General features: G+C 43.9%; 1 protein-coding gene and 1 non-coding gene across 2 annotated transcripts; one reads left to right on the forward strand and one right to left on the reverse strand.

Annotated features, from left to right (window-relative positions):
• Positions 1-2,030: 2,030 nt before the first annotated feature.
• Positions 2,031-31,667, reverse strand: DRAM1 (DNA damage regulated autophagy modulator 1). Its single transcript, XM_090043238.1, has 7 exons — positions 30,785-31,667; positions 19,992-20,059; positions 17,259-17,401; positions 10,025-10,202; positions 6,542-6,600; positions 4,531-4,623; positions 2,031-3,401 (listed from the first exon to the last, which is right to left on the reverse strand). Exons 1-7 carry the CDS (start codon positions 30,991-30,993, stop codon positions 3,357-3,359), a joined length of 795 nt encoding a protein of 264 aa, XP_089899364.1. The 5' UTR covers positions 30,994-31,667; the 3' UTR covers positions 2,031-3,356.
• A 20,662-nt stretch (positions 31,668-52,329) lies between these two features.
• TRNAG-GCC (transfer RNA glycine (anticodon GCC)) lies at positions 52,330-52,400 on the forward strand. Its single transcript has one exon. It is a non-coding gene; the product is annotated as a tRNA-Gly (tRNA).
• Positions 52,401-63,687: the final 11,287 nt, after the last annotated feature.

Raw genomic sequence — 63,687 nt, forward strand, 5'->3', positions numbered from 1 at the left:
CTCGTAGACCAGCCAAAAAGTGAGCTCATAGACCAAGAGTGGACAAAATGGCAGATCCGGCCAGCAGCCAAATTCCATTTCTCAGCAGCCCCTGACCACATGGCTGGGGCTGGGCTCCATGGTGACCCCAGTCACACCTGTGCTGTGATATTGTAAGGCTGGGATTGCCATGGAAACCGCCCCAGCCACGTTGGCAGGGTGTGTGGCAGGGCAGGGCAGGGGCCTGCTCCTGAGCCGCTGGGATCTTGCAGCAGGGCAGCTTGGTCCGGGGCCAGGGCAGAGCCGCAATCTGCAGCCTGCATGCTCTGGGCTGGGGCGTGCAGGCAGCAGATTGCAGCTCTGGCCCGGCTCATCCTGAGAGCAATCTGAAAGCAAGGAGTCATCAAAAGAGTGAAATTAAAAAAAAAAAAAAAAGCATAAAAGGCAGCAGCAAGAAAGTTAAGTGTGTTGTCATTGTCACCATCATAAATCCAGCCTTCAATACCTGTCTGGATTGTCCCAGCCAATGATGCACTCTTTGCTTCAGGAACTGCATGGCAGGCATCTATTAGCTCTGTGGCAGGAGTAGAGCAGCCTGAGCTGCTCCTACTCTCATCACCTTGGAAAGATGCTCGGGGGGTTTGAGGGCTTCAAGCCCCCAGAGTATTGGCTTGCTTTCCCTGCTTACAGAGACGGCCCCCAGCAAATCTGGGGTGCTCCTCTATGGGTAGGAAAGTCAAGATTCCCCACTCAGCCAGACCCCCCCCCCCCCCCGTGTTTATGGTGGATGGGTCTAGGTGAGCGAGGAAAGTGGGAAGATCACATTGCCCCTGGCCCTGCACCACCAATGCCAAGACAAGGAGCAACATGTTTCCTCCAGTGAAGCGGATCAGCTGTGCCACAACATTGTGGCACAGTTGATCCACTTCATTTAGCAATATCTATTTCTAGCCTACTGAATCACTGTTTGAGCCTAATAGTAGTTACTTTTTTCCTAAGAGCAAAGGGGGAAATTGGGTGGGAATTGCCCATTCTGTCTCAGCCATCTCCTTGATTTGATTTTAAGTCTGACACAGTGAGCGTTTTTCTTTCAGTTGGAGCAGATTATAAAAATAGTCTAGGTAGTAAATAGCAGGTGGTAATTTTCTGCATATTTCTTCTCAACTTTTAATTAGGAATGCTTTCCAACACTGAAGCTTGGAATTGAATTGTTTTGTTGACCATGAAGAGCCACTGGAAATGGATATATTGCTAGCCCTCAACCTGATAGAATTGAAGTCTTGCTGGTCAGCTTAGAATGGAGAGACCAAACTTTTTCACTTATGATCTACCTTAACGAAGGTAGATCTATGTGACTTGGTTGTTTCAGGATAAAACTGTCACTAAAAGCAGGGGTGTCAAACATGGCCCACAGGCTGGATCTGGCATACAGAGCTGTCATCAAGCCCATGGGGCAAGAGAAGGCCCATGAGGAACTCTGAAGTCTGCATCTGGCCTGAGGAGGGTTAAACCAGTTTGAAACCCCCAACTTTAAAGAATTTCAGTTCCTATTGCATGTCTATATTCATTTTTTGGCCAGGTAAAAATTAAGTACTATGAACTGATCACCATATCCAGTTCATTGAGTTAATGAATGTCAAGACATTTCTGGTACAAATTTGATTTACTGAGATTTTTTTGTTTTGCCTTAGAAGTATTACACCAAACTATGAGCTAAGACAGAAGAAGATGGAGAAGAAGTTTTCTGGCAAAAAACATACCTTATCCTAGGACTGCTGGCATTTGTAGTGTTTGGGCTGTGCTTTCAGGGACTGAGTTTCCCAGAGGAAAAAGAAGAGCACAGTTATCCCAGTGGTTCTCAATCACTTATTTAGGCAGAGTGCTAAGTCTCTTTCCACTTAAAATAATACAGAGCAAAGCACCTCAGAAATGCACGAGACCAGGAGTAAAAAGGAACAAAAAAATTCTTCAAATGGAAGAATGGACCAGTTAAAAACCATCCATACTGGCTCTCAACACAGTATTTAGTCAAAGAAACGGAGACACTCAACTGATAGGGTATTAGGTTTAATATACTAATTAAAGGACACATAGCAGCTAACAAGTCTTAAACATCACTCTTAACTGATAACTGACCAGACATCTGATAGAAAATGAATCCATACTCGTCAATTATCAACATTTCTACAAATGCTTGTTGTCATGACAATTCTGATTTTTGACTAATAGCAGTGTGATTAGTGCACGATAAGAGGCTAGTGAACAAGTATAAATGCTCCCTTTTTTCTATAGTCCATAGAGAATATTGCTGGTTTCAGCTACCAGAAAGCACAAGAATCTGGTTGGTTGTAATACGATATGATCTTTGATTGGTATAATGATTGCAGATTTTTCAATTCACAAAGAATTCTTTGAAAAAAATTAAAAACATTAATGGCAAAAATGTTAGCAGCAAACATGGCATATTTCAACCTCAAAAGCCCCTCAGTAATGACTGTCAATTCCTTTATATAAATTAAACCTGCTAATGCATCAGTGCTTTCCTTTTCCCACTCCCTCACTTCTTTATGACTGTAGAATAAGCTCTCTTCCTTCCACTGTCACTAGTGCATATATTAATACATATATATTGGAATAATTTTGCCCTGCTACAAAGTTGGCTGTAACATGCTAAACCTTCCAGTTTTCCTAACAGATCTTTCAGAAAACTAATATTGTACTATACTTTCCTTCCTGCTTCCTTATTCAGTATTATGTTTCTCATAGCCACCACTGAAAGGAGGTGTTAACCTTCTCATAGAAAATAACTTAAGCTGAGCAGAAATATTTTTCAAGCAATATAAACAGTTCAAACTTTCAATATAAGATACTTATCCCATTATCCTGAATGCGGATTATAAATCATGGAATACTGTAACAAATCTACAGGCCTTTGAAAAATACATCTGTCTGCTCATAACATGCAAATCACGTTTTTCCTTTCAGTTCAAGATTAGCATTATGGATCAGATGATAACAAATGGAAAACAAGAATGTGTCCAAAAAAGAAGAGTTGAAGAGCCTCCACATGTATGAAAGACTTTGAAATTGCAGGTCACCTTTTGGTACAGTATTCTTTTTAATTATCAAACGGTATAAAAATACAAAATATTGCAAGGACACAGACTAAAGAGAACCCTCATAGGGGAAAAGGAAACTTAAAAATATTCTTCATTTTTTAAAAAAAAAAGGTTTTGTAGATATGATAACATAGATTGCAAAGTTGATTGCAGTGGTTTTCATGTCAGCACTGAAAAGCCGTTTCTCTGCATCATTTTCTTCAATAAGAAAAAAACTGTATAATGTTCATTGAAAAAAAACCTATAATGTCTCTCCTATCAGAAGTCTTCATGTATTTCTGTTGATATCCGTAAAGTAACTCGCTATAAGAAAAATAAAACAAGATCAGTTAAACATCATAACATTTCACAGTATTTCAATGTACTGGACACATGAGTAAATACGTTGGTATATGCATGGCAAAAAAGTGTGATGCGAGGGTTTGAAACAAGGAAAAGAGGAATGCTTTTTCGTTATAGTCTGCTATTTAATTTGGAATGAAGCACTTTGGTTTTCTGTCTGTTGGTAGTGTGAGAGCGGTTGTGATCTGAAAATGCACTGTGTTTAAATTACGCACAGTACTGAGACATAACTCTTCTGAGTTGCAGTCTACATATTGTTGCAGTCTGTGTATAAGGATAAGAGACTTGCTTTTTAATATACCCACCTTCTTCCATTTATTTAGAATATAAATAGCATAAGTATTTGGTCATGTCTTCAGCGCTGGAGCTCTTTAAAGGTTTGTGCCAATCTCTGTGTTCTGCAGACCACTGCACTGTGGGCAAAAGTGACTTTATGGCCAAAGCCTGCAAGTCTTACAGGTGACAGAGAGAACCGATGCTCTGTGTCTAAAAATCCCTCACGTGCAGATACCATTTTCAGAAAATAGATAAACAGTTGGTGGAATGGCAATAAGTTTCCAAAAGGACCAACAGTAAAAATTCTGGCCTTCCTGAACTAGAAGAAACATTACTGCAACCTGTATTCTTCTGTGGCAGCTGGTTCACTGTGACTTTATGAACCACTGCTTTTTCTGAACACTGCCTTTTGTTCTCCAGAACAGAAACCAAGTCTTCATTTTTAATAATTGAAATCCCTGGCTTCTATGAAATCCAAGACACATGCTCAGCTTGTATGTAAACTCAGTAAAACATGAGTTAGACCATTTATCTTATCAGATGTACCTTTACAGGGCCTACGCAATTAAGCAAGTAAGTAACTTCACTCATTTACCAAAATGTGATCTGGATCTGATGCCGAGTACGTGATATTATAACATTTAACTTTGAAAGCACAAACATTCATGATGAAAGGACAGAAATAAATCATGTGGTGCTATAAAATCTTCATCTGGATTTCTGACCTTTTTACCTGAACTAGAATTTCCATAGTACCTATTAATATGTAGTCTGTAGCTCTTTTTAGGTACTATCAAGACTTATAAATACCAACCTGAAAATCTCTAATGAAGGTTAAGAAGTAGAAGACAAAGCCGAAAGCCACTGTCCATTCACAGATTGCACTCACAAAATGATAAATATACCCCTGATGAAAATGAGAAACAAAACAGACTTCCATATAAAACATTAAAACAAAATTCAAGTGGAATGCTAGACAGCCTGGTAAATCAAACAGAAGTAGAAATCCTCTTCCGTGTACATATACAGAATATAAAATACTTTCAAGGCTGGGATTTGCTTCAGTTTTTTAGATTAACCAATTAACCTATCCTCGATGTTTGACTAGTCAAAAGGCATTTACAGTAATGAGCATCTTCTAAATGCCTGTAATGAATTAATAAAAGCTGTTGGGCTATAATGCTTCTTCTACCCTTATCCTTTAATTTTTTACCATGTAGCTAGTTGTCATGGAGGGGAAGGAGAGGGGTTGGATGATATAACCTGTTTATTTCAAATCCTGTGTACAATGTTCAAATGTTTTAATTCCAGATTATTCATTGGGGTTCTAAGGTGCTGAAAGTCCTTAACAGTCAACTTTTTCAGGAGTTGAAAGCTCCCAACATCAGAAAAATAGATCCTTCAAAGTATTGTACTAGTGGAGGAAGGAAATCTTTTACTTAAGAATGTAAACTCCTTTGGGAAGGACTCTCCTTGGATTCCTGGTCCATAGTAAGAACTCTACATTATCCATACATTGTAGTATTGTAAAGTAATAAAAGTATAAGAAAATTAGGGCCTGTATAAGTAGTACACAGGATTCTTGAAGAATTGTTGCATTTAGTTTATACAGTATCTAATGAATTATAAATTTCCAGAGTTCATCAACTTACATTTTGAAGCAAAGAGAACTTTTAAAATAAAAGATCCCTCCATTTCCAGTTAGATTAATGTTTCTTTATAAAAATGTTCAACTGCAACAAAGATTTTGAAGCTCTATATTGACTCAAAAAGGTCTGCTCAGCCATCACTTTCTGAAAGCTAATATAGCCTTAGGCTTTTACAGAGTACTTAATAGGTTATAGGCTTTGCATACAGTTCCATCAAGTACAAATAGGAAGAAATAAAAACACAACGAATAGGAGATAAATAAGTCTACTTTGGCTATCACGTATCCTGCTAAATGTTTAGTTATATGTTAGGGGTATCATGAAAGGTCTACAGCAGCCTGAATTCAAGATACTCATTCAAAGCCACAGAAGTAAATGGAGTGAGGCCCCCAACAAATGCATTACATTATAAAGATGGATGGCCATCCTTATTCAGGGCCTGATTGAGGATGTTTCGTAAGATTTCTGATAGAAAGTCTCTTCAAATGGGACACAAGTAGAATAAAAGTGGATTCTTTTCAGCCAAAGTATACCATCTGCTTCAATAAGAAGACACCCCTTCCAGAAACACAACAAACTCAGGGGATTGATATTACTAAATATATCTTTCTTGTAAGACTTATCTTCACAGCTGTCTTCCCAATTTTGTTTTAAGCATGTTGCCGAGTTTACCCTTATTTAAAACCTCATAGCAAGAAGCAGACACTGCATTCTTTTACTTGATTTGTGCAGAAAGTACTCCCCACCATGGCATAGTTTGTCCACAAATACACTTTTAGATCCTTTGCAGTCCTCACCACAAACTCTCCAAAAGTCACTGAAGTCATGAGGCTTCATAAGGAAGTAATGTGTTGACATCACCTCTTTCTAGAAATGAGTTGTTATTACAGTTGTATATTTTGATTGTGGGAACTTTTAGGAGCTTGCTTAAAATGAAAGTCTGATGTTTTTGAGATGTGCTCATTAGCGATCTTCACAAGCCGATCTGTTAAATATTGTTGCCTAAATAGGGAGTCATTAAACAAATAACATAGTGTACAGGTTTGACAGCTTCTGTTTACTGTAATATAAAAATCCTTGTGATATTTGCCCTTATGTTTTATCTAGAAGTATATAGCATTGCAGAACCAAGCTATTAGACTGCATAAATAAGTTGGTTACCTAGTGAGGTTTTACCTTTTCACCTGGAATCCAATCAATTTTTGTTATAGAAATTCGTGAAGCAAATACAATCACTGGGGAAAATAGCATAAAGGAAACAATAACGAACTTAAAAGTTTATTTTTTATAAAGTGCCCAATTTCCTCTTCTGCAAGACTGAACAACCAGTTACACTATAGTAAAAAACCTTAATATTACAAAGCCAAGCAAACAAAATATATTTCTCAAAGGGGATGATCATAATCAACACAGCACGTGTCTCTGAATAAATAAAGTCACTATGGGTCTTCTCAGAGTCAGATGGATGTGAGATGAAGCATTTCTGTTAGAATTTTGGCCTCACTCCTGTACTGTGAGCTATCTGAGCAGAGTCTTGCATGGTAAGATGCAGAACCCCACAGCTTCATCCAGCCTCCAAACGGGTACTTAGATCTATTTGCATAGCTCCAAGAACTAGATGAGGGCCCTTATTCAAAAATCCTTCACAGCAGCAGAAACCAAGAACACACTTAGCTGTGTGACTGAAATGGGTAGTCATTTTCTGTTCAAAGTAATAAATAGAACATTGTGGGCTTCAACATGAAAGGGCATAGTAGGACACTAGGGCCATGCTTTAGTCAACCTTTGGTTTGGGCTTGGAATGGCAAGAGACAGCCTATTGTCAGGGGATGAGAGTGACGGTAATGCCTTAATAAGAAAATAAATTGTATGACATCCCTAAACCACAAGCCTCTTTGGAACCACCCTTCAGGTAGTTGAAGGCTGCTATTAAATCCTCTCTGTCTTCTCTTCTTCAGATAAAAATAAATTCATATACACTTTCCTTCCAAAGCAGGGGTGCCAAACTTATATGGCCTCCATGGGATAGGTCTGTGGGCTTCATCTGCTGTGTAAGTTTGATCAGCCAAGAATTCAGTGTTGCCACTTCTTAGCCCCCAGAATCACAGCTGCTGCAAATGTCAGTATGGCCAGGAGCCCAAGGGTGAACGTTACTGATTTTAATTACTAGCAGCAACTAAAAACATTAGATTTTTGCAGTGTTCTTCACTCTGTGGATGCTGGCTATGCTGATGCTGTGACTCTGGGAGCCATTGCATTAATGCTGTGTGTTTGATACCCCTGCTCTAAAGCAGCTATTACTTGACATGTTGAAAACCATTGGTCTGATTCTGTATGGCACTGCTTATGTTCTGAAAACATTTTCTAGCCTGAATCACGACTAATAGTTTCTCTGTGGTTTATTTGTCATCAGATCTATAACATGTTAATGCCTAGTTATTAACACTGAGGACAGTTCTCAACTGTCAATTGAGTTAACTGCTAAGTCAACTCAAAGGGCAGTATCTTACAGTTCGGTTATCTGTACCAGAAAAGTAAAACACAAGCTGGAACAGGTGATCTCTTTTCTGGAGAGTTGTTTTTTTTTGGGGGGGGGGAAGGGGGGGTTGTTTTCTTTTTCAGATAAATCTAGTAGTTGTTAGTACTAATGAGTTTATATTGTAACATGCCTATTAGTCTGAATACATGAATAGAACAGTTAGCTCACTAACAAATACTTTTCTTTATATAACAGCTGATTTTTATTGTGATAAAACACTAAATTTAATATAAAAGAAATGTTTTCAGTTCTTTTGACAGGAATTTCTCAACAAAGTTCCTTTTTCTCATGAAGACTGCTGCTGCTTTAGGAGAAGCAAAATCATGACAGTCATCAATAGATGGATTTTGCAACATGGGAGTATTTTTTTTTTTCTACTTTGGCCTTTTTTAGTTTCTCTATTGCATTACTGTCATAATAAACCAAACATTAATATATACCCAGACAACTAGTTTTCTGACCTCTTCTTGTGGGCAAAACTATTACAAATCATTATAATCTAAACCATTCTATGAAATACATTGACATGAGAAGGTAAGTGTCTAGACATATTTTATAGCATTATTACAGTGTTGTAGGTTATACAGCATTCTGTAAATATTTACTGCCATTAAATAGAAAAGTTGTGAATCAAAAAGCAAGACTGGCAATAACTAGTGTTTTGGTATGGGTTAAATCATGGGTGGGCTAAGAGTTTTCTGCAATATGAGCTAGACAAGTTGTAAATTTCAGTGCTGGGGGGACATATCCTAGCTACTGAAATGTATGTGTTCAGTTCTTGAATGCTATTGTTGAATGCTATTGCATACACTATGGTGACAAGGGTTTTAAAAATACCTAGCTGACTAGCCTTTAGGAAGATGGCTGACCATGAGCACCAAGGAAAAAAAATGACCTTTTGCCTTTCATAGCTTAGATACTACGATGACAAAGGAACAAACTTAAGGTTTTAACCTTTTCTTATTATTTTGCTCCCCTTGTTAACCATCTAGAATTGCTTATGGCTGTGGTGCTCAAACTTTCAGGCTGTGGGCTGGATGACTGATGCAGAGCTAGTCCATGGGCCGAACCCTGCATAGGTTCGGGCCCCACATGCCCAGAACCCACCTTGTGCTGCCTGGGTCAAGCCCCACACATGCAGATCTTGCCTGGCTGTGGTCCTGTGTCCCAGCCCCATGCACCAAGATTGGGCCCTGTGCCGCCCCAGCCCAGCAAGCCTGATTTAGCATGCAGGGCCGTGCTATCTGCCTGCAAGGGCTCACCCAAGGGTCCAGAAATTTGGCAGTTAGGGTACGGCAATGAATGCTGCCAACCACTCTCCTGCTGCCAATTTTTTGGACCCCTGGGTGAGCCTTAAGGACCAAATCTTCCCGACAGGCTGAGGATTGAGCACCCCTGACTTTGGCATTTATCCAAGAGACAGTTTAGGTGGGTGGCTGCTTGCCTTCTCAGTTAGAGAACAAAATGGGGCTCAGGTCCCTTCTGCAGTCAAAATAACTCTCTAATGGATGCTGCTTCACAGGCCAAAGAGAAGTGATGTGCATGGACCTTTGGTATAAATGGCCTGCAGTGTGATACTTGGTACAGGATAACCTTTTGTACCTGCTTGCTGAATTATTTTGTATTTTTATGGACCAGCTTTCCTTTAAAATAGAAATTCCTCTTCTCTCCTTCCTTCCCTCACTACCAAATGCACAGAAAATGAGCATGAAACCTAGGCCATGAGCAGACTATTACACAGCCTAGTGTAATTTATATAATTTTGTGTACCGATGTAATTTTATACCAGGATCAAGAAGGAACAGAAAGCATAGTTAGCCTGAGGGAGCATGCAATGTAAGTGGCTATTGCTGCATCTTGCATCTAGGTAGCAGGGGAGAAAGTAATAGCAACTTTGCCTTTAGCAAAGAGACAGCAGCTGGTAAGGTCTGGCAGTAGCCATTCATGTTATGGATGCTACCCACTTGCTAACCATGCTACTTGTATACAGTATAAATCAAAAGGGAGTCCCAGGCAAAATACGCTAGCTTAGGTTTTATCCTTTTTAGTAGTGCTTTAACACCAGAGGAAGAACATTTAATACGTAAAGATAAAACATTGTGAAACGCAAAAAAGGATACTGGGAATGACAGCTATGCATGACACTACAGAGATGCTTATCCGTATATAACATATACAGCGGCTGCTCCATTGTGGATATGATTTGTAAGAGATGATAGACTGAAGTGTAATGTATACCACACCAGCACCAAAAGCCATAAGAGCTCCTCCATCATGGACGCTGGGAACAGCTAGCTCCTAGAAACATAATCAGCACAATAGTTACACATTGTATCGCAGTAAAGCATGAAAACCCACTGTAAGACCGAAGCCCCATTGTGCCAGGCACTGTACAAACACAAGAGTCAGACACAGTCCCTGCTCCTAAGAGCTTACAGTCTAAACACGCCAGACTGATCTAGGGTGATAGAGCAATAGGAGAGCAGAGAGGGGAAGTGACTTTCCCAAAGGTTCATTACAGAGCTGGGAATAGAGTCCTGGTCAGAGCCCTGTCCACTAGATTACACTGTCTCTCCTACTGAGAAGGGATACAACATTTGCAGCAAATATTTCATAATACAGATGAGAAAAGAACAGGCAGTTTTGTCAGTAATAGCGTGTGGATAAAGATATATTTATAGCACTTTGAAAAAAAGGAGGGAGAGCCAGTGCTCCAGATCCAGCAACAGCTCCTATGCTGCGACTTGTGTGCATTAGCCTGTAGTGATACAAGTGAACTAAATTGCTCTTTGACCCTCGATTTAACCAAAGTTAAAGTTCGAGCAGTTTTGCTATACTTATATGGCTGCAGGATTATGCACATGTAGCAGTTACAGTTAATAGCTGCCTCCTGGTCTGGAGCAGCAGCTCCTTGTCCCCTTCTCAAGCTGTAAAAATGTACCTTTGTCCATCCCATAGTTGTAAACCTATTTCACAGAAGTGTCAATTTAAAGATGCTGGCAAGTTAAGTACTATGTCTACAACACAGGTCCAACTTCTTTCCCTTCATAATATGGAGTCATTTTCTCCGTTTTCTGCCTTATAATGGTTTCTTTTCCTTGAGTTGTTTTAGCTATCTTTTGTTTTACTTCTTTCTCTCCATTTCTCCCCCTCTCCACTTTGTCCTCTGTTCTCATATTTTTAAATCATGCTCCCCATTATGGTGCTTGTGTGTTTCCTCTTTGATTCTTATCTTTTTTCCCTTTCGCGTCTTTTCCCCACCATCCTACTCTACACCCCTCCATCTGTATATGAAAGCAACACAGTGTGGAAACTTAAGCAAATGTAATAGTAAGCATTGCTACCCATGCTCTACTTTTCTGATCTCATTTCTTTCTCCTATTGCTCCCACTCAGCCTCCCCAGAACCCATCAATACCTACAAAAGGCTCTAACATTTTGCCAGTTTTCTAAAAAGAAAGCATGCTATCCAAAAATAAATATTCCTTTTATCTAGAGGCAATGTCTAAGATGCTCAAACCCACAACTAAGATTTTTGCTTTGCTTAATTCTTCATCACATTGAGGAGTTTCTTCACCATGTTGAGGAGTATTCAATGGTCAGTTTTCTCTGAATTTCACACTAGTAATTGTTTTTCACTTTTTAACCCCAGTGTGATGTAAATAGACAACAGCCACCTGACTTATTGCTACTGTTCACTTCCATAGAAAATCTTTTGCTTTTAGGGGACATTGCTAGCTCTCTTATCCTTTCTGCCTGGTTTAATGAGCATTCAAGAGAAATGCCATTAAAATCATGCTTTCTACTCAATGTTGTTCTATATCAGAACAGAATTTAAAAAGTTAACTTTTTACAAGTAATTTTGCTAATCAAAAATTCAAAACAAATGTCATGAGCTCTGTATAGATGAAAGCAAATCATAAAACATTTAGCATGTGTGACACTTTACAGTTAAGGTTTTCTATAAAACATGTAAAAATTTGCACTGAGAGAAAATAAAGTGATGTCTAGGAGTCTCTCAGCTCTACTGTACCATTTACGTGCAGGTTCAGTTCAGTAACCAGGGAAAAAATAAATGTTCAGGAAAGGTAAAACAAAGAAACAAGAAATACGCAACATAAAATACTGTATATGAATTTTCTAAATGAATTAATGTTGCACCATAGTTAGGGGCCTGCACAAGTTGTGGCAAGACAGAGGGTTTTTCATGGCTTGGTTGTGATGTGCAGCGCTGATTCTGAGGGCATTTTGCAGTGGCCCTGCCCCTCGCCACTGATTGCCAGAGGGTGCCTTCACTCAGTCCGCATTACTACCATGTTTTTTTGCCTCACCCCTCACTGCTGATCAGCGGAGGGCACTTCCATTCAGTCTGTGTCACTACTGGGGTTTTTTTGTTGATTTTGTAGAAAATCACGGCCAATGTCAAATTTTCCAATGATCATAGACAATGCTGTTTTTCATAGTTTATGCAAAACCATGATTTAGATAGGTCCCTAACCATAATCCATTGGTTAGCGCACTAGACTGAGCACTCATGAGACCTAGTTTCTCATTTTAGCTATGCCGTTGATCTTTTGACTCTAAGCAAACCACACAGTTTCTTTGTGCCTCAATTTTCCCATGAGTAATATGGGGATAAATATACAGAGCACTTTCTACCCGGGTGTCCCAAAAAGATACAAAAGCCAAGTGCTGATGCTGTTCAACTCACATGCATCTCAGAATGTTAAGCACCAGTCCTGCAAAGTGCTGTGAATCCATGATTTCTATCCAATCCTTGGCAAACAAGAGTGTTTAGAAATTTCTGCACTGCAGAAATGGAGTCCTTACTATGTCTTGTATGAATTTATGAAAAGTCAAAATTTGGGGGAGAAAATATGGAAGAAAGAGAAATTAAAAGATGAAAGCATAAACTAACAAGAAATAATATGGGAGAGGGAGTCAGGCAAGAATCACAATACCTCGTAATGGGGTTCCCTCTTTGTGCTGTATGTCAAAGTTTTATTTTCCTGACCACACACTATTTTTATTTGTTTCCTATTTTTCTCCTTGGTTTTGTTTTCTGATGCAGACGATTTTTATTATGTGGCACCAGTGAAAGGTGATCTTAATCACTACAGTAGTAATTTTTTTTCTTTTGCCATCTATGAACCAAATCCAAGAGTAGCACAGGGTTTTTTTAAGTGATAAACAATGCCAAACCTAGTGTGTAAGTGTTTTGTTGCAAAGCATCAACCATTCCTGCTCCCACAAGGTAAAATTAACAAAGAAGACACCATTGTAAGGAAGTGGAGGAAAGGTAGGAAAGGATGTGTCTTTTAGCCTGAAAATAACCCATCATCTATTTTATGCCAAATTTAATTCCTTGGTTTTTTTTTAAATCCTCCATACATTTTCTCCCAAGCCTTAGTTTTTCTGTTTTTCTCAGCTCTTTCTCTTTGCCCACCCTCATTACCCTCTTTTCTTCTTTCCCTACATACAGTTATGGCTGTTAAGCTATTTGGTAAGCACAGTGCTGGCAAAACAGAAAGACGACATTGTTCTCCATCCATTCTAACAAAAATAGTTTTCTACCTTTGTGCCTCCTTAAAATTATTTCCTTTACTCCACATGAGAAATTATCTGTAGTCAATATGTAAAAAGTACAGAATATATGTTCATATGAGTTTATGCAAGGAAACTTGCAAACAACAGATTATTGACTCAGTATGTATGCAAATAAATTAAATAAATAAAAGCTTATGACAGCTAATTCAGACACGGGTGAAAATGGCTGCAAAATGTTAAAAAAACTTTACTGTACTATGATGGTTATGCTAATAAATGAAAAGTTCAGCTGTCCTGATTTTGGAGGTGAAATCAAAGCTAGTGCAGATTATTTAAACACACTATTTGGCTCAGGCTTTTGGCAAGTTATTGTTAACATGCAGCAAGTTACGTGACATTCTAGGGAAAATTAAAAAACACTGTCTAACATCCCATGGTTCTTCCCCCTTGGGACTGAATCTACTGGATTTTATACTATGTTTGCAGAAGGACTAACACAGAAATATAGCAATGACTGTAGAACACTTGGTTTGGATGGCCTTTTGCAACTCTCAGTGGTGTTTGTACTGTAGCTTAGAATGTGTTTCTCAAGCTAAAGAGATTTGGGAGAAATGATGAAATTTAGATGCTTTATATATTAGTTATTTTTCTCAGTGTTCACACAGTTCTGAGTAATACTTCCTCTATCCAGCACAGAGAAAAGAAAAGTAAAGCAATAATGAGACCCCAGTAGCAGCCTTGCCACCATCAAATGAGAAAAAAATCTTAGAGAAAAGACAGACTTATGATTAAGGTACTGGACTAGGCCTCAAGAGATCTGGGTTGAGTTCTGAACTCTCTATTAGGTTTTTTTGTGTAGCCTTGGATAAAGTCACTTAATCTCTCTGTGCCTCAGTCCCCCATCTGTGAAACAGGGATGAAAACATTCCTTCTTTGTTTAGACTGTTAAACTCTGAGGCAGGGGCTAATCTTACTATGTGTCTATACAGCATAAAGAATAACAGAGCCCCAGTCTTTGGTGTTTCCAGATACTATTTTATTAAAAATGGTAAAATAAGTGAGAACACTATTTAAACTTTCCTATAAGATCTCAAAACCATATAAAGAATTTTCTTTTTTTGGAAAGCTTCCAAGAATTGGAGAAAGAGTTTTAAAATAAAACATGGATAATAATGGGCAGGGATCTACATTTTTTCCTTCTTTTCCTTTGGTCAAGGACAGGTGCTAGAAAAAGTGTACACCTAGAAAGCACTTGTACTTTTTTGCTGAAGTATTTCTATCCTCCCTTTTTCCAAGATATCAACCTCTCTGCCAGGTCATGCTGCTTACCATCTTACATTTTCAATCCCTTCCCTGCAGTGATGAGAGCTCTTGATATTGCACTGTTATTGCCAAGTCTGCTCTTGAAGTATTTCTTGCAGTTGGTTCTTCTTTCTCCACTTGCCTCCAACATACTGAGAGAAAGAGGAGCAGAGGACCACAAGGAGTATACCCAGCATCTTACCAGCATGAAGAGCACTAGTAGGACTGTGGGCAATATAAATGGAAGGGGCTATTTCTGGTTCAAGACTCTTCAAAATATTTGCAGCTAAGATGTTTGCGAAATCAAGGCTTTGAGGAAGACTAAGAGGGAAGATGGAGAAATCATGGGGATCAAACTGCAAAGGGCTATCCAGACTTCACAATGTCCATTGGTTCCAGAAATCCTCTTGGTACCACAGCCAGGTTTCCTTGCCAACAATTCTATTCTAGCCAACAGTCCTAGAATATGTAAAAACTTTGCCCTCACCTCCAACAACCTGAACAGCATAATAAATCCTGAGTTTGCAGCTCAGGTCAAAGTCTGCTGCATCCTGAACAGTATTAGTTAAATGATAAGAAATTGATCAGCAGCACATTACACTTGCAATATACTTTTAGACACCTTAATGCATTTTCAAGGTGATTTTAATTTTGTAATTGGACTGGCTGTGTTCTCTTTCTGAATGAAAAGACTTTAGCTACTCAATATGGCTAAGTACCTTTAAGCTCAGGAAACAGCCTATTTTCTCTTTTAAAAGGAAGAGAAATGGGCAGAAAAATGGCATTATTTTAGTTGCTTATTTACAGTTCAAATTGTTTTGCTTTTGATCAGTGATTGGTTTACAAAACAAAAAAAAATCTACACAGGTATTCTGAAAATAAGACTTCCTTTCATAAGCCAAAGATACTAGCTCACACAAGCTGCAGTTCAACCTAGCTCAGCCATAGTAGTTGCAAAAGTTCTGTGCCGAATGCATCTTCCTTCAGATATCTCCCTAAGCTATATGTTCTTGTTTGTTCCTATAGGCCCCAGTTCAGGAAAACATGGAATAAATCATGCGCTCAAGTCCGTTTCTACTCAGAAAGCAAGGTACTTAAGCATGTATCTAAACCCTTGTCTGTATTACAAAATACTATCAAACGAGCTTCCCTGGGTATGTTGTATAGCTCGAGCAACAAACCCCACAGTGCAAATGCAGCTAGCTATTCCAGTAGAAGGCAGATTGTGCCAGCAGAGCTTCTGTTATTCAGGGGTGCTTGTGTAGCTCCGGTGACAGAAAAACTCCTACTTGCACCAGAAGGCCCTGATGCTGGATTGCTGCATCCACATTTAAAGTAGCAGCAGATCCTCTAGCATAGACTGAGCCAGTATTCCAGCACACAAGACCTATTATGTAACCACATGCTTTGCCGAATCTAGGCCATGGTGAGCATGCCTTAAACATAAAGGTATACTTAAAAATATTCTGTAGACTGACTGATGCACTTTTCCTATTGCCATTGCAATTTTAAAGAAGAAACTTAACTAATAGTCTCTAAAAAGGCTGCAGCCATAGGACCCTTGTATTTACTAGATCTCCCAACTTTGCTAACAACTATGGTGTTGTCAGCAAAGTACCAATATAGGCAAGGCCTGAAAGATAAGAGCTTAAGTAACTGCTTCTTAAATTCAATTCCACAAATCTGAAGGTAAAAATTTCTCATAAAATGCCCTTTGCCACTTGGCTCTGTAACTCAAGTTGTCCCTGAATTGAGGGGCTCTGTGCAATTATTCTCACTCTTTCCAATGGGTTTAGTCAGTCTCAGCTACAGTCCGTCTTCCCAGATACTTTTTCTGAAACAGTTAGTAGTAGGATTATTTCTATTTAAATGTTTTCTTTCTTCCTTACATTTCATTTTAAACACTGTCTTAATCTTCCTCTCCCATCCCCCACCCCATTTACATTAGTTCTCTTTTTACACTTCTGCCAATATAAAAGGGCAATATAAAAACAACAATTTTTCATGTTTTTATCAGACAATTTGTTTGTTTCCCTCTCTTCTTCCGACATTAAATGATAGGCTGACAATTTTCAGATTGGTGGTGATAACACCCACTTTGTATTTGCCCTGGACTACATTAGAAAAGGTTTCCCAGTATAGCTATCCTGGTAGTGTGTGTATACGTTGCTTATACTGGCAAGAAAGTGTTGTTTTCTAACATAACTTATTTTGATTCCCAGATAAGCACTTTTATCAGTTATAACTGCTTTTATACTATAACTTTTGCTGGTTTAGAAAACTTTGCCAAAAATGGTACCTCTTAATCAATTTAGTGCACTGTAAAAAATATCTAGTTTAAACCTGACATTGGATGAAGCTAATGTGAAGGTGAGAGTAAAAAAGAACACTTTCTCCTGATGCCCACTGCCCACAGTTGTGTATTAGACAAATACTTTTATAATCTTGGGGGTTTTTTTACTGTGAAAATGTTTAAGCTTGATTAATGATGAAAACTGTACCATACCTGAAAAGTTGCAACAATGCCCATTCCAATACAGCCCAGCAGTCCAATGCATAATGTAATTAAGTTAAATAAAGAACCAACAAAATCTGATGACTCTTTTTGCTTCTCTACTATTAAATATCTGATGTACATTGTAACTGCACCTAAAACAGAAAAATACACCTTTTATTCAATAATCATGTAATTCTGTTATATTTAACATTTTCTGTGGAAAAATAGCATATGAAACAAAATTAACTTAAAAACATTATATACTGAGATGCATCTTCTGTAATTCAACTGGGATGAGGATGGGGAATATTTAAATTCTTTATTTCAGATACTACCCTACTGCTTCTTTAGATAGCTTTGAAGCAGTTTAGGACAGGGGGCCATTCCCATCCCATTATCATCAGGATTTTAGAAGCAGGTAATGTTGACATGTAAGCATTCCACATCAGGAAAGGTTATGACAGAGCTATGAGCAGTAAATCAGGGGATGTAGCATTTGTTCTGAGCTGAGAGATACCTCTGGGATCTATGCTGCTTTAAAACTGACATCTTGACTAGCACATACTTTACTGGATTTGAACAGAAAAAAAAAAAATGCCCAATTACATTGTTAGAAATTGTTATTAACTCTGCATGCCCAGTTCACCATTGCTATAGCTCTAGGAGGCCCCCAGGAACCCAGGTAAGGCTGCTGAGGCCAGCCCAGGTGCTGGCCCCAGTCTCCCCTACCCCACCCAGAGCAATTTGCCATGCGCTAGAGTGCACATATAGGTGTGTTCCCTGGGAACAATGAGCAGTGGCACAAATATGGGCCACAGCTAGTTGTCCCCAGGGAAACGCACGTGTGTGCTTGTGGGGACGTGCCCTGAGAGACTGGTCTCTACAGGAAAATTGACTGCATCAGAGGATTGCTTATAACAGAAGTCTCACAACATGCTACAAATGTGACCCTTTGAAGAGCAGCACTATAACAGTTTGTTCACATGAAGAACAAACCATATAATATTTGTGGCGCTGCTGTTACAAACAATCTCCATACACAGTCAACTTGCTTCTGCTCACAGGCCTTTAGAGGAAGTATGATATGAAGGTTGTGTCAGGTCACAGTCATTTGGGGACCAGGTATAATCAAGGTTCACTTCATGATTCCTTGACACCATTGAACCCACACCCAACCTTCTTCTTCTCCTTATGCCAGTGATATCCAAGAAGTGCAGCTATTCAGCCAGAGCAGGGGTCAGCAACCCTCGGCATGTGTGCTGAGCACGGCACATGAGACCATTTTGCTCAGCACGCCATCGCCAGCCTGGGCTCTAGGCATCTGCTGCAAACCCATGAAGCCCACGCTGCTTGCAGCAGGGCTTGCAGCTGCGCCCACCTAACTCCCACCCGCTCTGAGCCCAGCCATGGCCCAGTCCCCCCACAAGGATGAGGCTGGTGCTGCCTCTTGCCAGAAGCACCGCACTTTTTGTGGGCTTAGCTGTGTGGGGTGGGTGGGTGGTTGGGCTGATGGGCACGCTCCAGGCTGAGGCCTTGGCCAGCTGCACTGCAGCCTGGGGACTAGCTCCCTGGGGAAGCACAGGGGCTCTTCTGGCAGGACCAGGGCATTGTTGGGTCAAACTTGGTCCAGTGGCCCAGGAGCCTGGCTCCATGTGCCCACACATCTGGCTCTGTGTGTTTGTCTGCCTCTGCCTTTGTCTGCACACACATGTGTCTGGTCCTGGATGTGTGTGTGTGCATGTCTCTGTTCTTGGGTGTGTTCTGGTTCTCCGTGTTTGTGCACGTGGTTCTCTGTGTGCGTGTGTATGTGCATGTGTCTGGTTCTCTCTCTGCTCTCCTTTTACTTTCTCTCTCTCTTTCTCTCTCTCCTCTTTCTCTTATTTGTCTCTTTTTTCTCCCTCTCTCACAGCAATGTTCTCAACAAAAAAGAAATACACAACAACAAAGGCAACATTTATGGTTATTAAATATACTAATACGCAGTGCGTCATGCCATGTTCCCCTCCTCCCCCCCCCCATTTTAGCTTTCTGGCATGCCGGCACTCTGGCAGCTTCCAAGGTAGACACTGGTTTTTTTGGCACTCCAGCCAGAAAACGTTGCCCACCCCTCAGCCAGAGTTTTGGTAGCTGACAGTTTTCTTCTGTTCACCTTTGCAATTGTATCAAAAGTGTTTTGCATGGATTAAGTGACTTTAGGAGACAGGAGAACTGGCCAACTGTCTACCCTCACTGATCCACTGATCATATCCTGTAGTTCCCACTCTGGCTGTTGTTACCACTTCTGAAGTAGCCTTTCAGCAGTATTTTGGTGGGCCTGATAGAAGAGCAACCACCATCTTTCAGGCATCCCATTTTAGCTGCAGAAGCATTTTTACACACGCTTTCATGGGGTGGGGGGCGGTCTTTAATTAGAGCGGCTCCAAAAGGCACTCTAATTAAAGCATTGCAGCATCTCATGTAGCAGTGTCCCTGCGCTTCAAAATGGCAGCAGGGGTGCTTTAACTAAAGGTTCTCAGATGAACTTTAGTTAAAGCACCCCTGCCACTATTCTGAAGCACAGGGAAACTGATACGTAAGATGCAGAGGCTGGCTGGAACACACTAATTAGCACACTCTGGCCCACTCAGTTAATTACATCTTCTCCAGTGTGCTACAATGGGCAGTGTGTAGGAGCAGCCTCCCAGCACGTGTACAGGTACCCCAGGTTCTCTAACCTGTTCAGACCAAATACACTAGTCATACCTAAAAGTGCTGAAATGTTAATCATAAATCCAAAGATGCCACTCTCTGGAGGTTTTGTTCCTGTGTCACTGAAACGAGGGAAAAAAAAGGTTAACTGACAGTTGCAAGATTTAATCTGAAATTATATACAAACCCTAGCACTTTATACAAATTACATGTCCACGATAGTCATTTAAACATCAACATGTAATGTTTCCTGTTGCCTGCTTATGCGCTATTTGTAGAATTAAATCTTTATTTTTTAGTGGAAAACTATTGCTTTAGTCATAAAATAGTTTTTGACCTGTATCCCTCCCATAATTCACTAGTACTTGTGTTGGGTAATACCACTGCACAACATATAGACATTGATCCTTTACTGTTGAGCTAGTTAACTCTGCAGTAAAGCACATGTATAAATGCCACCAAGGAGAATCAAGATCAAGGTGTATTGTTAATATTCAAGCCTAACAACTTGAAACTAATATTCCATCTGTAATTTTTCTTTTTTTTTGAAGTACAGATATCGTTTCATTTTTCTACCACAAACACAAGGTGTTTGATTTTCTAACGCATCTGCACAAGTGCTGTGAAAGCTGGCATCATGGGCTACTAAGAGATAAAAGTCAACATCTCAAAAAGGTGTAAGGGGTGACCACTCTTAGACTTCAAAATACAAGGCAAACAGGATACATTTGATGTGATGGCGAAGGAGCTGATTTATAGATTCCACTGAATGAAAGGTGTAGCTGCATGGATGAACTGGAAAACCTGTATCTTAGAAATGTTATGTAAAAGAATCTGTAAGACCTAGAGTTAGATCTGTACAAAGAGGGAGCCTGAGCTATACAGAATGGTGATATTGTCCACAGTACTGAGAAAGCAGGTAACAGACGGGGCTGGAGGTGGAAAATTATTGGCTCTGTTAATCATATTTATCTTGAGTAAAAGCTAGACATCCCTGGCAATGTTTCAATTCAGACAGAAGGAGGCACGTCTAAGAGACTTATGCAGGGTTGGCAGTTCAATTTGTTTGTAGATGAAATTGTACACAGATACAATGTAAAGGCAAGAAAAATGGATTGAGAAGCATGAATTGTGACTATCTGAAATATAAGTAAGATTAGCAAGTTAGCTGTACATGAACCCAATGTGAACAGAAGACTTACAAAAATTGGTACTACTCTAAACTATGCAAAACTTTAAATGTATAGCAATGTCATTTTGTGATGGATTTTATAATTATCCTGTATTTGGATCTATTTGAAGGGAAATACAAGTATAGCAAAACTCAAACTCACAATTTGAGTACAGTTAATAGAAGTTTTCCAGTTATGGAAATCAATGCAGTATCAGATTCAGAATGAAGTAATAAAATATACAGAAAACAGGAGAAGCATCTTAAAAATAGGAACTGGGTTTTCTGTCTTTATCTTTATGTAGAAGTTTTCCTTTCTATACCAGTGTCTCAGGCAGGTACAGAGAAACCCATAAAATTACTCTATGACAATCAGTAGAACATTACCTTTTACTTAATAAGAAAACCAGAAAGATTTCAGTTATTCTGATTATAAAGATACTCTGTATATTCAAAGTAGCTGCATTTATTATGCAATGTGAAATTCACAACCTTTCAGGAAGAACTGTCTTGTCATAGAGCCGGTTAAGCTTTAAAAAGTAATTTTTTTAAAAGTAAATTAGAAAAAATATTTTCATTAAAATAATGATTTTATCCAGTAGGGTGACAGCTACAGCTGAAATCAACAGGTGCTTTTTAACTGTAAACTTATCATAGAATAGTCACAGTAATCAGATAATAATTCATGAAGTGTCATGGAGCCACACGCAGAGATACTCAGAGGATTCGCTGATTCCCCTGAAGGTAGGTATGTGTGTTTGGGAAGGAGTGAGAGAGTAAGGAGAGCTCCCTGTGAGGACAGGTGGACTGAAAGTCCCTGGTACAGGAAGCTAACTGGGACTGAGAGGAGGCTGGCCATAGAAATTTGACGAGGGCTAGGGATAGTCTGAGGGTAGGGTAAGGATTTTGTCAGTTTTGTTTTACCACATTCTGGTGTCAAAGCATTTGATCGCTTTTTCTTTCCATGTAATAAACCCTTTATTTGACTGGAGTGCTTGTAAATTGTAATTTCTGGGCAAATTAATAACCTGGGCATACCCATTTGGTGGAATGGGGGACCAGTAAGCTTAGATAAACTCATGGTGTGTGTATCTGGGAGCTCCTCAGCACCCCAAGGTTTTGTCACAAATGGCACTGAAGCTTATTAAGAAATAAAATGAGATGACATCGCCCACCACAATGCACTTAGTTGGTTCTTAGTCCAAGATAAAACAACATCAAAGATGATAAATGTGTTTAGTAAAAGGATTTTATTGCAAGAACACAACGGCATGCTATATCCACAGACCTCTTATTTTGAGGAATACTATGGTAGTCATAATGGCCAAAACCCTAACTTACTTTCTAAATTTCAGGAATAAAATGTAACATACTATACACAGTAATTAAATTTGTGGTTGCTTCAAGCTGGACAAAGAGTTCTTCTCAGTGATATGCATCCATCACTCTCTTTTCACCTTCCCCAGGTTATCCTTTTAAAAGAAGTCACCAGCTCATTCACAGAGAACTTTTGGAAGAGTTTATTGGTGTAATAAATACTTTCCTGTACCTCAACGCAGAAAGACAAGGGGTCAGTCCAAAACCCAGAAAAATTAAATAAAAGTTTGAATCCCTCTTAAATTGCCCTACACTGCCACTTCTAGTTATTGACAATTATATTTCCAAAAGCACTCATTTAACATTGGCTGTTTCCAGCGTTTGGATACCTCAATTGGATGATTTTTTTCAGAAGTATGGAACACTTCTAGTTTCCATTGATTTCAACTGAAAAAAAGAAAAAGACATGTGGCACTACTGCAGAAATTCAGGCAACCACAAAACAAGGTGCTCCAAGTCAGTAGCCAATTTTTTAAAGAAAGTTTGGTGAAACCAGGAATGAATCAGAAAAGCACATTTTTCTTTGTCTGCAAAGAGTTAACATGCTATGGTAGAAGTGTTTGACTAGTCACTTCTTTACAAATTGGCAAAAAGCTAGAAAGATTTATCTCAGAGGGTTATTTAAGTCCTCATCTATTTCATAGAATTGTAGAAGGGACAAAGTCAGAAGGGACCTTGTAGATCTTCAAGTCCGACCCCCTGCCTGGGCGGGAGAAAAGACTGGACTCAAATGAGTCCAGCCAGGTAGTCATCAAGCCTCTTCTTAAAGATCCCCAGGGTAGGAGCCAGCACCACTTCCCTAGGAAGCTGGTTCCAGATCCTAGCCGCCCTAACTGTGAAGTAGTTCTTGCGGATGTCTAACCTAAATCTACTCTCTAACAATGTGTCCATTGTTCCTTGTCATGCCAGGGGACACTAGGGGAAACAGTGTCTCCCCTAAACCCTTCTGGTCCGCCCTAGTGAGTTTATAGACAGTCACCAGGTCTTCCCTCAGCCTATTTAAAGAAAGTTGTTACAACCAACAGTGAAAATTCATTGCTTCCTGACATACATGTTTGCAAACTCATAGCAATCAGCAACAGCTTGAGACTGCAGCATTTGAACAAGTTTCTACAGATTCTCAGAACAATGCTCTATTCTAATCTTACTCTCTCCTTGGTATGCCTGGTGAAGGCCTGCTATAGCATTTTTTTTATATTATTCATATATTCCCATTTTTAACTTATCCTTATATGCCAGGAACGGTTTAATAAAATTGACAGAGAACATATTTCCAAAGTAAACCACTTGTAAAGATTTTGAAGGACTTCTGCAAATTGGAAACTGCTCTGTGTTAAGTGCTGAACTGGGATCACTTCAAAGGCTTTGAAGTGCTTCAGGTGAGCAAAGAATGTATCTGCACACGTGAAGAAAGAAGCAATTTGAAGTTCTGGGAACACTTTACATTTAAGAGCAATCCAAATAATTTTAAATTGCACTGAACTCCATTCATTTTTGAATGAAAGCTTTTTTTAAAGCAAACTTTTATAGCTGAGTTCCACTGTTTCAAAGAAACTCAGAAGATTATAATCACAGATGTGTTTAAAAATACTATAGGAAGTACAATACTAGATGCCTGGCTATAAAATAAATGAACTTCATACTTATCACACTGTATAAAAATTAATGTGAAATGAAAACTAAAACATAATTGATGTCTTCAGGGTCAACAGTATCTGTACACAAATAGTTAACATTTTGGAATTTTTGCTCTCGAGTTTTACTTTAGAAGTGCATTTTATAGTAGATATTTTTAATTTTTATTAAAATAACATGAAGCACGTAAAATAAAACTTCCTATTCATTTCATTTGCAATAATTCACAGATAAAGACAACCTCTGTCAATGAGTTGAGGGAACCAGAGAAAAACTATGATATTCTTGTTAGTCTGGCAGTCAGAACTCTGTTCAGTAAAATATTATTTATAAAGAGAAGGCAATGATGTAAGGAAGCAAGAGAAGGAATATTTAAGATCTGAAACACTCACTGTCTTAAAATGGCTTAATGTCTACAGTACAATTAAACTGAAATCCTAAAGCGTATCTTAAGTTGGCATGTTGTGTATCTCAAACAATGTCATTCGTTGTTCTAAAAGTACAACTAACTGCAATCTTATTGCAAAAAATATCCCGAGGACTGTATCATTACAATTCAAGCCACCAAGTAAAAAAAAAAAAAAGCCATTCAAAGCTTCAATCCAGTGCAACCTACTGCGTGATTTCAAAGTCTGTAAAGATCATCTTGGATGCTGAAAAAGGTAAGGAAAAGAACTCACCCTCGCATACACAATCTCTGTTTTAGGTCCCATATACATAAAACACTGATAGTGGGGGATTTTCCCACAAAGTACTTTTTGTAAAGAGTTTATTTAATTTTTTTAATAATTTTTGTAATCAGTGTAGGCAAAGACTCTGGCTTAATGTGATAATGGTTACATCATAAACCAGTAGCTCTCATCATTTGTGGGATGCATGCCCCTTTTGAAGGAACAGTTCTATATATGTCTATACTTCTGTTATGGATAATTAAAACATAACACATCATTACAATTACACTGTAATCTCTCAAATGACCTAAGAAATACTGCAGAGTTGTTCTTAGTAATTTTTCCTCTTTTTCCTTCACTTATATTTCTGCTTTCCCTTCTGCTTTCTCATGCCTTTGTCTCTTGTATACTTGAAAAGTACTTTCAGAGGCATGCATATCCCACTTTAAAAAAAACAGCCATAAAAAAAGAGAACTGGAAAAGATGTGATTGGGCATGTGTGGAGAATCAAAATGAACATAACTGCAAACTTGAATTAAAATTTCCAATGCCTTAATCTAACTGGAACTCTCCTTGCTAGAAATTGATTTCATTTCTTAATATCCTGCAACTGAACCATGTTTGACATACTGCACAACGGAAATCTTGCAACGTTCTTCCTCTTTCTTTTTAATCATGCAACAGGCAAGGATTTCTTAGGGTAATATCTTTTATTGCTTGTCTGACACTATCCCAATTATGCAATTGGTCCAATAAAGGATATCACTCTAAGGAATCTTTGCCTCTTACATAGTTTCCAGTCCATCATAGATACAACATCACTCTCACACTACCATTCTTAATAATTTCTGCTAATTAATGTCTTTAATCCCATGATTTAGCTACTTAGAGGGCACGTCTATACGAGATGCTACATCGCTGTAGTGATGAGCTATGGTGGCATAGCTCATTGCTACAGCAATGTAGCATCAGCGGGCATCAAATGTGACACCACCACTGTCATTGTAGTGATGAGCTATTTGGCCATAGCTCATTGCTATGGCAGCATAGCGACTAAAAATAACCGTGCACCACTGGAACTGCTCAGTACCTGCCAGGACTGTGCAGTCAGGGGCACATGTAGACATGCCCAGACAACAGGAATGAACTATATTATTAAAGAATATAAGAATGTATTATAATTGCATAGCAAGAATCATATCATGAGTATTACAGGCTCTATCAGTTTTCTAATTCACCATATTTCCCCTCAATAATTAGATTCTACACATGAAAACTATACATTTGTTATAATTCTCCATGGCTAGAATCTAATTATTGAAGGGTCATTTTAAATTTGTCCCACCCCCCAGGAAAACAGTGGCAGGAGAGAGCCAAGTGGTTTGACCCCTGCCCCACCACTTGCTCCCCATGTCTGCCCACCCCTGCAGCCTCTGCCCTTCCCCCTTTTCTTTTCGTTATCACTCATTTATGGATTAATTTAGATATAATGCTAATTTTATTTAGTAGTATTTTGTGACAAAAATCTTACAGGCAACTTGCAAAGTATTTAAAACACATTAAGCTTGCGTCTCTGAGCTTCTAAAGAGGGCTCAGAATTTTTTTAATGATGATTATTTATATTTTTCCAATTTTTCCTGCTTCGTTTTACCTAGCTTGAGAATTCAACAATTTTTCCCTCTCAGGTTTTATTGGGAGTAGGTTTTAACACCTTAATTGAGAGAGAATAAGAATACTTGATTTTTAATGTGGGCACTTTCTTAATAGTATAACTGTATCATTTAGGAATGCAAGTTGAACCAAAGGTTTGCACCTGCTCAACTTTTATACTTGCTCTACACCAGGAGTTGTTCACCTTTTTAGATTTAAAGACACCCCTCCATAACTTTTTCAGAATTTAGTGGCACCCTATTGGAAAACCAATCAGTAGATCTCAACCGGGGTGCTTCCCCCACCCCCCTTCATCCCCCCACAGCCAGGTGAAAGTGCCCTGCATGTCTTGTATGAAGTCTGACCAGGAAGCAGCTGCAGCACTCCTATCTGACAAACCTCCTGCCACAGCCCTTTCTTGTTCACCTCTGCAAGCTCCCCCTGGAAACAGAAGCGCACGGGACTGTTCTATCCAGAGGTATTGGAGCAACCAGGCACAAAAAACAAGTGGAACTGTTCTGCATATCTTTGTTTTGAGAAGGAGGATGCAGGACCGGATTGGAAAGGGCTGTGGCAGGAAGTTTACTGAATAAACCTAATGCAGGCAGGAGTGTCTGCTCTTGCACTAGCTGTTTCCTGGTCAGGCTCCATGAGGCCCACAGATCAGTTTTAATGGGTTGGGGTGCCAGCAGTGCTGGCATCACAGCACCCTTGAAAGGGTGTCACAGCTCTGTGGCACGCCGCTTGAGAACCACTGTTCTATACCAGTGATGCTCAGTCTTTTGGCCCCACAGGTCAAATGAATAGGATGGGGTCTGTTGGTGGGCCAGATCGGGTCAGGCACACCAGGACTGGGGCCCATGCTGCCTCTGCCCAGCCAGCCTTACACTGCTCCCACCTGCCAGGATCAGGCTCCACACTTTCCCCACCTGCTGGGATTGGACCCTGAACTGTCCTGTGCACCCAGTGCAATATACAGGGCCACTCTATCCAGCCTGCGGGCTCCCCACAGGTCTGGAAATTTGGCAGCACGGGAGTTGGTGCCACCAGTACCTCACTGCCAAATTGGGAAGATTTGCAGGCCAGGTGACATGGCACTGGAGACTGGATTTGGCCCACAAACCAGTGGTTGAACATCCCTGGTCTACACTCTTGCCAGCATAGGTTCTTGGTTAGGAGTGTGAAAAAACCCAGACTTCTAACGGGCCCAACTATATTCTCAATACCATACTGCGGATGTAAACATATTGGCAAAGAAGTTCTCTGCTGGTAGTCTATCTGATGAACCAGTTTAAGTTCTGACCAGCAAAAGGACTCTTCACAGAATAAGCTGTCTCCCCACCAGGGATATGCAGTGCAGACAAACCTCTAGTGTAGAAGCAGTTTTATCATATAGGTTAATCTCTTAATCCATTCAGGTTTATAAACACTACATGAGTTGTACTGTGCACATGCTGGTGGAATCACTTTAAATACAACTGGTATAGTTAAAACAGTGCAATGTTTGCATCTAAAAATGATCTGAGGTTTTCCTAATTCAAAGCGTTAGTCATTGACTAAATAGGTGTAAATGCATTAAAAATGTGCTTTAAATGGTGAATATATGTCCTCTCTCACCTTAAATTTTTATGCATTACTTGACTTGGAGTAGTTCCTAGAAGCCCCAGTAAAAGGACAGGGCTCCACTGCATTCTGAATTTCACATACTATTGGTAATTTAAAAACAGAACAACAAAACAGCCCCTGTCCAGCTCACTTTTTTGATGTTATCACTCTGGGGGGATGCAACGGGGTGAAGTGACATGGTCACATATCTGCCCTCCCACACCCTCCCACTGCTTCAACAGTCTAGTTCACCCTCTTGCCTAGCAGGGGATACCCAAGAACAACAAGCAGAAAGCAGATAAGGAAAGGGGGCCCCGCCTGCTACAGCTGTTGTCCTTGGCTGATCCTGGGGTCGGGGAAGCCACAGGTCACTTGTACTCTGCTTCAGTAGGGAGCAGCTACATGGAGTGCTGGGTTTGGTGGCAGCAGCAACAGCGGCTAGGTTCCTGCTTCTTGTTCTGTGTGCCAAGGTCAGCAGTTCCCAAACTGTGGGTCATGGCCCCAAATGGGTTTGCAACATCAGCAGATGGAGTCACGGGACAGCTCCTGCACCACGTCCTGTCCGCTTGGCTGCAGAGGCTCAGGGAAAGGACAGCAGGGTGGGGAGCTGCAAGCCCCCTGTGGACAGCCTGCATCCCCGCCCCCCTCCCCCCAACCATGGGCTCCACTCTGGCCCTGCTGCCCATGGTGGGGGCAGGATATGGGCTCCATGCTCCAGCCCCAGTAGCTGCTGCTTCCTGTGTGCAGCAGCCAGATCTCAGGAGCTGCTGGGGTTGGGGGGCAGAGGGCTGCAGGCCCTGGCACTGGGGCACTTGGGGAGTGTGGGGGTCTGTGGATTGGGAGTAAGGGACACCTGGAGGGGGTGGGCTGTGAGTTGGGAGTGAGGGGCCATGGTGAGGAAATGGGGTCATAAATGGGTTCATGCCAAGGAAAAATTTGGGGAACACTGCCCTAGGTGCTCTAGGTGCAAGAAGCTACACAGGGTGCCAGGCTGAGCTGGGGAAGGTGGCATCAATGGACGGTCCCCACTTCCAGCGCCTACTCCTAGCCAATATGGAAACACGAGGGGACCAGGCAGGGTGCACATGCTGGGAAGGGGGACCTGCAAGCGGCTGTCCCTGGTTGAGCCTGGCACCATGTGCAACCACACACCACAGCCCCCAGCTGGAGCAGCTCTGGGGCTTTTCCCACCCCATGTCACCCAGGGATGGCGGCAGTGGTGGATGGGTCCCCCCTTCCTATGCCCAGAGGCAACCCCTACTGGAAAGGGGGAAATGGGAGGCATAGGGCACTGAGCACAGGATGTAAGGGGGTGCCCAGAGTAGGGTAGGACAGAAGAGGACAGGAGAGTCACACCTGCTTTGGATTGTGGACAGTTGTGGTGCTCATAAGTCTGAAGCCAGAGCATAGCCTTTGCCAGGAATGATAGCATCTCTTTTTGCAAATACAAGTGTAGCAGAAAAGTGGCTTTCTGATTAATTGGAATCACAGTCTGAGAAAAATACAGTTGTAGGAATCTTCTTCATTAATTCTTTATGAAATAAATATTAGATATGAAGAATTCACTTGAAAAACTGTTTCTCTTCCTAGTCTAACTTTCTGTCTGCCACTAAAACACACACGAGATTCTTCACAACTTGAAAATGCAAGATGAAATTTATTTACAGGAGTTAGGTGCCTCTAGAGTTTGGACTGCCAGGTCAGCTATACCTCTGTGCTGCCTGATTGGCTGGGAAAGGCAGTAGGTCCTCAACTCTTACACTCTAGATTCAATCACGTTATCAACTTGTAGTAGTGTTCTGGGCATGACCATGGCTTCCACTTATGCATATGAGAAAAGGTGTGGGGAGTCATTATGAACATGAGGATTTTCACACGTTTGCAGGATTGGGACCAGGATCTTCCAATCTGAGCACAACTTTAAAAAAGGCAAAAATAAACCTTTACGTATGCACTACCTGCTACAACTTTTAGGTCCTTTTTACACATCATAAAGAAAAAAACCCAAAAAGGCATAGAGCCATTTTTCTCTTTTGTGGGTCATTTAATCCACCAGAGGCCAAAGCATAATCCTCTGCTGTTCCAGTAGAGAGTCAATGCTAAATATGGACCGTCAAAACTAACAGTAGTGTTTATACTATTGCACATGAATAGTAATGTTACAGAAAACAAAGGACAATAATAGTTAGGGGCAGATCAGCCCTGCTTCCCCAGAGAAGCTCCTGCACATCCTTTGCTGATGTGATTGACACATTCCCCACCTTGAAAATCCCAATTAGCAGAGAAAGAGATAAGCAAAAACCCTGATTAAAACCTGCTTATCACTTGTAGGATTAGCTAAATCCGGGATCTAACACGGTGAGGGCCAACCTATTTGGCAAGACAAGCTGCCAATTAAACCTGTGCCCTCCCCGAGATCCCCTTCCGCTGCCCTATCTATCCGCTGCTCTGCTTTCTGCCCCTGTCCAGTCCGCCGCTCTTTCTGCCCACCAGATCTGCCACTCTTTGTGCCCCCTAGCTGTTCTCTGCCCTGCTTTCTGCTGTTGTCCGATCTGCTGCTCTGCTCTCTGCCCCAGGCCGCTCTGCCGGGCGCCGCACGCGGAGCTGGCGGCCCCGGGAGCAGGGGAGCGGCGAGGCGCTGCCACTGACGAGTCCGGGCGCGGAGCGGCGCAGGCCCGCGGTCCGGCCCAGCAGCGCCGCCGCGGCGGCCTGGCACGTGCGGTGCGGGCCCGGCTCACCTGATGTAGGGCACCAGCGGCTCGACGTGGCCCTCCAGCACGGCGATCACGTAGGACACGATGAAGGCGGCCGAGGACCAGCTGACGAGCAGCGCGGGGACGAAGGCCAGCCCGGGCAGGCAGCACCGCATCCCGCCCGGAGTCGGCGTCGGCGCCTGCCCCGCCAGCAGCGGCTGCAGCCCGGTCCCGGCGGGCATGGGCCTGGGCATGGGCACGGGGCACGGGGCAGCGCGGCCGGGAGCGGCTCTGTGACGGCGCCGTGAGCTCACAAAGCGCCTCTGCCGCCCCGCCAGGCTCCTGTCCGCACGCGGGTGTCGCCCGCGCCCCGCCACACCCGCCCCCCGGCCGGCGTCTCCTCAGCCGCCGCCTTTCACTTTCGTTTCCACGCTGGAAGGGCAGCCCCTCTCTCTCGCTTCCCCCGCGGGATTTTTCTTCGTCGGTTTTCTTTCTTTCCAGCTCCGTTTGGGGGCTCTTTTCCCCTGTCAAGACCAGGCAGCCCCCACGGGGAGGCGGGGGCTCCAGTGGCTGGACGGGACAGGGCTGACCACTTCCACCCCCGGCTTCCCCCGCGAGGCCGGCCCTCCCTGCCCACGGCCCTCCCCGCTTCTCGCGGCGGGCACTCCACCTCGTTGCCCGGTGGAAAAAAAGTCAGTTGTTTCCCCTTCAAACTGATGAACCAAGAGATATCTCCAACAGTGCAGTTTTGTGGGGTTTTGTTTTTATCGTGGTGAGACCAGGATTTTTTGACAAAATGGTTAGTGGGATGTAAGGTGCAAAGAAAAGGCTTGAGAAGCGCTGGCCTAGAGCAGTGGTCTCCAAACTTTTTTGATCGTGCACCCCTATCAGTAAAAAAATTTTGAGCATGCACCCCCAATATATGTATATTTATTTATTTCTAAATTATATACATGTATTACTGTACTAATATATTATGTACATTATAAAACATACACAAAAAAAAGAAATTAAATCGTCATTGTTTTTACCTCGTAATGTGGCTGATGAAGAGCTCGTACTAGGAGTAGGAGAAGTGTCAGCTCTGCCATTTTCTTGTTGTTTGCTTGTGCTCACATTATTAGTATTATCTTCAATCCACGGGTTCTTTGCAGGAATCTTTTTAAGCCACTTGTCCATTTTGTGAGGGTTAGTTTAGTTAAAACTAGATAATATAATCTGTAAATCCACTTAACCGGGCACACTTAAACTGCAATACGTCGCAATATGCTAAAAGTGAACGAACGCTTCTTCCCTCAGGATACCTCACGTACTGTACGTGACACGTGACCGTCCAACATACAGACTGATTGAGGCCGCCAGTGTCAATCTGTATATTAAATATTAGTAAAGCTTAATTTCTTTCTTATTTTTTTAGATAAAAAATAAAAATACAAGTTCTAATATTTTCTTTGCGCACCCCCAGGGGGTGTGTGCACCCCACTTTGGAAGCCACTGGCCTAGAGCACCGGTTCTCAATCTTTTTCAGACCAGGACCCAGTGGCGATGTGTAGGGGGTGCACTGGGGTGCATATGCATCCCCTGAGAGCACCAATACACCCCCTGACCAGCCGTGCTCACTGCTTAGGTGACGGGCGGGGGGAGACAGGAGAACCAGTGCCCTCCCTGCAAGGTTAGGAAGTGGCTGCAGCGATTGGCTGCCTTGTGATTGGCCACGAGGGATCCCACCCAGTCATTGAGAACAGCTGCAGGGGGACCCCCCCTCTGGCCGCAGGGGGACCCCCTGGTCACTGGCCCCTCCCTAAGGCGGCACTAGTCGCCCATGCCAGGACCCATTTGTAAACATCTATGGCCATTCCCTACCTGGTGCCCCTTATGTTAGTAAGTTAACATGCCTTTTTTCTTAGTGATGACAAGATTTAAGGTGCCTGAAAATCAGTTCTAAGCTCTGGGTATTTCTGTGCAGCTATGCAGGGATACCTCAAGCTGCCTCTGTGTGCACTAGTTCTAGAACCAGAAGCAGTAGAGCTGCATTACTACAGCATTACGGTTATAGGTTAGGGGCTGACCCTCTCGGCAGCACAGAGGCAGAGAGGGATCTTGGAGTCAGGGTTGACTCCAGGATGAATATGAGTCGCCAATGCGATGAAGCAATTGGCAGAGCCAACTGCACCCTGTCATGCATCAACGGGGCATCACTAACAGGTCCAGAGAGGTCTTGCTCCCCCTCTATGCGGCGCTGGTCAGGCCGCAGCTGGAGAACTGTGTCCAGTTCTGGGCGCCGCACTTCAGAAGGGACATGGAAAACCTGGAGAGGGTCCAGAGGAGGGCCACTGGCATGGTTGGGGGCCTCTGTGGTCAGCCCTATGAGAAGAGGCTGAGGGACCTGAATCTCTTCAGTCTCCACAAGAGGACACTGAGGGGGATCTTGTGGCTGCCTACAACCTTATCAGGAGCCACCAGCAGGGACTCGGGGAAAGTCTGTTCACCAGGGCCTGCCTTGGAGTCACTAGGAACAATGGCCAGAAGCTGAGGGAGGATAGGTTTAGGTTAGATATTAGCAAGAACTACTTCACGGTAAGGGTGGCCAGAGCCTGGAATAGGCTGCCCAGAGATGTGGTGCTCTCACCTTTCCTGGAGATCTTCAAGAGGAGACTGGATAGGTACCTGGCTGGGGTCTTATGTCCCCTGCCAGCCCCAGTGCTCCTTCCTGCCCATGGCAGGGGGTCGGATTCGATGATCTGTCTAGGTCCCTTCCAATTCACTGATTCTATGAAAAAAAGCAAATATGCTGTCTGTCCCCTCCCTAACCCAAGCAAATTTTACCTGCTCTTGACCTGTTCTCTGAACATGATCACAGTTAACATATATTTCCTTGTTTGGATGGATCTTCCTTTGACATTTTGTAAACTATTTCTCATTTCTCCATCCTCCCTTTTTATACCTGCATTTTTAATCTAATACACTTTGATGGAAAAAAATATATGTGCCTCTACTTTCTTTCTAGTCTGTTCCTTTCAAAGACTGGTGGGGAAAAACGAGTGTACATTAGCCATGGCTTGTTATATAGCACCAAAGTTATGATTTGTGTTTTACAGACACAAAAGAAAACTCGGTCAGTATCCCAAAGAGTTTAAATCTAAATAGATAACACCTCAGCATTTGAGATCTATACAAGTAAAATTTTTTCAGTGATTGTCATTAGGGCTAAGTACAGAAATTCAAAAAGTCCAAGGCTGAATCAATTCAGCCTTTGCAGGTTAGTCTAAACTGCACAGATTAAATTGCAACAGAGGTGAACAGACATTTACTTTTGATTCAGGAAATGCAGCCACAAGCCTGCAGTGGCTCAGGCCAGAAGCCAGGGGGTGCTGGAGCACAGCTCTCTGGCTGTGTGTTCACTTCCTCTTTCTGCTGCCCCTGCAATCTCTGGGATTTGCAGTCCAGAATTACAGCAGCAGGAATCTGCAGGGTTTCTCATCACTTCCTCTTCCTCTTCCTGCTTCCAGGTGCCTCTGGGATTTCTAGTCCACACTAAGTTAAGTGGGTGGAAGGGGTATTTAACTCCCTTCCCTGGCCCCAGATCCCAGTCAGGGTTTGCCTGAGGGGGCAGTCCCTACCCCCCATAGACTGGGCTGCATCCCAGCTGGGCTTGCCCCCTGATTTTTTCTGCCAGCCCTCACTGCTCCAACTAGGGAGCAGAGGAGTGGGGCCAGCCCTGCCCTCTGGAGCTGACAGCACAGCCCAGCTTTGGGCTGGAAAGCATGCTGGGATGCTGTAGGACTCTGATTTAACTTGAATCAGGAAGGGGTCTGGGACAGAAGTTTTAAATGATTTGGGTCAAATCAGTTTATAAGTCTGATTCAACTAGGTTTATCTTAAAGCCAGTTTCAGCTATTTTGAAACTGGTTTATGTGCACTGAGCTTCTGTTCTGTTCCAGATTTAAACCATTTTCTCGTCACTTAAACTATTTTATGTGTAACTTCTGTCCCTAGCCAAATCCACAGAGGGAAAACCTGGCAGCAGTGAAGTCAGTGGGAGTTTTGCACTTGATTGAAGTGCTGTTAGTATTTCACCCATCTATTTTAAGGCCAGAAGAGACCATTAGAAAGTTCTAGTCTTGTTGCATAAAGAAAGTCTTGTTAGAGCCACGGTGTGCTGTGACTTGGAGCTGGGCTAACTGATTATGAGCTAAGGTGTAAGGGCAGATGTGGATGGTTAGAGGTAGAATGTTTGCAAGTATTTACATGAAGGACTTGAAGCAAGAAGGCCACTCTGGCTTGGCACATTGGATCAGGAAGACTGTTCCAGGTTTAAGGAGCAGCATGAGAATTTGTGACTGAGAAAAAGTAGTACACTAATTGAGGTTTCATCAGACAGGAGCTGAGCAGTAAGCAAGGGTGAAATTTTGCCTGTTCTTGGAAATAAGGAAAAGGAGTTTGTAGCTGATAAGTGAAACAGGAAGCTTGAGAAGACCAAATATATGTTCAGATTAATTGGTTAGAATCATCACTTAAAATATTCTCTTTTTATCATTGGAAATATACTGTGCACTCATGATACTTTACAACAAAGGGTTGCTCAAAATTCTAATGGTTTACTTTAATACTCTTACCCTTACTACTTCACAGTAAGGGTGGCCAGAGCCTGGAATAGGCTGCCCAGAGAGGTGGTGCTCTCACCTTCCCTGGAGATCTTCAAGAGGAGATTGGATAGGCACCTGGCTGGGGTCTTATGACCCTTGCCAGCCCCAGTGCTCCTTCCTGCCCATGGCAGGGAGGTCGGACTAGATGATCTGTCTAGGTCCCTTCCGACTCATTGATTCTATGATTCTATGAATAGTTAATCCACTTCTGTTCAATGACCTAACCCAGGAGGTGCTCTGTTCAATGACTCTAACCCAGGAGGTGCACAGCCCCACCAGGGAGGACGCCTTGTTGGACCTAGTGCAGGTGATGACCTGGTGAGGAGGCTGTGGGTGCTCGATCACCTGGGCGACAGCGATCATCGCCTGCTGGAATTCACCATCCAGCGCAAGGTGGCAAAGGCATGCAGTAGGGCAGTGGCCCTAGATTTTAGGAGGGCAGACTTCAATGAGCTAAGGAGGATAGTTGGAGAAGCGCTGAGGTCCCAGAGGGGAGGGGAGCCAGGTGTCCAAGGAGAGTGGTCACTCCTTAAGGAGACGATCCTCCAAGCCCAAAAGAAGGTAATCCCAGCGAGGATCAAAGGGAGCAGGAGAGCACACAAGCCTCCGTGGCTCACCAAAACCATCCGGGAATGTCTCCTTGCTAAAAAGGAGGCTTACACCCAATGGAAAGAAGGGGTCATCACCAGGGAGGACTATTCTGTAGTTGCTCGGGGATGTAGGGGGGTCGTTAGGAAGGCCAAGGCAGAGATGGAACTGGGGCTAGCTTCCCAGATTAAGGACAATAAGAAGTCTTTTTTTAAATACGTAGGGGGTAAAAAGAAGGTCCCGGGTAATGTGGGGCCCTTGTAGGACGCCATGGGAAACTTGGTCGTCACACCAGACGGCAAAGCTAACATGTTTAACAATTTCTTTGCCTCCGTCTTCCTAAGTAGGGACCAGAACAGCCACCTCCCTGCTGGGCCCCCCTCGGGCCCTGGGGGAGGCACACCTGGACCATGGGTTAGCGAGGATTTAATTAGGGAGCTTCTGGAGGGGTTGGATGTATTCAAGTCAGCCGGCCCAGATGATCTCCACCCTAGAGTTCTAAAGGAACTGGCCGAGGTCATTGAAAGTCCCTGGCACAACTTTACGAGCGCTCGTGGTGCTCTGGTGAGGTACCGGAGTTCTGAAAGAGGGCCAATGTGGTCCCCATCTTCAAAAAAGGGAGGAAGGAGGACCCAGGAAACTATAGGCTGGTTAGTCTTACCTCGATCCTAGGCAAGCTGTTTGAGAAAATTATGCTGGCACACATCCAGGAGGGGCCAGCAGGGGACTGCATGCTTAGGGGCAACCAACATGGGTTCATCAGTGGCAGGTCCTGTCAGACCGACCTGGTGGCCTTTTACGATCAGATCACCAGATCATTAGATGCAGGGGTAGCAGTGGATATAGTCTTCCTGGACTTCTGGAAGGCTTTTGACACCATCTCTCACCCCGTTCTCATTAAGAAACTGGGGGGCTGTGGTGTAGACACCCACACAGTCAAATGGGTCGCCAACTGGCTGGTGGGCTGCACCCAGAGGGTGGTGGTGGATGGGTCCTTCTCAACCTGGAAGGACGTGGGCAGTGGGGTTCTGCAGGGCTCGGTCCTCGGGCCCGCACTGTTCAACGTCTTCATCAGTGATTTGGATGAGGGGGTAAAAAGCACCGTGTTCAAATTTGCTGATGACACTAAGATGTGGGGGGACGTGGGCACACTGGAAGGATGCAACAGGCTACAATCAGACCTAGACAGGTTACAAGGGTGGGCGGACGAGAATAGGATGGGTTTCAACACAGACAAGTGCAAGGTGATGCACCTCGGGAGGAACAACTGGCACCATACCTACAGGTTAGGGAACTCCCCTCTTGTCAGCACGGAGGCGGAAAGGGATCTGGGGGTCATCACTGACTCCAAAATGAACATGGGCCGGCAGTGGGGGGATGCAGTCAGGAAGGCCAACCGCACCTTGGCATGCATCCACAGATGCATCTTGAGCAGGTCCAAGGAGGTGATCCTCCTCCTCTATGCGGCACTGGTCAGGCCACAGCTGAAGTATTGCGTCCAGTTCTGGGCGCCACACTTCAAGAGGGATGTCAACAGCATGGAGAGGGTCCAGAGGAGAGCCACTCGTATGATCAGGTGACAACAGGGCAGGCCCTACGAGGAGAGGCTACGGGAACTGAACCTGTTCAGCCTCCAAAAGAGAAGGCTGAGGGGGGATCTTGTGGCCTGTTATAAACTAGCCGGAGGGGATCAGCAGGCATTGGGGGAGTCACTGTTCCCCCGAGCATCACCAGGAGTGACCAGGAATAACAGTCACAAGCTGGCAGAGGGTAGGTTTAGGTTAGATATCAGGAGGCGCTACTTCACAGTCAGGGCGACTAGGGTCTGGAATCAGCTTCCAAGAGAAGTGGTGCAGGCTCCTACCCTGGGGATGTTTAAGAGGAGATTAGATGAACATCTTGCTGACCCCAGTATTCTTTCCTGCCATGACAGGGGGTCAGACTAGATGATCTGCTCAGGTCCCTTCCGACCCTAGAAACTATGAAACTATGACCTACACTGGAGCAGTAAACAACAAAAACTTCTATGATACCACTCTAAAATAATTGTATTTTAAATACAAGAAAAACAAACCATTAGGAAGAATAAGATGTATAATCCTGCCAAAGATAGTTTGCCTTGTAATGAGTCTGATGTGCAGGCTTAAGAAATGATTTTTTCCTTTTTGGGCGTGCCTACACGTAAGCGTGCATGTCTACATGTGCACATGTAGACGCTTGTCTGGGAGCATTTACTCGCAAGTAAGCTGTTCCTGGATCTAATGCACCTTTAGACACACCCTTTAGGAAAGAATGTGAGTGGACCGAGGCAGACGATTATTGCCCTGATGTTAATATTCATAGTTTCATAGTTGTTTCATAGTTGGTAGGGTCGGAAGGGACTTGAGCAGATCATCAAGTCTGACCCCTTGCCATGGCAGGAAAGAGTACTGGGGTTAAACGACCCTGGTGAGGTGTTCATCCAGCCTCCTCTTAAAGACCCTAAAGGGTAGGAGCCTGCACCACTTCTCTTGGAAGTTAGTTCCAGTTCCTAGCCTCCCTGACCATGAAATAGCGCCTCCTGATAGCTAGCCTAAATCTACCCTCTGCCAGCTTGTGACCATTATTTCTAGTCACTCCTGGTCGTGCTCGGGGAAACAGGGACTCCCCCATGCCTGCTGGTCCCGCCCTTCTGAAGTCCGGCCTTCTGAAGTCCAGGGCTTCTGCCTTGCTGCAGACCTTTGCCACCTTGCGTTGGATGGTGAATTCCAGCAGGCGATGATCACTATCGCCCAGGTGGTCGAGCACCCGCAGACCGCTCACTAGGTCATCACCCGTAGCCGGGACCAGATCCAACAAGGCATCTCCCCTGGTAGGGCTGTGCACCTCCTGGGTTAGATGGAGGTCCTGTATCTTGGCTAGGAACCTATGTGAGCGGTCAGACCTGGCTGACTACTCTTCCCAGCAGATGTCTGGAAAGTTCAGGTCACCCATGATGACCACGTCCTTTAACCTAACTACCTCCATGAGCTGACTTAAGAATTCCTGGTCTAGCTCTTCCCCTTGGTTGGGTGGTCTGTAGTAGATCCCCACCGTTGTCTCTTTCCCCTTGACTGCCTTGTATTCAAACCCAGAGCACTTCAGTGTGCCCCTCCTCTGACCCAGTGCCACTTGTTGAGGATGTCACTTGACATAAAGCACCACACTCCCACCTCTCCTCCCTGTCCTGTCCCTCCTGTACAGCCTATAGCCCTTGATATTCACTGCCCAGTCGTGGGTTGGGTCCCACCACATTTCGATGAGCCCCACTATGTCTGGGTCGGTGTTAGCTAGCAGGAGGGTGAGTTCCTCCTGCTTGTTCCCCATACTATGAGCATTAGTGTAGAGGCATTTGAGGCCTCCTGAAGATACATGCACTGGCCCCCTAATCTCAGTATTACCCAGACCCCTGTTGCTTACCTGGGTATTTGTTCTGCTAGTCGTCAGTCTAGGCTGGGCTGTTCTTGTGGGTGACACTTGGTTTATTTGTCCAAGGCTTCCTCCGCCCTCATCTCCCTCTTCCCCCAACAAGCCTAGTTTAAAGCCCACTGGAGGAGATCAGCCAACCTAGAAGAGAACACATGCTTACCTTCGAGTTGTTTTAAAACATATTGACATTTTTAAAGTTGTTTTGTAAGTTACCTCCCAGTAATCCAGGCTTGGAGATAAAATTATCAATTTCTGTTCAAACATTTTCATCTACCAAAATAAACTGCAGCTCTTCAGGCACTTGTACACGTGACAATTGTCACAATGTACACATAATGAAAATGTCATTTGCGTGGCTTAAAGGCATCACATATTACACGTACACCAGTTCTGGGGGTTTTAGATGAGTTTGCATCATTGCAAACTAAACTACATCTGGATGTAGTTTATTGTAAGCTAAGCATTGCAAACTAAACTACATCACTGCTTCTGCTTTCAACAGGTGCCCACTGAAGGCTTAAGTGGCAAGGGACCCAATCCTTTTTTTTTTTTCAGCAGAGCCTGCCTGCCTGCCTCTCCTGCAGCTGAGAGGCAAGCTGCTGGTGGGCCAAGTGGCCCCTGAGCTGCAGGAGGCCCTGGTCCTTCCCACCATGGCAGTGGTGCCCCCCAGGGCTGCCCGGGCGGGCTGCTAGTGGGCCAGGTGCTGCCGCAGCTCCGAAGCACCACCCAGCCTGATTCAACTTACCCAAGACTACCCACTGGAAGCCTGTCTCAGGCTCTGTCTCTGACAAAAAAAAAAAGGGATCAGGCCCCTCACTGTAATGTGATGGAAAAATTAAAATTGTGGGTTTCAATTAAAAACCCACTGTTTCAATTTAGAGGCCATAAAATAAAACCCTGAGTATTAAATCCCCATCACATGTACAAGTGTCCTTCTTGTTTAGGGGTGTATTTGGTAGCTGTGTTGGTAGTACACCACTGAAACATGGAAGATGCCGAATTTTAGCAGATTTTGGATTTTAAACGTCATTGCAGAACAGCAAGGAAGTTTTTTTTTACCTCCCTGCCTGCCATCTGGCACCTCCAGGGAAGGAATTCTACCTGATCAACACATCAAAAAGCTATCTGACACAGCTCAGAAAGACAGTTTCATGGACCCAGAGTGACAGCTTTCTAACTTCAGTGCCCTCTGTGCAAAAACAAAGTTTATTTTCCACCTATGGGGACTTTTTACCATCTTGCACCATCTACACTTTTCCCAGAGCCTGACTTAGGGACTTTGATCCCGAAAGTTTGCAGAAAAGGACAATTTTCTTCCCATTTTCCAGATGGTCTAATAAAAGGTATAATTTTGGAACAAAGAGTTCTAGTTTTTTGTATATCTTCCTGTTTAGAAAATGCATAGGTCATAGAACTGGGCTAAAGTAAGGGTTCTGTTCTGTCTGCATTAACAGCAAGTTGATAACTGGTATTTCTTTCTCTCCCCCCAGCTCCTCCCTCAGCAAGAAAAAACTAGCAGGATTTCTCCTAGCTCCTGGTGCAGTGTAGAAGAATAGATTCATTTTCTTGTACTGATGAGCAGAGTATAAATGGATACAGGACTAAAAAGCAAAATGCAAGTTTAGATTGCAATGCTGCCAATATTTAGGCATTTTAAGAAGTTTACACAGGTAAGTAATCCCACTGACCTCCTTGTTAGTAAGAGTGAATACTCAGTTTATTTGCCCCATCACAGTCTGAACTTTAATGGGAATCAAAAAAGATGAAAAAACCAAGGAACACCAAGTAATTTAGAGATCTGTTAGACTTTGTTCTGCAATGTTCTCTGTTGTAGTTGGTCCTTGTGCTCTTCTGTTCAGTTCAAGTGACAACATGAATTCATATTTTTCTTCTTCTGATTTGCTGGGAACAATAGCCTGTTGCCCTGTAAATATTTAATGCAATCCGCCGAAGACTTCCTTAGACTTTTTTTTTACTTGGTACCCAGTAGCAATGTGCTATTTGTGAAATGCGATTTTGAACTTTGTTGGATGGTGAAAGTGACATTCATATTTTCCATATTTGTTTAAGAGTTGTTTCAGGACACAAAGGGCACGTCTACATGAGGTGCCATGTCTCTTCGTTATGGTGACATAGCATTGGCAAGCATGAAATGTGATGCCGCTGCTACTGCACAGTAGCAACGAGCACGGAAACAACCTGTGAAGCGTCAGAACCTGTGCAGCATCAGCACATGTAGATGTACCCAAAGTGTAATAGACTTAGGCTACCCATAAATATTTTTGAGTCATGTATTTCTTTATTGGATATTAAGGTAATAATATTTATGAATGTGGCATTTCAGATCAAACTTTTTATTTCAATTAAGTGTTCTGAACTGGTTGTATTAAAATATTGGCAATATAGTAGAATATAAAGTATATAAATAACTGCAGTTTCTATTACAACTACATTGTGGATGCATCTACATGATGCTCTATGGCAATGTTGTTACTGCACTTGTGCTTTAATATTTCCTTTTGGCTATTCCTTTAGTACTTCCAAAAGGAAGTACTAAAACACAGAGCAGTAACTGCCCTTTCTGCATTGTGATCATGGCGCACAGTTAGTTTTCGCTGCTACTTTGCCATAACGGCACACTAAAATGAGGGAGCGCACCATTATGGTGAAGTAGCTGCTGGTCATGTGTTCACCCATATCACCCTACATTGCCATAGCATCATTACAGCAACATAGGGTGACGTGTAGACATGCCCTATATTCAACAGAGTATGACCAGTATAATTGACCTGTGAGTTTAAAAGTTATTAGAATAAATTTGTGCTTGTTTATGTAAAATCTTTACATTAGAATTATTACAAAAATATATCAGGCCAGAATGTATAAGTAATAGCATAATTGCATGGGAGTATATTGAAAAAGTCAAAACATAAGGGTATAATCTTAGAAGATTATCTGTAGCCTTTTATTAGAGTGGTAGCTCCCTGCTTCTCTCCTATTCTGTTCATAATCTTATTTCCAGTAATCATGTTCTGATTTTGTGAGAGCACTTTCTTCATGACTACCATCTTAGGAAATTCCCTGTCACTTAGGTCATTTTTATTACTGTGATTGGTTTCCTTATCACTATATTTGACCAAAGTTATTTAATCTTGCCTGGTGTAAAGTGTGTTTTTGAGATATACTGTGGAAAGTGCTACTTATTTGCTAGTAGTAAGTTGTATCATCTAGAGCAGTTTTATCCTACTAGGCACACTTTGTCATTAATTGATAATTCTTTTCTACCTGTTTGTGCCTATGCCTGTAGTGATGTTCTTAACCCATTAGCTCTTACTAAAACTTGTACATTAAATTCCCCCATTTTACTGTTCAATGCTAAACCTTCAAATTCCCAGTCCTTGTCATGTTGTCATGTATTTGAAAATCTCATCAGATAATCTACTTTTGTGCCTTCTATGTTGAAAAGTATAATTTCTACTCCTTTCTCATTTTCAAAGTGGTAGGACTGCAAGGCCTTGGGGCTAACTTTAGTGCCAAGTCCTGGGATTTGGGATGAACTTTAGTGCCAAGTCCCTGCACCTGCCAAAAATTCCTTAATGCACATTATCTTGATAGGTATTAAATTTAGTCATGCTTAAGTGCACATGTAGATGCGCCCTGTGTGTAATGAAGCTGGCCTGCACCATCCTAAAGCAAACAACATTGAAAATGACGTACCACAGTGACATCATTATCGCCAGGGTAACTTCCAGAGTGCCTTTTTACATGCATTGTGTGAGGAGTTCTAGAATGGGGGTGTGGGCTGGTAGTAGGGAGAAATGGCAAGAAGTTCATTTGGGAACCAGGCTGAAGCCACAACAGATGTGTTTGCTTATGAACTCAAAGAGTGAGATTTAGTGTAGGAGTTATCAACAGCATTTCCCAGAATTCCTACACAAAACCCAGGCAGATAAAAGCTCTTTGAAGAAGGCCTAGTTTGAACAGCCAAAGGGCTGAGTAATGCCTGGAAACTCAATGTACTGGTGATGCAAGTCTATGTAAGAGAATATCTTCTACATCTAAACAGATAACATTAGGGTAAGGTTTGCATATGTTGCTTATCTGATATTTGTATGTGACAAATTTAGACTGTGTCTTTCTGTTGTACCCAATAAAATACTTAAACTGTTATGTGGGAGGACATTTGGACTGTGTCTTTCAGACTAGCTCTTCAGCTGTGCCCAGCTTCCTCTGATTGCAGCTGAGACAGACCACAGAGTTGCTAGTTGCAGCTGTGTCATTCAGGGGCTGGACTGATACTAGTCCTGGCCGTGATGTGCAGTAGAGTAGCACTATAATGTTCCTAAAGTACTCAAACTAGTAACAACCCCTGTTGGCTGCCTGTCATCTGGGGACTGCCTAAGCACATATGTGATGTGGCCATCTTCCCCCTCCCCCCCATCTTGGCTATGGGTAAGAAGGTAGGGTGTATGAACCAGAAATAGGAGCCAAAGGTATTCCAGCTAGGAAGATCTGGCGATTGATTCTTGGTGCCATTGTGCCACTCAGGCTCCTTTGTACCCAGGGGACAGTCAGGTTCTGAACTGTCGACTCATGATGTTAGCCTTTACTGTTTATAAATGATGATATACATAAGTCTCTTATGACATGTTAGCCATGTAAGTTATCTGGAAATAAAAAGAGGAAAAGGATTGACATACCCTAATTGGACCTATCTTCTAAGAAAGAAGGAAGTCATAACATAAGCAGATGCTGGTTGCAACATATAATCAAACTTGCTTGTTACAGACAAATTCTGAACGGGGGGGAGGAGGGGATTCATGAAAATGTACAATTTTTTTTTCAAATGTGACTCAAATATATCTTTGCTTCTGTGTGGTGTAGAAACAAGTCTTGTAGTGTCTTTCGCTTTAGAAAATAGGTTTTCATTTCCCTGTTTTTGCTGAAGCCCTGAATGACTGAAGAACTACTGGAAGTGTTATCATAGAAGCATGAGCTATTGAGAGGGGGCTGGGGTTTTAGTCCAACTCTTTCAGACCTTCTGTTTGGTTACTAATGCTCTAACACAAAATACTCGACAACCAGTGGGAGCAAAGCGCTTTCTTTAAGATTTCACATTGCTAACGCTTAAGTTGAACACTAAGAAAGTTCCCATTCCATTTCTCCACTCCTCTAAGAAGCTGTCCAGCAAATACAGGAAAGAGAATACCGTAAATTGAAAATCAAATAGAAAATGCCTTCCAGGTCATATTTTCTGCTCTACCACAAAGTCAAAAATATTTGCATGCCTCCTGATTCTGGGTAATGGGCCTCTGGTCTCTCAGTTCTAGTGAGGCAACACATAGCCATCCTTGGCAATCTTCCAAGACAGGGAGCCATATCAGGAATTGTTTTCTCTGGCTCTGGGCCAGAGATAACGATTCCTTGCACGCCTTTCCAACCCCAGGACCTGGAGGCAGAGTGTATGGGGGAGCATGCAGTGCTCCAGAGGGATGGTGAGGTCAAAACTGTCAAAGTGTCCATCTGTCTGTGGCTGAAGCATTCTGGTTCTGAAGGCCTTTGAAGCACAGCCACATTCAAAGCACTTCAAAAGTTACATCTGTCTGTGGCCTATATGTCACAGCCCTTATGCTATAATCATGTAAAGGTGATCTCCCCCTTTACTTCAGCTGATGGAGGGCTATCCTTCTGTAGTAGGAATATGTCGTATCTATTTGTACTGCTGAAATGAAGTTCAGAGTGGCAAGAATAGCCACTGAATGACAACCATGAAGACGTATGTGTAGTACATTTGTTCCATTTCTGTTAAAATTTACTGGTCAGTAGCTTAACTGTAGTAATTTTGTACAGAATTGTCAATAATATTCAAAAGAAAAAACAGCTTGTTTCTTTCAGATGTTCTGTCTCCCTCTATTATGGGCTAGATTAGACTTCCTAACCATTTCTCTTCACAGCACTCTCACCTGTCAAAAATAATGGGCAACCTTCCAGCTGAGGAGAAAGCAAATTCATGGATTTTTGTTTTCATCCCACAGGAAATAATCTACTCTGTGTTTGCAGTGTATATGGCTATCTCCCAACAATGATGAGATCTATACTACTGAATCTCCGGCATTTCCAGGGAAGTTTAACCCTCAAAATATACATTGTTACCTTAATTACCTTCTGATTTCAGTGTGGTGCTCTTCAAATGAGGGAGATCAAAAGGAAGGATTTAATAAGGTAAATCCTTTTCCCTGAACACAACTTAAAACTAGTGAAGTGCAGATCGGGGTGGGCAACAGAGGGCAATAAGGAATGGTAACTTTTTGGCTGTTGTGTAGCTCCCCTACTCGGGGTGGACTAACCAATGTGTGAGTGCCTCAATTCCTGTACTGAATTTGGCCCCATGGATCTGAATGAATTTGGTAATCTTTTAGCTTTAGCACCAAACTGATGGTCAATAGACCTTTGGAAAAAATATTGTTTAGGAAGAATAATTTTTTTTATACAACCTCAGCTGCTCACTTAGCGCTAAATCATATTTTTGGGTTGTGTGGTCTGAAGGAGGGAGAAAGAAAGAAACCTCCACATTTCACGTAGCACACACAAAAGCAGAACTGTTTTTAAATTGCTGCTCAGCTTACTGGAAAATGAGCCCATCAACAGAACTGGACTCTCAACTAGGGAGTCTGCTGAAACTTGTGAGCAGGTCTCAGTGATTATCTGTTCCCAGTGCGGCCTGGCAGTCTCAGGAGGAATTAGCCAAAACTTCCAAAAGTGACTAGTGATTCTGAGTGCCCAGCCTGACACATTTTAAGAAGCTCATTTTTCAGAAAATACTGAGACCCATCATCTGAAAATCAGATCCCTTTTAGGCATCTGAATTTAGATTCCCCATAATTAAGGAACCTCAAATCTCTATTCATTCTTTGAAAATCTTTGCATTGTGCTTTTATCACAGTCTAGGCCCAGAATGTCAAGTGCAAATCAGTTGGGAGGCCACATTCTCTGTCAACAGCCAGGGAGTTAGTGCTGCCACCACTACTGCTCACCCCAGTTACTGACTACTGCCAATTTTTGTTGACAGTGGCAATTGAAAATAGTAAAAATCTGACAGCAGCACCAGTGGAAGTGAGAAGGTACCTATCTCTGGTGGTGCCTAGTTTAACTTAGTAGGTGCATGCCATGCCAATGTGGTGGCTCTGGCAGCTAGGGGTGAAGGAAGAAGCCCCATGGGCCAGATGGCATGGCTCTTCAGGCCATATCTAGCATGTGGGCTGTAGGCTGAGCACCACTGGCTTAACCTACATAAATGGTTTTCTGTTATTTTTATTGCTTCTGTTTCTGGTCACCTTCAATTTCGCATTCTAATGCATTAGAATGAAGAAGGCCAATGTGGTGCCTATCTTCAAGAAAGGGAGAAAAGTGGATCCGGCTAACTATAGGCCCATCAACCTGACCTCTATCCCAGGGAAGGTCTTAGAAAAGTTTATGAAAGAGGCCATCCTTAACAGACTGGCCAACACCAACATCCTGAGGGATAGCCAGCACGGGTTTTTTGCAGGTAGGTCTTGCTTGACCATTCTCATTTCCTTCTATGACCAGGTGACCTATCACCTGGACAAGGGAGAAGAGATTGATGTCATATATCTTGACTTCAAGAAAGCCTTCAATCTGCTATCCCATGGTCACCTCTTGGCCAAACTGGCCAGTTGTGGCCTTGAGTCCACCACGATCCGCTGGCCAGGAAATTGGCTCTATGGTCAGACCCAGAGGGTGGTAATTGACGGAAGTCAATCGTCATGGTGCCCTGTGACCAGCAGGGTCCCCCAAGACTCTGTCCTTGGACGCATGTTGTTCAACATCTTCATTAATGATGTGGACACTGGAGTCAGAAGCGGACTGGCCAAGTTCACCCATGACACCAAACTTTGAGGCAAAGCATCCACACCTGAAGACAAGCGGGTGATCCAGGCTGACCTGGACAGGCTCAGCAAATGGGCGGACAAGAACCTGATGATGGTTAACACCGAAAAATGCAAGGTTCTCCACCTTGGGAAGAAAAATCTGCAGCATCCTTATAGGCTCGGCAGTGCTACGCTGGCTAGCACTACGGATGAAAGGGACTTGTGGGTCATCATTGACCACAAGATGAACATGAGCCTGCAATGCGATGCTGCGGCTAGTAAAGCGACCAAAATGCTGGCTTGCATCCATAGATGCTTCTCAAGCAAATCCCGGGACGTCATTCTCCCCTTGTACTCGGCCTTGGTGAGGCCACAGCTGGAGTACTGCATCCAGTTTTGGGCTCCACAATTCAAAAAGGATGTGGAGAAGCTTGAGAGAGTCCAGAGAAGAGCCATGTGCATGATCAGAGGTCAGGAAAACAAATCTTACGACGAAAGGCTGAGAGCCAAGGAAATTTAGCCTGGAAAAGTGCAGGCTCAGGGGTGATCTGATGGCCACCTATAAGTTTATCAGGGGTGACCACCAGTGTCTGGGGGAACATCTGTTCACCAGAGCTCCCCAAGGGATGACAAGGTCAAACGGTCATAAACTACTGCAAGACCGTTTTAGGCTGGACATAAGGAAGAATTTCTTTACTGTCCAGGTCCCCAAGATCTGGAATAGCCTGCCATCAGAGGTGGTTCAAGCACCTACATTGAACACCTTCAAGAGAAAATTGGATGCTTATCTTGCTGGGATCCTATGACCCCACCTGATTTCCTGCCCTTCGGGCAGGGGGCTGGACTCGATGATCTTCTGAGGTCCCTTCCAGCCCTAATGTCTATGAAATCTTTGAGAATAGCATTGCAAAGAGCAGGTTGTAAACACCTTGGGTAATTTATTATAAAACTTCTAAATTCATGTAATTGCTTTCATTATCTTAAGATTTAGTAATAGCTAACGTTACTCAAAACCAAATATTACACCAAATCTGTCCTGAGGATGTCTTTTTATGGCACATACATATGTTACATTTCTACCAGGAGAACTGCCGTTTCCCTGGTACAAACCACAAGCATACAAACACTGTTTCTATTGAACCAAAAATAGCGGTCCTAGGAGCAAAACAACCCAACTCCAACCCAACAGATGTTGCTCCCAGGGGAACAATACACTTCCCTGCAGCTTAACTTCTCTCCGGGATCAGAAGGAGTCAAGCAACAATGAAAGACTCCCATGCCTTCTGGAGATCAGGGTCATCTTGGTTTGGAGAAGGTGCAAGGGGTAGCTGCTGCCATTCTTCTTGTAGACCAGGAGGAGAGGAACAACCACCATCTACTCTCTGTGGGCTCTTCATACACTGGGGATTCTAGCATGAAAAGCAGGCAGGAGGCTTTGCTGCACTGCTCCATCTTCTTGACTCCCAGGCACTAGGAGGCCCCAGTGTAAGGAATGGGTAGGGGCTTTGGGAGGACAGTAGCAGGCACTGCTCCCCACAGTTTCCCCTGTTCTTGGAAAGGCTTCAAGAGCAGGGAAGTACCAGTTACAGGCTGAACCCTTGTACTACTCCCTCTCCTGGAATTGTTTCTAGCACTGAAAAAGTTCCACCATTAGTAATGAATGCTTGTATGTGGCCTTAGTTATAATGAAATGGGGGGGGTGTTACTTTTTGACCTTTGTTAATCATTTCTGTGCTGTTCTACAGTAATGTCTGTGCTGATACCATTTTGAAGCGAGCACAATAATCTCTATGTGAAAAGACAAAAGTAAGTGCCCAGCTTCATAAATGCAGCATCTGACTATGCATATGACATTGCTTGTATTGTAGACTTTATGACTGAGGTGAGAGCAGAGTACTACGCTTATTTTTCTCTTCAATTCTACATCAGAGAAAAAGCTATGACACATTGTAATCCAGGAGGAAAGATCATAAACTCTACTACATTTTTGTCTCTGACAGATATCTTCCACTTAGGAATAACACTGTACAGAGATATATCTATTGTTTGGGGGTTTTTAATATAAACTTTGGCTTAAAGGCTGGTCTGTCGTCATCTCTTAGGAAGTGTTCTGTATGTCATTTGAGGCTATAAATGTTTGCTTTGGCTCATGGAGGAACATATGGATGGTTTGAATTACTGGATATTTCACTACCATCAAAGGTGTTTTTTGTAAGCAGGACAGACTGTAAACTTTAAACTCTTTTAATTCAACATGGCATAAAATAGATGTACATTAATGCTGTTGATAGTGGAAATGGAAAATGCAGATAGCATGATTCTAGCATAATCTATTACTGAGATAGCTTTAGTTAAGTAGAACTTTGAGAATGTCTGAAGAGAAAGAACCCTGTACTTTAGCCCAAGGCTGAATGTAATGCATCTGCCTTCAATAAACTAGCTGGTTAAACACCACTGTAACACTGGCACCACCTACTGATCAAATCATGTAACTGTATCACCTTGGAAAATATTTGGGACATCTTTGCTGGCAGAACCCTGGAGGTTTCATAGTTTCATAGTTTCTAGGGTCGGAAGGGACCTGAGCAGATCATCTAGTCCGACCCCCTGCCATGGCAGGAAAGAGTACTGGGGTCAAATGACCCCAGCAAGGTGTTCATCCAGCCTCCTCTTAAAGACCCCCAGCGTAGGGGCCAGCACCACTTCTCTTGGAAGCTGGTTCAAAATTCTTTGGGCAGTTGTGGAGCTCGTAAGTCTGAAACCAGACCATGGTCTTGCCAGAATGGTAGAATCTCTTTTTGCAAAAGCCTTTAGCAGAAAAGTGGCTTTCAGATTAATTTGAATTATAGTTTGAGAAAAATACAGTTGTAGGAATCTTCTTCATTAATTCTTTATGACGTAAATATTAGATATGAAGAACTCACTTGAAAACCTGTTTATCTTCCTAGTTTAATTTTCTATCTGTCAGTAAGGCACATACCAGATTCTTCACAACTTAAAAGCACAGGTTGAAATGTATTTTATAGGGATTAGGTACCTCTAGAGTATGGACTGCCAGGCTGAGAAAGGCAGTAGGTGCAGGGCGCACAGTTATTTCTGGTGGGGGGCTGCTTAACAAGTTCTGGTGAGCTGTCAAGGGCTGTGTGGGTAGTCCCACCCCTTGACAGTTGCCCCACCCCCTGGTCGCCATCTTGGCACTGAAAGTCCCACCTCCCTAGCCACTGACTTTTGCCACTGGAAGTACCTCCTTTGCACCCCAGAAAGACTCCTTTAGGGAGGGGGGTTGCCATCTTAGAACCAGAAAAAAACAAAGTCATACATTTGAAGTGAAACACCTACTAGAACATATTTTAATTTCATTACAAAAAATATTTTTTGTCATGATTTGTGTTTGCATAGTCTATATACAGGGGATTGCATAATAACTCAAACATAAATTCTTAGTTTTATATGTTGTGGAGTGTGTGTGTGTATGGTGGCGGGGGTGAGGTGTGCGGGTGTGTGTGTATGGTGGGGTGTGGTGGTGTGTGTGTGAATGGTGGGGTGTGGAGGGGGTGTGGCATAGGGTATATTAGGGGGTTGTGTATATGTCAGATGTTGTGGGGGCAGGGTGTGCATTTGTGGGGTGTGTGGAGAGCCCTGCACTCCCCCCATGGCACAGCAGCAGCAGGCGGGACACTCAGGGCCCTGGTGGCCAGCAGGGTGCAGCCCCCTGCTGGGCAGTCTGTATTGCTGGTGCTCCCACACTCACGCAGCACAGGAGGGAAGCCCTGCACACTGGAGCTGGCAGCCTTCCCTGCCCCCGCAAGAGAAGGTGCCTGGGACTTCTCTCCTGTGCCATGCAGCCCCAGCGGGGAAGACAGCTGGCTCCAGCTCACAGGGCTTCCCTCCCATGCCAAGTGAGTGCAGGGAGCGCTGGCAATACAGATGGCCCCATTAGAGGCTGTGCCCCTCACTGTGGTGTGCAGAGTATGCTATGCCTGGCACCTGCACCGGGGACGAGTGCCCCTGTCTGCTGCTGCAGGCTCTGTGTGCTGGTGCTGTGCACTGTGAGAAGAGTATGGGGAGGCCCTAACACCCCTGCCCCCCGCACACTGCCTTGCACTTCCACGCTGCCCAGCCACGCTCCACGCTGCCGCTGCCCCCTGGGCACAGGCTTTGCACTGCTGCCAGCCCCAGCCCCATGCTCTGTGCTCCTGCCCAGCTGCAGCTTTGCTCCACTGCTTCCCTACCTGCTGTCCAGAATGAGCAGGAGACTGGGGAAGTGGAGCAGGTCCCCAGGGGCTGCAGCAGCAGCAGCAGCAGCCCTGCCTGGAAGCTGCCTGCTGGCCAAACTGGCTCTTCTGCCCATAAGCGTGGGAGCAGGGCACAATAGGGTGTGTTTGCGAGTATGTGCGCACATGGGCACCTCGCTCCCACCCTCAGCTGGGCAGGGTGCAATTCATTGCAAGGTGCCACAGGTCGGATGAAAGTGCTTGGCAGGCTGGATCCAGCCCACAAGCCATATTTTTCCTGCCCCGGTTTAGATACATTTCTCACCATGGTTTGTTTCTCTTGCTGTCCTCAGTATTGCCGGCTTCATAGATTTAAAGATCAGGTGCTACGCCTGATAAATTCATTTAGTTGACTTAAAGCAATGCAATATTTTTAAATATAATTCTTAGGGTTTTTTAAATTTCCCTTGTTGCTCTTGAACTTTTTGGGCTCATATTTTTCAAAACTTTCTCTGCAAACATAATGCTAGAATATATTTTAATGAAAACTGAGCTTCTCAGGTGATCACCTGACTCCAGAAGCTGAAGCTTTAAGAAAACACTGCTAAATATCACACAACTCATGAGATGTGGCAACATTGTCTCATTTGAGTAACAGAAGCCATCTGTTGTCACACCTCTGCTCAGATTTTAATACAGTAAAATCTCTGTTATCCAGCATGAGTGAGGAATGGGGGTGCTGATAATCTCAAAATTCTGATTATCTGTTATAGTCAAGGAAAATGGTGCTGTATATAATGTATTGTGCATTGGTGGTTCAATGGTAGAATTCCTGCTTGCCATGTAGGAGACCTGGGTTCAATTCCCAGCCAATGCAGGTACTACAGGTGAATACTTTGCATATATGAGCAGCTTGAGGTAGTCTTTGACATGCAGCTATTTTGGATAGGCATTCTGGCTAGGGTCATCTGACCCTAAGACTCTTCCCTGCCTAGGCAGGGGTTCGGGCTTGATGATCTGTTGAGGTCCCTTCTGACCCTAGCATCTGTGAATCTATATGTGTAGTGCAAATTTTCAAAGAATTAGTGTACAATGCATTAAAGTATAACATGCCGTATAAAGAATAAAACAGTATACAGATGAAAATGCCATTATAGTTAGCCACTCCAAACGTCAGGGCAGCCCGGGTGCAGGCTGCTGCAGTAGGGGGGAGGGGCGCGCACACTCAGATACACTATACAGATACCTGCAGAGTGGCACATCAGACAGAAAAGTGGTGCAGCATGATATGCGTACTCAGATACTCACAGAGAGGCACAGCAGAGAGCAAAGTGGCACGGCGCCATGTGCGTTCTGCTGCTGAAATTCTGGTTAAGTATTCTGGTTAGTTAAATGCCAGATAACAGAGATTTTACTGTATTAGACTGGATCTAAACAACCTGTATCATGCTGTCCTTTGCATTTCCTCTTGGCTGTGTTAAGTACACTTTCAGTGGTTCTGTCTATTTTATCAACATCATATAGAAAGAATTCCTTCTTTAAAATAACTCTAAACCATGTAGTATGTTTTCCCTCATATGTTTTTTCTTTCTAATTTTTGTTTTCAGGTATGTATACAACCTGCAACTTTAATGTGTCTTTGGTTTTAAGTAGTATTAATACTGATTTCAACTGTAATTTTCTTTTCCTTTCAGACAATGACTGACTTCTTTGTAAAATCTCACTGTTTATGAGATGTAGCATCACAGTTCTGTCCCTGCAAAGATATCAAATGTTAGTTATATTGTATACTGATTGCTGTTACTTCATGGTTCAAACGCAAGAACTTTTCTACATATTTAGGACTAAGTCTTGTATGATCCAGAATCAGCTTTCTCCAAAATTTGTTTGGATAGTCAGTCTTATTATATTTGGTAGCTTTCATCTTATGAATCAGTAATTGAAACACTCCTTTCTATGGTCCTGACCAATGCAATTCTTTTTCTGTCCCTCTGATAGCTGCTACTTCCCTATCACATCAAACATAATTTGTAAGTTACTTGTCTTACTTTCAAGATAGTTTACAACCTGTCCTCACTTTCTGTCATTTCGTATTCAGTAGAAAAAGGCCAACTCCTAACTTTAATCAGCTCATGACTCCAGCCTCCGTTGCCCACCCATTAAACTATCAAATGTGCGTCATAACCCTTTCTCCCATTTTGTCCCTTATACTTGGAAAGAGCTCCTGGTAAACATCTGTATAGCGACTTCAACCTCTTTCAAGTCCATTCTTAACATTCTTTCTTTGGCAGAAATGCTTACAAAAATGTAACAACAGCTGGGCTACCCATATGCAGAAAACACTTCCCATCTTACTGACTAGTACTGTTTCTGTTCTTTGTACTTCTTCTACCTGTTTCTGTCTATTGTCTTTCGTCTTAGATAGCCAGTTCTTTGAACAGGATCTGTCTTTGTTGTTCTCTGTGTTAAGAATCAAGGCAGGAAAGCAGACTGATTAGTTCTCAACTGGCCCTGATTTACCCAGGTGGGCCTGGCTGCTTAACTAATTCTAGCCAGTTAGTGAGGTAGGTTGGGTAAAGGTAAGGCTGCCTGGATAAAAGCACTCCTTCTTCCTGTAGTCTTTGGTTACTCAGTGTTTCACACATGCCTTTTTGTGTCCTGCCTAGGTCCTTGTTTTCAGCTGCAGTCTGAATCATTGTGGGCATGAGATGTTTATTGCACAGTAGACTAATTAGCTGTGCAGTAAATGGTTTGGTGTCTACATGTGCATCCATATTAGGGTGGAGTAAATTAAATGCAAGTACTTTCCTGCTGTGGAGTAAAACCCTTCACAACAGCATATGTGTAGACACTGCCCTATCTGGCTGGGGCATGAGGGTGCTTCAGTGCAGGGGCTGCCTGCTGGCTAACCCCATGCTGAAGCACCCTTGTGCCCTAATAAGCCTCTCTGAAGCACACTGATCCAGGGGGAGCAGCCTCAGGCTGGCAGGCTGACCCACCTGGGTCCCCTGCCAACTTGGACTGCTCCAACCCAGCTCAGCATGGTGCAGTTCTGGGCACATATTCAAACATCAATAAATACCAGAGTGTATTGTTCTGAAGTTTATTGTTCCTGGGAGCATGTTCAAATGGTGTGCCCGGGAGCAATACACTCTGGAGTTTATTGCTTCCCATTAATTACATGTGTAGATGCACTCTGTTTTGACCTGACTTGGCTCTTGACCCCTGGTTCCCAGCCTTGACTCTGGTATAAGTTGGCATACAGTGGCTATGTCCCTGACACTGTTTCTGCAACACCTTGTGCATCACAGATTGAGGGTAGGGGGAGAGAGGTGGCTGCTCTTCAGAGGTACCAAAAGTATAGTTTGAGAGAAGCTGTGAAGAGAGCAACATAGGGAGAAAAGTGTCCAAGAAAGGAAAGTACAGAGAAGATAAGAAGCAGCCCAAGGAAATGTGATAGTGAGAAAGGAACAGATCTCTGGAAGGTCACTGGACTAGAACCTGGTGGGTGGGGCATAGAGGAGCTGCACTCCCTTATCTCTCCACCTTTGGAGAAGACAAGGTGATGGCTCTGGAGGTAAAGAGGACAGGGAATAATGAGACTCAGCCTGGCATGCAGAAGTGCTAGGGGTGCAGGCAGCACCTGTGATTCTGGCCCCAACCCAGGGTTGAGGCCAGAGTTGCAGCAGCTACCTACCTACCCCCTTCCCTTCCCCTGCTTCCCTTAGAAAAAATAATTATTATTCCTAACTCGGGGTGTCCAAGCAGAAGACATTATTTCTCATGTTTTGACCAAACCTGCTGTAAAAGATGCCAGGAAGACAACTCTTTTGTGACTAAAATGATTACAGTTTAACATCTTTAACAAACTTTATTTGACCTTCTCATCAATGTGCAAAGTGGGATTCCAAAATAGTTCCTGATGCAAAAGTAACTCCAATGAAACTGGTAATTGTAAACACATGTTCTGGGATTTGTCTGATTATGTAGATATAGAAATTACACAAAAATACATTAAAAATTGAACAGATAACTTTAATTCTGGTATTTTGGAACTGTTGAGCTTGTAGCCTTCATTTTTTAACATGTTTGTATGTGTATGTAATTTCCTGGTATTTTAAAAAAGCAAACTGAAAAATCAGAAATCCCATGATGTAACATTATGCAGACACTTATGTGGTCCATCATTCGAACCCTAAAATACACATCTTTGTTTCTGTGCTAACAGCCACTGACACTATCAGTAGGCTGTCATCTACTATGTGGTTGGAGAGTGATTGCAAAATTAATTGGTTTTCAGAGGTTTTTTTGCTGACAGCAAAGAAATGGTGAGACTCATGAATGCTGTGTTCTGTCTTGTGGCCCACAGTGGAGGGCTGGGTCAGGAGCATGGCTTGCAGTGGTGAAAGGTTGCCAACCCCTGCTACCTAGAGAAGTTGGGGAATCTCCATCCCTGGAAATTTTCAAAAACAGGTTGGATAGACACTTGGCTGGGATGGTTTGGTCAGGAATGAATCTGCCTTGAGCAGGGAGCTGGGTTACATGATCTCCTGAGGTCACTTCCTACTTTCCTACAATCCTAGCAAGCAACTAACAGAGTAATTTGGATGGGGACCTGTCAGTTTTTTCTCTTAGCTTTTCTGCTTTGCATAGGCTACGTACATCTTCATCAGGAGAACTTGGTATAACTCTAGAAAAACAACACTGTGAGGCACCTCCTGGGTCTTTGAGTTCAATCCCCTCCTATCATAATCAGAGCTCCATCTTAAAAGTTGTTGTTCTTTTCCACACAGTACTTCTAGTGGAAGGCTGTTGAAGAACATCATTTCTTGAATGCTTAGAAACTTTCCTTTAAATTTCAGAATAAATTTATTCATGATCATTTTATATAAATTCTTTCTTGTTTCAGCACTATTCAGCTATTTTCCTTCCCTTCAGCGATTTTTATTTCCCAATGTATGTTGTAGAGAGCACATCATTCCATCAGCCTTTGCTTTCCTAATTAAATAAGCCAAGTGAGCCCTTGTAGTTTCTTTCCACAAAAGAAGCTATCCATTCCTCTGATCATACTTAGGGTCCACCTCTGCATTTTTCCAGTTAGAATCTCTCTCTCTCAACCATGGGTGACCAGAACTGTATACAGCATTCCAGATGCCTTTTTCATGGCTGAATCATATTGGATCAGAGTCATTTTGTGATCAATCAGTATACCCATGTCTTTCTTCTTTTTTCATTTCATATTTTCCTTTTTTGTCTCTTCTTTCTTTTTATATAAATGTTACTTATTAATGAATCCAACTTATCAAAATAACAAATGTAATATTTAAATAAGCATCCAGTCCCCTAAGGCAGTGGTTTTTAACCTATGGTCCATGAACCCCTGGGGGTTCACAGACTATTTTTAAGGGATCTATGAAAAATGACTACGATCAATCAAAAGTATGTGAATACCCACACTTACAATTCAAAGGGGTCTGCACCTCCAGTAGAAATTTTTTAGGGAGGGAGTCGGACTAGATGATCTGCTCAGGTCCCTTCTGACCCTAGAAACTATTCAACAAATGAAAAAGGTTAAAAAACACTGCCCTAAGGTATACATAAAATAGATATTTATCTTCCTTCAGCAGTAGTCCCTGAACCCCAATCAATGTCCCCAGGAGAGTCTTGTATTTCTCCTCTCATTTCTAACTGAAAAACTCCTGGCTTGTTGCAGAAGTTCTTGTTATTAGTCCCCAGGTGCATGACCTAAAGCATTGTGCTATTGAATTTCATCCCATTTCTCTTATTTCAGTGATCAAGATCATCCACTTCTGCCTATAAGATACACCAATCCTCCTCTGTACCAATGATGCCTCTCAACTTTATTTTGTCAGCAAATTTCATTCACATATTCCTACTTTTTGTACCAGGATTATTAATGAAAACTAGCCAATTGCCCATCAAGAATGACAGAGGGGGGAGGGGGGGGATGGAGCCCAGGGCCCTGCCCCATCTGGGCCCACTCCCCCCTTCCCTTCTGCTGCTTGGGGTCTGGCCAGCAGTGGGGAGGGGAGAGGGGGAAGGGCGGAGCAGGCCCGATGTGGGGGAGGACAGGGCCTATTGTTGGGGAGAAGCCAGGCTGCCGGGGTGGGGGGAGTGGGGAGCAGCAGGCCCAGGCCAACCTGGCGGTGGCAGGAGAATGGAAGGAGCAGGCTTGGGGCTGACATAGTGGAGGGTAGGTGGGATGAGTAGGCCCGGACCCAATGCGGAGAAGTCGGGGCCGCCACGGTGCGGGGAGCAGCAGGCCGAGGCTAATGTGGTGGCAAGGAGGGACAGGAGGAGTAGGCTCAGAGCCGATGTGGGCAAGAGTGGGGTGGGGGAGGAGTGGGACCAGGCCTGAGGGGAGAGGAGGCCTGCTCCTCCCCTTCCCTTGCTGCTGCTATATTGGCTCGGGCCCACTGCTACCCCCCACTACCCTGGCAGGCCGGCTTCTCCCCCCCTCAAGCCCAGTGCCACTCCCCCTCGACCCCCCACTCTCCCTCACATCGGCCCCAAGCTTGTTTCTCTTGTTCCCCCCCGCTGCCAGGTCAGCTTGGGCCCGCTGCTCCCCCTGACATGGTGGCCCGGCTTCTCCCCACCCACGGACCCACTCCTCCCTTGCATTGGGCCCAGGTCCACTCCTCTCCTCCCTCCACTGCTGCCGCTGTGGTAGCACACCCGCTATTCACCCCACTACCATCACCCACGTTGGGCCCTGCAGGCAGCAGTGATGACAAAAGGAGAGAGGGGTGGGTTGAGGCCAGCACCAGTGGCCTTGCCCTCGCCACAGCATCCTGACCCCACTCCCCCCCATGCTGCCTCCACCATCACCTGCAAGGAGTAAGGCGGCGGGGAGGAGTGAGGCCAGCTCCGGTGGCCTTGCCGCCCCCCTATGCTCCATCCTCACCACCTGCGGGGAGCAGGGCACAGGGGGCGAGGCCAGAACTGCTGACCTCGCCCCCCCATTCCATCTGCTCCATTGACCCCGCCTCCAGGGAGCAGGCTGGCCTCGCCACCCCCATCCCATGTCCCCACCATCATGGCAGCACCCCACTACTGCTGGTTCCTGGTCAAATGCTTGTTCACACTCTGATTGTAACTCTGTAAAGCGTTACAGACAGACTTAAGCTTTTATAATATTAGAATATTAGCTTCTATTGATCCCAAGACTGATCCTTGAACTCTACTGTTAAATTCCCATTGTCCTAATATTTCTCCTTTCAACACTAATTTTTTCTTCTTTAGCCAGTTGTTTACCTATCTTAAAATTATCATACTGATCTCTATCTTAACTAATTACTTGGAGTACTGCGTCCAGTTCTGGGCACCACACTTCAAGAGGGATGTCGACAGCATGGAGAGGGTCCAGAGGAGGGCCACTTGTATGATCAGGGGACAACAGGGCAGGCCCTATAAGGAGAGGCTTCGGGAACTGAACCTGTTCAGCCTCCAAAAGAGAAGGCTGAGGGGGGATCTTGTGGCCTGTTATAAACTAGTTAGGGGGGATCAGCAGGCATTGGGGGAGTCACTGTTCCCCCGAGCACCGCCAGGAGTGACCAGGAATAACGGTCACAAGCTGGCAGAGGGTAGGTTTAGGTTAGATATCAGGAGGCGCTACTTCACAGTCAGGGCGGCTAGGGTCTGGAACCAGCTTCCAAGAGAAGTGGTGCAGGCTCCTACCCTGGGGGTGTTTAAATGGAAGTTAGATGAACATCTTGCTGGGGTCGTTTGACCCCAGTACTCTTTCCTGCCATGGCAGGGAGTCAGACTAGATGATCTGCTCAGGTCCCTTCTGACCCTAGAAACTATGAAACTATGAAACTTCACAAGTGGCACTGTATCAAATGCTTGGCTGAACACCAGGTAAATTAGCTGTTTTGTGTATCCTTTGCCTGGACCAGTAGTTCTCAATCTCTGACCCATTGGACAGATCTGTACCAAAGAGCCACGTCACCTGGTCCGCAGGGCTCCTCACAGGTCCAGAAATTTGGTGGTGTGTGAGAAGTGGCAATTGCCACTGCCACTGCTTCTCCGCCACCAAATTTCTAAACCCTGTGGGCCAGACAACCTGGCATGGTCTGGTGTGAGACCCAATCTAGCAAACAGAGCCAGGGCCATGCACCAGGCTGGCCCTGAATGTGGGACTAGGCCCAAGCCCTGGCTGTGGCCCCACCTGATGGATCAGGCCCCAGCCCTGTGCACTCTTCCAGCCTGCAGGGCCAAAAAGTTGAGCACCTGTTGTGCATCCACAGATGCATCTCTAGCAGGGGCAAGGAGGTGATCCTCCCCCTCTATGCAACACTGGTCAGGCCACAGCTGGAGTACTGTGTCCAGTTCTGTGCACCCCACTTCAGGAGAGATGCAGACAACATTGAGAGGGTCCAGAGGAGGGCCACCCGCATGATCCAGGGACAACAGGGCAGATCCTACAATGAGAGGCTGTGGGACCTGAACCTGTTCAGCCTTCACAAGAGAAGGCTGAGGGGGGATCTGGTGACCATCTATAAACTCACTAGGGGGGACCAGAAGGGTTTGGGAGAGACCTTGTTTCCCCTAGTGCCCCCTGGCATAACAAGGAATAACGGCCACAAGTTGTTGGAGAGTAGGTTTAGATTAGACATCCATAAGAACTATTTCACAGTCAGGGCGGCTAGGATCTGGAACCAACTTCCAAGGGAAGTGGTGCTGGCTCCTACCCTGGGGGTCTTTAAGAGGAGGCTTGATGCCTACCTAGCTGGGATCATTTGAGCCCAGTTTTATCTTCTGCCCTGGCAGGGGGTCAGACTTGAAGATCTACAAGGTCCCTTCTGACCCTACTTCTATGATTCTATGATTCTATGATTCTAAACAATCAAATACAAAGGACAGGTTAGTCTGGCATGATCTATCTTTGGAAACCCATGATACATTTTATCCCATTTTTCATTTAACATTCTGCTTTAACTATTCCTTCCTTCAACATTTGTTCTAAAACTCTGTATACTGTGATCTAGCTCATGAACTTGTGCCCTTAGCAGCTGCAGGAGCATGGCAGCAGCGGGAGCATGGTGGCAGAAGTGGCGAGAGCGCAGAGGCTGTAAGCAGGGGAGTGCCTGCAGATGCCGCCAGCACTGTCGGTGGTGGAGGGTGGGGAGCACTGACCAGGGGTCGGCAACCACCCACAGGCGCCACTGGCAGCCTTGGCAGTGGCCAGTGGGGATCACTGACTGTCCGCAGCCACCACTAGCGGTGTTGGCAGCAGAGTGGTGAGTGGCAACCGCCCACAGGCGCCACCAACTCTGTCGGCAGCGCCTTTTTGTAGGGGGTGCACTGCCACGCTCAGGGATGCACGTGCACCCCCTACGTGTCATCCCTGGTCTAGCTAATGGGTCTGTAGTTACCTGGGTCACTTTTTTTCTCCCTTCTACAATACAGATACTTAATTTGCTATTGTACAGTTGTATATTACCATCTCCCACCACAACTTAATATATTTATTAAGGATTCTTACAATTTCACATGCTGGTTTTATTAGAAGTTGGGGATGGAGATTATGTGGTTCCCCAAGCTTTAGTTGTGTCTAAAATAGCATTGCCTTTTGTTGGTTCAGTGGCTATTTGGCAAAGAAAACAGTTGGGTGTTGCATTTGTATCCTAGTGGTTAGGGCACTCACTGGAGTGAGAAAGATCTGGATTAGAGTTGATTCTACACTTTATATTTAATATACATTACTTCTTCATTAGGGTGAGAACTGAATCAGTGTATCCGTTTCCCACTTAATTCTCTAACCAACGTGAAACCAGAGGCATGATTATTCGCTTTGATTTGATTTAAGTAGTTGATGCAAAATACAATAGCTGCAAAAAGAGAGCTCTCCCTGAGAATACATTCTGGCCCGAAAATTAAGGCACTGTCCTGGAAGGTAGGAGGCCTGTGGGTATAAATCCTGTTGTAGAAAGGCACATGTGAATTCAGGACTCCCACATCTGTAGTAAGTGCTCTAGCCAGTGAGGTAGTATGTAAATTGGGGGCTCATCCTCCTGCTTGGTATATTTTCCATGTGGTGTGAGTCTGAGCATGTCTACTAGAGCAGGCCCTGGCAAGGAGGTGCACTGAGTTGGTGAATTCTGACGGGGCTTAAGCTTAAGATAGGCATTGGGCTGATCAGTGCTGGCAAGTCTTCTTTTGCTGTGCACATGTGCAGCAGCAGCAGTTTAAGTCACAAAATGTCACCAGCAGAAACGTAGACACCAAGGGTGTAGATATCTCTCCTGTCCAACCAGTGGCCTGTAGGGGTTAAGTTGCAGCCCCTGAGCCAGTAGAATAATGAGGGTGGGTAAGCAGGGCACCAGCCCAGGCGCTGACTAGGGGGCACTAGACTCCGCCCCTAGGAGGGTTTGCCACAGCACGGACAGCCCTGCACTGCTCCTGCCCAGTCATAAGAGTTGGGCGCAGCAGTGCAGCACCTAGCAGTATATCTGGCAGGGGGCAAGTACAATGAACAGAATGGTGCTTCTCTACCTCCCTCTGGGAAGTCTTTTCCCAGGGCAGGCATAGCCCTGTACCTGATATGTATGCATGGGGTTGGGGGAGAGAGTAAATGGGGAACCAGCATCGGCTCAATGGGAGCCTTGCTGTGGGGCTGCTGCTGCCTGAGCAGAGCTGATGGTGCTACAGCACTAGCAGCAGCCTGGGAAAGTAAGCCTTCTCCTCCACTCACCCACACCCCATTCCCCACCCCTGCCCCCTACAATGGTCAGCATTCTCCCTTGCAGCCCCACCACCGTAGGTGCTCGCTGAGTTTGCTACACTTCTGACCCCAGCGCACCTATATCCATTCTTCACAATCTCCCAGAGTCCTCCCAGTCTCTCTTAGCTAAAGGAAACAAATTTGCTCTGCAGTGTGCCCTGAAGAGCAATAACGTAGGATTGTCTTGGTCCATGAATGATGGTGAGTTAAAAGGTTGGCACTGTATGGTGGGTCAGCTCAGGGACCATAGGACATGTCTCCTGACCAATAGTATGGTGGTATATCACAGGCAGATGTTTTCTTGCAGGGAAGTAGGTCCTAGGCCATTTAAGCCTTTGTAGGTGAAAAGCTTAAAATTCCACTCCAGTTAATAAAGGCAGAGCCAAAAATACTAGAATTCCAGTGTATCCAGTTAATAAAGGCAGAGCCAAAAATACTAGAATTGTGCTTCTCCTAAGATACACCGGGCTATAAACAGGCTGCTAAATTGGCCCCTGCTTTCATGGTCCACCTCTGCATTTCTAGATTGGTTTATAATCACTTAATCTGTAGGTGACAAAGGCATGGGTCCGAGACCCACCTTGGAGGGAGGTTGGTCCAACATCCTGATCAAGTGAATGGCAAAGCCAGGTGGGAGACAGCTGCTCCTTGCAATTCTGGGAGCAGCTGGGAGTGGAGTCCACATGAACTCTTCCATTGTCACCTGTGCCTCTAATGAGGGGCAAACCCACTGGGCCAGCAGGGTCATGCTCTGGCTTCTTATTGTGGTTTCCCAAACCATCACACCCGTCTTCTGCTCTCTGCCCCTGCCTCAGTCAGGTTCAGCCAGAGCCTTGGAGGCAGTATAAATTCTGCTTTTGCGGGGTCTGGGGAGAGCAGTGTGTGAGCTTCATTGCATGGGAAGAGGAGAAGCAGTAGCCTTTGCTACCAGCAGCACAGGGAAAGGGGGATGTTGCAATTGTCCGTGTGCTGGACATAGAGAGCCATCCTAGAGCCGCAGTTCTCAACCTTTTTTGTACCGGGACTCCTTGATATCCAATCCTGCTCGCTCCTGCCCTGCTGCCCCCAGGCCCCTGCTGTGTGGGGCAGGGGTTGGGTGTGTGGGGCAAGCAGCCCCAGCCAGCAAGGGAAAAATCGCCGTTTCCTGCCTTTTGCTCCTTTGAAGGAGAATCCATTTTTAAAATGTGTTCACGACCTTTTCATATTGAGACCTGCTTTTGTATAGGGTGGCCACCATAGAGGACAGTCCGTTTTTCTGCTGCTCTTGATAGGAAACCCGACCCCTTTTATGTTCTCTGTTTTGCTCCTCAAGAGAAAAATAGAGGACATAAAGGCGTCGGGTTTCCTATCAAGAGAGGACAGAGGACAACCGGAGTGTCCTCTGTGGTGGCCACCCTACGCACGGGCTGAAAAACAC

This window comes from Crocodylus siamensis, chromosome 4 (genome assembly GCF_052110815.1).
Source record: "Crocodylus siamensis isolate JL-2025a chromosome 4, ASM5211081v1, whole genome shotgun sequence".
Classification (NCBI taxonomy): domain Eukaryota; kingdom Metazoa; phylum Chordata; order Crocodylia; family Crocodylidae; genus Crocodylus; species Crocodylus siamensis.

Bases quoted from the DNA above. Each gene is read 5' to 3' on its own strand.
- DRAM1 (XM_090043238.1), bottom strand. From the start codon at position 30,993: ATGCCCAGGCCCATGCCCGCCGGGACCGGGCTGCAGCCGCTGCTGGCG. The intron at 17,402-19,991 runs GTATGACTAGTG...TTTCTGTTTTAG, and splicing joins TAACATTTCAGCACTTTTAG to GTGCAGTTACAATGTACATC. The intron at 10,203-17,258 runs GTATGGTACAGT...TTATGTTTCTAG, and splicing joins GCATTGTTGCAACTTTTCAG to GAGCTAGCTGTTCCCAGCGT.